This window comes from Poromitra crassiceps (assembly GCF_964638095.1).
Source record: "Poromitra crassiceps genome assembly, chromosome: 4".
NCBI classification, from domain to species: Eukaryota; Metazoa; Chordata; class Actinopteri; order Beryciformes; family Melamphaidae; genus Poromitra; species Poromitra crassiceps.
The window spans coordinates 70,881,178-70,953,266 of NC_139626.1; the positions used below are offsets into that span (position 1 = coordinate 70,881,178).

The following is a 72,089-nucleotide window of genomic DNA, read 5'->3' on the forward strand; positions in this document are numbered from 1 at the left end:
TTTTCAAACTTGTTAATGCGATATCTCAAGAATGCCTTGGCGGAATTTAATCAAATTTGCCTCAAACATCGACTTGGACTCAAGGATGAACTGATTAGATTTTGGTTGTCAAAGGTCAAGGTCACTGTGACCTCTCGAACGCCATTTACAAGCTTCTTAACGTGATATCTCAGGAATGCCTTGACGGAATTTCATCAAATTTGCCTCAAACATCGACTTGGACTCAAGGATGAACTGATTAGATGTTGGTGGTCAAAGGTCAAAGGTCAAGGTCACTGTGACGTCTCGAACACCATTTTCAAGCTTGTTAACGCAATATCTCAGGAATGCCTTGACGGAATTTCATCAAATTTGTCTCAAACATCGACTTGGACTCAAGCATAAGCTGATTAGATTTTGGTGGTCAAAGGTCAAGGTCACTGTGACCTCTCAAACACCATTTTCAAGCTTGTTAACGCGATATCTCAGGAATGCCTTGACGGAATTTAATCAAATTTGTCTCAAACATCGACTTGGACTAAAGGATGAACTGATTACATTTTGGTGGTCAAACTTCAAGGTCACTATCACCTGATTAACGCCATTCCCAAGTTTGTTAATGCAATATCTCAAGAATGGCTTCATAGAATGTCTTCTGATTTGGCTCAAACATCGACTGGGACGCAAGGATGAACTGATTCCATTTTGGTTATCAAAGGTCAAAGGTCAAGGTCACTGTGACCTCTCGAATGCCATTTTCAAGCTTGTTAACGCGATATCTCAGGAATGTCTTGATGGAATTTCTTCGAATTTGCCTCAAACATCCACTTGGACTCAAGGACATTTTGGTGGTCAAAGTTCAAGGTCACTGTGACCTCACACACCCAATTTTCAAGCTATGTAACGCAACATCTCAGGAGCACCTTGACGGAATTTCTCCCAATGCCTCAAATGGCGATTTGGACTGTAGAATGAACTAATGGCGGAGGCATAAGTCTGCGTTGTGGTCGTTCTAGTTTTCTATGCATGACATAGAAAATCAAATAAAACAGCCTCACATCTCTCTCTCTCCCTCTCCCACTCTGTCCTTCAGCGAGGACAGCGAGGAGGAAGCTGCTGACGAGGAAGCTGCTGACGTGACGCTGTGGCTTTTAAGGGGGATGGACATGATCAAGACATGCCCACAATTAGGGCGTTGCGCGGCACTATTCCGGTGCAAAACAGGCGCTAACGCAAAATGACCGCCTTTGCGATAGAACCCATAGCCTGTATCACCTAAAATGATTTAATGTGTGTGCAGCCTGTTTTCAGCAGTTCAGAAAAGCTCTATTCAAACAAATGCATTTAATTGTGCTAAGGAAAGATGCATGGGTCTTCATCATCCTCAAATTGTCCCATATTAGGGGGACACCGTTTGAAGAAGATGAAGATGCATGCTACAAAAATGAAATTTTAAGCCACAAGGTGGTCGAGTCATAGGGCCCTATCGTCACAAAAGTGGTAATTTTGGATTTGCACTTGTTTTGCGCTCGTTTAACGCCACACACAATGCAAATTAGGGGCGTGCACAAGCACATTTGTATTCTCCCTGCCGCGCTATTACCTCTACGCCCATTATAATTATACTGGTAGGGGGTGCTGTAAGCGCCGAAGAAAATTTTACGTTTTTTGGACTTTCATCCATATTTAGAAGAATATTTAATTTTAAATTAATCAATCAATCAATCAAACCTTTATTGGCAGACGCTTGGTCCATAGATGACACATACACAATTACAAAAAGCACATAAGGGCACAATAAAAGAACAAAAGTACATTATAAAAGAGAGTCATACCATAATTTCCACATATGTGACTGGTATCTCACAGTGCTTAGCCCAGGATCAGTGAGCAACTTAATAATAACATTCTGAGACACGTTCAATCTACAGATGAACCTGTACCTCAGATTTCTCAGGAGCGCCTGGAAAGTGGCCACCCCCGCCTTACAGAACAGCTCACTAGCACTGCTCCACCTGGGCTTTTTCAGCAAGATGCGCATGCAATCATTATAGGCAACCTGAAGTTTATGCATGCTTGCCTTCTTAAACTTGCCCACAGGGGGGCAGTATAGATAGGGGTACAGTAAGCCCTAAAGAGTGTGATCTTTACATCATCAGAACAGGAGTGGAATTTCCTGACCAACATGTTAGCCTGAATGTATAACACACGCCGCTGTCTATACATATCATCATCATCACCCATATGGTCAGTAATGAAGTGGCCCAGATATTTGGTTTTGTCACAGACACATAGAGCATGCTCAGACAAAAGAAAGACAGGAAAAGCAAGATCCCGGTCCTCTTTCGTTCTACAGATCATAACAACACTCTTCTTAGCATTGTATTTAACATCAAATTGGACCCCGTAATCAGAACAGATATTCAGCAGATGTTGAAACCCAGCGCTGCTGGGGGAGAAGATCGCCAGGTCATCCGCATACATAAGGTGGTTAATCAAGGCGTTACCGATCATACATCCTGTTCTGCAGTCTCTTAGCTGGACAGAGAGATCATCCATATATAAATTAAAGAGAACAGGGGAGAGTAGCCCCCCCTGCCGTACCCCATTACCAACACAAAAAGGGGTAGAGACACTATTGCCCCATTTTACCAGCATACTCTGGTTGGCATACCAGTATGCCAGTATGCGTATTATGCTGCCAGGCACACCTCTTTGACTTAATTTTAGAAACAGCTTATGATGATTGACTCGATCAAAAGCCTTCGATGCATCTATGAAACCAACTAAAACAGAGAAGTTCTGCCTTTTATAGGCTTCGACAACCCCCTTCAATGCATAGATACACAAATCAGTGCTATGCTTGGCCTTAAAGCCAAATTGATTGTCAGTGCTGGATATAAACAAATTTAAACGATCTAATAACACCATTTCAAATACTTTGGAAATCACACTGGCTAGGGCAATAGGCCTGTAATTATCTAGGCTCTCAACTTTGCCAGTCTTATCCTTGATAACAGGCACCAGAGTGACTGACAACATAGATGGCGGCAGAAAACCATGGGTCATAAAGCCATTGAAACACATGGCAAGAAGAGCTGCAGCCTTGGGGCTAGCTAACTTGAGATGTTCAGCAGAAATATGATCTAATCCACATGCTTTGTTATCGGCTAGCTGTAAGATCGCCTGGTAAACTTCTTTAGCTGTAACAGACACTACATCGTCATTCACAATGGTGCCCACATTATAAGGACTACTTTTAACACAGTTGAAGAGGACAGAGTAATGTTGCCTCCACAGTTCAGCTATATTGGCAGCACCAGAGACTCCCTCTATGGTGCAGGGTAACAATGCCCCGGCCCTGTTCAGAGCCTTAACCTCCTTCCAGAAGCCTGTGACATCGTTACCCAGCAGCTTTTCAGCCATAGAGTCAGCTCTCATGGTCTGCTCATGCTTACCTATATAGCGAACTGCATATACTTATACCTGGCATTGGTGAGCTTTTTAAACTCCAGCTCCTGCCCCTGTCTAGGCCTGCCGGCTAGAACCCAGGACCTGTAAGCCTCCTTGGCTTCTGCATTAAATTAAAATGCAGAATGCAAATTAACATTAGGATTATACTGTTGTGATGTCATTATTCAGTATCTTCTCCTTTTCTCACTCACTTTCATGTAAGCACCTGCTCTCCCTTTAGTAGTTTTACACTACAACAGACAGCAACACAGGCATAAACACTGAACTTTATTATTATTATTATTATGGAAAACCAGATTATGATGAAAATCAAACACTTTTGAAGAGAGAGCGTATGAAATAAGATTAGAGCTGGGAAGCACAAACTGTTTTTTAATGAATCCTGTTGGTGGTATAAACACAAGACAGCCAAATCCAACAATTTCGTAAATCCCATTTCTTGCCACCAGGGGGTGCTGCAGCACCCTCAGCACCCACCTTCCAGCTCCCTTCCCCCACTCTGGGAAAAAGCTCCGAGCAGGTAGAAGGGGGCGCGGCCGCGCAGTGGGTGGGGTGGTATGGATTATGGTGAAAGTTCTGCAGCCCAGGCAGCCAGAAAGCCAGAATTAGAAAAATGATTTCACTATTATTTAAAGACTTAAGACGTTGTTCTGCTTATTTTTTGTCTACTATTGTAAAATAATAGTAGGCCTATTATCATGAAAAAGTATTTGTAAAAAAAAAAAAAAAAAAAAATGTTTACCCTCTCTGGCGCCCCTAACGGCTCAAGCGCCCCTAGCATTTGCCTAGTTCGCCTAATGGACGGCACGCCACTGGCTGCAGCACAGTGGCAAATGAATTGAGAAAACTTGGACATTGTAGCCTACTTGCAATATTCACCTTCATCTATCCCATAACCCGGATGGTCGTTGGGGCACCACAGATGATCTGTCGACAAGCTTTCTCCATCTCTCTCTGTCCTCGGCACCTCTCACTGTTTCACTGAGTTTTAATTGAGTCCACTCTTGGATGTTATCCTCCATCTTTTCTTTTGTCTTCCCCGTTTCCTGCCTCCTTACAGTGCCTTGCAGGATGCTCTTTGATCTGCAATATTATTGGCAATCAAATGTCCCTGTTTCCTCGTTGCAAACACGTTTCTCTCTCTCGTAACGGACAAGCCCGTCTTTTATTGTCACACGAACACCACAATACATGCATGCGGCCACAACACACTCATGCTGATGGTGGCCGGTGAAAAGTGTCCTCTGCATTTAACCCATCCAGGCATGTCCTTTCCTCCAAGGGGCAGGCCAGGAGCAGTGGTCGCTTTCTCGTACAGCGCCCGGGGACCAATTTCGGATGTTGTCGTCACTGGTCGGATGACGATGACGATCTGATCTTCTGCATGTTTTTAGTGGGGGGGTTTTATACGGAGGAACCCCCTGGGGGAGCACGGGGAGAACATGCAAACTCCACACAGAGAAAGGCCCTTACGACGAGATAACCCACCTGGGCAGTGGGCACTGAAGATATGGGGGGGAACACAACCACAGCGCCCACAGTGTCCCAGGCGAGAATCGAACCCAGGACCTTCTAACTGTGAGGCGACAGCGCTACCGACTGCGCCACCGTACCCTATTTTCCAGTCAACAAAAGAACCCGAATTGCATCAAATCACAGATGTTTATTCATCATCACATGATTTAGGTATATGACGTGATGGTGTTTGAGATAGGCCTATCCAAATTACGCATGGGGAGAATTGCATATTGCATGCCTCGCGCAAACTGTATTAGGGACTGCGAGACGGGGATCTTGGTTTGATTGATGTAACGGCCAGGCATTGCCAGGCCACAGCTGTGAATAAGTCTGGTGGTTAAGGCCGCCCAAATCCCATTCGCGCCGTGTGCAGATGACTTGGCATGCCTCCAATTTGCGCCTGCGCCCGGTGTTATGCCATTCCGAGTTACGCACCCCTGCCGAGAATTACATCCCCACCATATTTTGGGGCTGTTTTAACTTAAAAACAGGGAGGTCACGTCTACCCAGATAATTATATCATTTTTAAACAGTTAGATTTCTGTATAAATCATTTCTATATGCTCCGATGAGGTGGGGATGCGTTTGGTGGCGGGGGTACAAAACTTGTCATAACACCTGGAACGCAAATTGGCACTTGGCGAGGCGGACTGCTATCGCCCCTGCCTTAACATTGCATGTCATTAAATTTGTTTGCTTGTGATTTCGTGTGCTCCAGTCAATTCAACTGTTTCCAGTAGCCTATCCTGTCCTCTTCTGAGAGCACCGACCTCCCTTTGTGGATGGGCTGAAGCGCAAAGAGATTCCTTCTACACTATAATACAAAAGCATTTGTTTCGTTAAATATATGTACATACTGCAGCTAAAATATCTTTGAATATGACACAGAATGACAGCAGGGCACCAATCAGCTAAACCAGCCTGTTAGTTTCCACCTAACTGCAATATCCAAAACACCAAACATCCTTTCTGGAAACATTATTTTTGAAAACTTTATTTTCAGTGACACAACATGAAAGCAGATCTGACAATCACAGTTTGTGTCTCCTACTTCTCATGTGCACAAAAAGAAGAAAATCAATCAAATGAATGAACAACATATCCTCCAGTCAACCTGACTGTATATATATATATATATATATATATATATATATATATATATATATATATATATATATACATTATATATATATATATATATATATATATATATATATATATATATATATATATATATATATATATGTATATGTATATGTATATATATATATAAATGAATGAACAACATATCCTCCAGTCAACCTGACTGTATATGAAATCAACTAGGACAGTGATATGGAAGATATGCTAAACAGTGGATGCTGAAATACATTACATTAGATACACTGCAGTTGTGGCCCTATAGGACTTCACACAATATTTACAAAAGTCATATTTAATATAATCTGTGAGCTCGGCCTTTTTCCTCGGTGGACCAGTCAGAGAACGAGAATGTTTTGTAAACCTTTCAAGAGGAAAGATTCATCATTACGCTTACTGTACTTTAATGTTAGGAGGGAAGACAGTGCATTCTGTAGTCAGAACAGCTTTTGTGTTTACATCATCCAAGAGTTAATCTTAGATGTCGGTTATTTAAACAACCAGGCATCAGTTTATTGTGTTAGGAGAATATTATGACAGACCTCTCTGTTTTTCACTGGCCACCATTAGAATAATGGACACCAGCCAGAAGCTGTTCGTCCAACTTTGAAGTTACGTGTGCATGCATGTGCACGCACACACACGCATGCACACAATCGCGTGGGCACACGCACGCACGCACGCAAGTACAGTTTCTCAAACAAAATAACATTTTGAATGCCTTGCCATGGTAGTCTGGGCCCATCGTAACTAACTAACTTCATAGCAGAGCAGAGGCCCATGGATAGATGGCTTCAAAACCAAACTAAAGATTCTTTGAAGCTTCTGTGCTTAAAGCACCCCTCCAGTCAGTTGTTCTTATCTGTACAGTTTAAGGTTTGGTGTTCTACTTCAAAGTTTAACAAGTGCTACAGGTATACAACGTTTCTCAATGTCAAGGATCCTTCCTCCACATGACTTGTCCTTCCTAGTCATGTCCTACCTCTGTAGACAAGAGTCCTTCCTCACATTGGAAGAGCAAACATTTGGAACAGGCTAGCAAGTGTGTGATTGCGTCATGGTCCCAGGTTAACAGGTGCTTTTAATAACATACTGTAATAGCTTTGCAAATTAGCTTGGCTACAAAATGTTGTGATACATGACATAGACGTTTCTTGGTAAATGTTATGTATGTGTATCTGTCCCTATCCAAATAAATGATCAAACTTAAAAAAGAATCCCACGTCAGATTTCTGATTTCACAGAAGTTTCTAGCTTATTAATGAACAATTTCGCATTAAAACGTTTGTTGGCACCGCTGGCACACTACAGGGATAACATATTCACAAATGACAGAAGATAGCTACTTGCATTTAAATGTGTATTGCGCAGCCGGCGATGTGGATTGTCATTTTTAAAAGACCAAGCTGGCAGCAATCATTTCATCCGTGCGCATAGAATTGTGGGTACTTCACGTGCGCTGAGTGCACACATGGGCATCCTCGAAATGTCTCTCTCCTGAGGACCGCAGTCCTTTGTAGGATTCGGACATTGGAACAGTACTTCGACGGGCTCCGATGACGTTGAAATTCAGAGAATGAGGATCATTCCTTGACTTTGAGAAACGGTGATAGTCACATGTCTGATTCTGTGCCAAAGATCTTACATTGATGCAAAGTTTAGATGTGGAGTCGCTCCCTTAGCTCTGGAAACCGGCAGATACACCAACACCCCAGTTGAGAGTCGTTTCTGCACACTGTGCAACAGTGGTTCTATTGAATCTGAAGCCCACGTTCTATTACACTGTGAACTTTACAACGACATTCGCGCTGATCTTTTTATTTTTCTATCAAAACACTATGAGAATTTTAATGACCTTGATGACATAAATAAATTGCGTAAAATTTTAGCTGGTGAACACGGTATAAATGAATGTGCCAAGGCCTGCCACCTCATCCTAAAAAGAAGAGTAGCCTTGAGCACCGCCCAATAAACTGCCCCTTCCTTTTACATAATTGTATTGCCAACTGTATTTTCTGTGTAATAGTACTTGTATGTATGTTTTTATCTTTTATTGTTTTGAATTGTATTGTGTCTCACAACTCCATGTGAGTGGTCCCCAACTTTTTAATGCACTTTTTGCTGTTTTTTTATACCATATTTGTTTGTTGAGGAGTGACACAAAAATAAAGATATATCTATCTATCTATCTATCTATCTATCTTGATGAGAACTGAAGGCTAATGTTCCACATGGCTGTAGCGCTGTTGTAAAAAAAAGCACAAGAGCATCATCTCTTGCCTTCAATACTCTTTAGCTGCGCTACCATCAGCTTAGCTGCAAGCTGCATTATTGCTTACAGTTCAACAACCAGCCAACGGATTTCATAGCTGATAGAGCGCGACTCGAACTGGTTAACAAGCAAAACTTTTGCTCACTCAATGGCGTTTTGAGCCCGGCAAAGTTGTTACTGAAGCAGGCAGTGTGCTTACATAATGTAGCTAACAGCTAGCTAGCTCAGTCAGAATCAAATTGCATGACGTATCAGCATTCCATTGAGTCATACATCATTGCTCCATTTTAACAACCGCTTTTTTTTACTTGAGCACAAACTTATTCTTTTGTCAAAAATATATTTGGCGAACACGACCAGTGTGGCTAATCAACATGGTCAGAATGTGACTCAGAAACGCGAAATATCTTAAAAATAACTAAATACACTGGAGGGGGGCTTTAATTTATTCTTCAAAAACATTTGACTCTGTACAGATTTTCATTTAGCTTTAATTGATGTCACTCTTTGATGTCAAAAGTCCTGTAGGTCTGGAGGGTGTTTTCAGGAGGTGAAAGTCCACAGCTCTAACTGCTTCTTTCTTCACCCATGTTCATGGCCCCTATTATGGTTTTTAGTTCAAAGTCCATGTGCCTAGTAAGTAAAAGGTTTATGGCTATGAATCTTGAATCTTGGTTTATGACCCAGGTTAAAGTCCTGGAGGTGATGAAGTAAGCTTTGGAGGTCACCAGCATTCAGCGGCCAGAGAGATTTAACAGTGAATCTGGACATTTGACATTATCTATCAGAACCTTTAGAAATACACCAACAACGTGTCAGACCCTTTAGAAATCCATCCAAGAACCAATAGAAACCTTCCAGAGTCCACCAGAACATCCAGAAATCCATCAAAACTGCCAGGAATTTCTCAGGAACCAGCAAGAACCTTTAGGAACCTACCAGAGCAGTCCACCAGAACCGTTAGGAACCTGCCAGAGCAGTCTATGAGCACATCTAGAAACCCATTAGAATGGCCAGGAATTTGTCAAACCTTTCAGGAACCTATGGAGCCTTTAGGAGTCTGTCAGAAACTTTAGAAATCCATTGGAATGGCGAGGAACCCATCAGAACTGTCAACAACCCGTCAGAAGCAGTTAGAAACCGTGTTAGAAGCCCTGGATGTGGCAGTAGGCCTCCAGCGAGGAGAAGACGATGTACATGAGCCACAGGCTGAAGAACAGGCCGGTGGTGAGGATCTTGGGTGTCCTGGGCCCGCCGAGTTCCCCGCCGATCTCGGGCCTCCGCCGGTACATGAGCACGCCCACGCACACAAAGGCGAAGAGAGTGAAGAGGGTGACGGAGAAGGCCAGGGTGCCCGGGTCCACACGGAACTCCTTGCCTTGGGTCTTGTGGTAGATTGCGGCGATGGACCAGGCCACGCCGATGCCCAGGAAGACGTTCACGGCGTTGCTTCCTGTCACGTTGCCAATGGAGGCGTCGGCATACTGGTCCTGGATGGCTGACACCTTGCTGGCGAAAGTGTCTGGAGGAGCGAGGAGAGAGAGGGGACAGGCAGCAAGAGAGAGTGAGAGGCGTTTAGCCGATGTTCGTATCCAGAGCCACCTACAGGGAGTGAGCAGACACCATCTTGCTCAAGGACACTTCAAAAAGACAGTTACTAGGATCGAAGCTGTGACCTTTAAAGGTTTGTACAATTCATTCTCACTCTCAACTCGTCAACATATTGACATGTGGTCAGGTCTTTGATCTTTGTGTTAATGACGTGGTCAGGTCTTTGATATTTGCGGTAATGACATGTGGTCAGGTCTTTGGTCTTTAAGTTAATGACATGTGGTCTGGTCTTTGGTCTTTAAGTTAATGACATGTTGTCAGGTCTTTGATATTTGCGTTAATGACAGGTGGTCAGGTCTTTGATATTTGCGTTAATGACATGTGGTCAGGTCTTTGATATTTGCGTTAATGACATGTGGTCAGGTCTTTGATATTTGCGTTAATGACATGTGGTCAGGTCTTTGATATTTGAGTTAATGACATGTGGTCAGGTCTTTGGTCTTTAAGTTAATGACATGTGGTCAGGTCTTTGATCTTTGCGTTAATGACATGTGGTCAAGTCTTTGGTCTTTGCGTTAATGACAGGTGGTCAAGTCTTTGATCTTTGCGTTAATGACATGTGGTCAAGTCTTTGGTCTTTGCCTTAATGACATGTGGTCAAGTCTTTGATCTTTGCGTTAATGACATGTGGTCAGGTCTTTGGTCTTTGCGTTAATGCCATGTGGTCAGGTCTTTGATCTTTGTGTTAATGATGTGGTCAGGTCTTTGATCTTTGTGTTAATGACATGTGGTCAGGTCTTTGATATTTGCGTTAATGACATGTGGTCAAGTCTTTGGTCTTTGCATTAATGACATGTGGTCAAGTCTTTGATCTTTGCGTTAATGACATGTGGTCAGGTCTTTGATCTTTAAGTTAATGACATGTGGTCAGGTCTTTGGTCTTTGCGTTAATGACATGTGGTCAGGTCTTTGGTCTTTAAGTTAATGACATGTGGTCAGGTCTTTGATCTTTGCGTAAATGACAGGTGGTCAGGTCTTTGATCTTTAAGTTAATGACATGTGGTCAGGTCTTTGATCTTTGCGTTAATGATATGTGGTCAGGTCTTTGATCTTTGCGTTAATGACATGATGAAATCAAGACCAAGCTCATAAAAGAAGTAGCTTCCTTAGTTAGTAAGCCATTAACTCATGTCCTTGCTGTCTCTTTAAAAACTGGTGTGGTCCCAAGTGACCTTAAAGTAGCAAAGGTCTTACCACTCTTTAAAGAAGGTGATCCTGATGTCTTTAACAATTATCGTCCTATTTCTGTTCTACCCTGTTTTTCCAAGGTTTTGGAGAAACTGGTTTATGCAAGAGTGTTGAAACACCTCAACGACAATAACATTCTGTACAAACACCAATATGGATTTCGTGAAAACCACTCAACCTATATGGCTCTCTTGCAACTTATTGATAAAATATCTGCAGCCTTGGATAATAACATGTTTGCAATTGGTATTTTTTTGGACTTATCGAAGGCTTTCGATACAGTGGACCATAGTATTCTACTGTCAAAACTCCATCGTTATGGATTTCATGATGTTGTCTTCAAATGGCTTGGTGATTACCTTGAAAACAGGGAGCAATATGTCTGTATTAATGGTCATAATTCCAATAGAACCAAGTTATATTATGGGGTGCCCCAAGGTTCAATCCTTGGGCCTCTCTTATTTCTAATCTTTATAAATGATTTTGCATTAAAGTCCGAATCTGCTTTGTCCATCTTATTTGCAGATGATACCAACATTGCTGTCGCACATTCGGACTTTAATTCCTTGATCAGAGAGGCCAATACAATTTTAACATACACCTCAAGTTGGTTCCAGTTAAACAAGCTTTCCTTGAATGCCAAGAAGTCAAATTTCATAATTTTCAGAAATAAAAACAAAAGTTATTCCAAGCAGAATTCAAAACTTCTCATTAATAATACTGAAATAAAACAGGTGTCTTCTTCAAAATTTCTTGGTGTTTTAGTTGATGAAAATGTATCATGGAAAAACCATATTGATTATGTGTGTAACAAAATTATGAAGTCTTATGGCATTATCAGAAGGATTTCATCACTGGTAAATCGCTCCTGTCTTCTGTCACTATATTATAGTCTGATATATCCTTATTTATCATATTGTAATATTGTTTGGGCCAGTACATATCCTTATTCTCTTCAGAAAATCCTGTTAATTCAAAAGAAATTTCTTAGACTGGCTACGTCATCAAATCGTTTTGAGCCATCGGCCCCTCTGTTCAGGCAACTAAACATATTATCAATCTTCGATATAAACGTATATCAGACTACTGTTTTTATGTACAAATGTATGCACCAAGAATTATTTTTACCTACTGTTTTTTATAATTTCTTTGTACTGAACTCTAATGTCCACTCATATCCAACCAGACAATCACATAACATTCACCTTCCATTTTCCCGCACAAATTTAGGTCAATTTAACATTAGATATAGAGGTCCATCCTTATGGAATTCCACCCCCCCTTCAATCAGAACCTGTCAATCATTGCCTATTCTTAAATCTAGAATGAAAAAAACCCTGTTAAATCAATAACATCTCTTATCTGCATACATGCTTTTATCTCTTCTTCTTTACTTTCTTTTCTTTCTTTTTGTTCGTTAAATTTTAATTTGATTTCATACTTACTGATTTTATTTCTACTTATGTTATACAAGTAGAGGCCTCGTATAGGCCCTTGCGGGTCTCCTGCCTCCACTTTGCACATTTATTGTCGTGTTGATAACTATCAGTATTTTTTGTTTTGTATGTTTGAATATGTGCTAAATAAACAATAAATAAATAAACAATAAAAAATGACAGGTGGTCAGGTCTTTGATCTTTGCGTTAATGATATGTGGTCAGGTCTTTGATCTTTAAGTTAATGACATGTGGCCAGGTCTTTGGTCTTTGCGTTAATGACATGTGGTCAGGTCTTTGGTCTTTAAGTTAATGACATGTGGTCAGGTCTTTGATCTTTGCATAAATGACAGGTGGTCAGGTCTTTGATCTTTGCGTTAATGATATGTGGTCAGGTCTTTGATCTTTGCGTTAATGACAGGTGGTCAGGTCTTTGATCTTTGCGTTAATGATATGTGGTCAGGTCTTTGATCTTTAAGTTAATGACATGTGGTCAGGTCTTTGGTCTTTGCGTTAATGACATGTGGTCAGGTCTTTGGTCTTTAAGTTAATGACATGTGGTCAGGTCTTTGATCTTTGCGTAAATGACAGGTGGTCAGGTCTTTGATCTTTAAGTTAATGACATGTGGTCAGGTCTTTGATCTTTGCGTTAATGATATGTGGTCAGGTCTTTGATCTTTGCGTTAATGACAGGTGGTCAGGTCTTTGATCTTTGCGTTAATGATATGTGGTCAGGTCTTTGATCTTTGCGTTAATGACAGGTGGTCAGGTCTTTGGTCTTTAAGTTAATGACAGGTGGTCAGGTCTTTGATATTTGCGTTAATGATATGTGGTCAGGTCTTTGGTCTTTAAGTTAATGACATGTGGTCATGTCTTTGATCTTTGCGTTAATGATATGTGGTCAGGTCTTTGATCTTTGCGTTAATGACAGGTGGTCAGGTCTTTGGTCTTTGCGTTAATGACAGGTGGTCAGGTCTTTGATCTTTGCGTTAATGACATGTGGTCAGGTCTTTGATCTTTGCGTTAATGATATGTGGTCAGGTCTTTGATCTTTGCGTTAATGACATGTGGTCAGGTCTTTGATCTTTAAGTTAATGACATGTGGTCAGGTCTTTGATCTTTGCGTTAATGATATGTGGTCAGGTCTTTGATCTTTGCGTTAATGACAGGTGGTCAGGTCTTTGATATTTGCGTTAATGATGTGGTCAGGTCTGTGGTCTTTAAGTTAATGACATGTGGTCAGGTCTTTGGTCTTTAAGTTAATGACAGGTGGTCAGGTCTTTGATATTTGCGTTAATGATATGTGGTCAGGTCTTTGGTCTTTAAGTTAATGACATGTGGTCATGTCTTTGATCTTTGCGTTAATGATATGTGGTCAGGTCTTTGATCTTTGCGTTAATGACAGGTGGTCAGGTCTTTGGTCTTTGCGTTAATGACAGGTGGTCAGGTCTTTGATATTTGCGTTAAAACAATGGCCAGTAGGCGTTGTGTCGGGGTGGCAGATGGGCCTATAGGTTTGCCTTTGATGCCGACAACCGGGGTTCAATCCCACGTGTTTTCAAAGGATATCTATCTATATATAAAGTTGAGTATGTGGGCGATGTCTGTTTCAAGTTCTGTGTTCGGCCACAGCTATGCCATTTTATGTGCGATTGGGCTGAAACATTCAGGGTGTGTAAAGGGCACCCGTGCGGGTGACCTGACACACAAGGAGGCATTGTGACAAGACTGATCAGTGATGTCACACACACATAAGGGGGCATTGTGACAAGACTGATCAGTGATATCATAATGGGGCACATACACACAAGGAGGCATTGTGACATCACTGATGCAATAACACACACACACACACACACACACACACACACACACACACACACACACAAACAATTTCTCTAAATTTAACCAAGTTGTTTTATTTGCCTACTTTACCACAATCAAGTAATAACAGGTAATGGGGAAAAAAGACTGCTCCCATTGAGTAATTACAAAAGTCATGTGATCACTTTATAAATGCGTAATGAGTAAAGAGTAATTGATTACATTTTCTTACTTCATAACAACCATTATCTGATACAAGACTAGGGATACAAGGGATCAGCCAAGCAGCATTTTGGTAAACAAACTGCGTTTCCAGTAGAAAACGGCAATGGGACCCTATGGAGCTGCCTTGAATGTCTCACTCTAGATCCCAGCAAACCAAACATGGGACAAAGAGGAGTTATTATGGATCCCACTGGAGTTTTGGGCACGCCCTGCACCGCCTACGCAGCAGTCAAGCGCCAGGATTGGCCAGGAGCGAGCCTTTTGTTCCCTTTTGACAGCTCAAGTCTCCCACACACATACACTCTGCGCCCAGCCGCCCACGCGTAGCAGCAATTGTAGCAATTGTAGTTTTCACCGCTGGTGAAGTTTGTAGTGCTCGTGTCGCATGTGTCGGAGGCTACTGCATTCACGGTTATGGCACAGTCCCTTCAAGCAAGTCAGAAGTGTAGTATAAGAAAAGAAACATTGTGGGCTTTGTGTTTATTAATTAGGCTAGGTGCAATAAGCGTTCAGTGTGTTCCACCGGCGCACAGCGCACAAAGGCGCATACCCAAAACAGGTCGAAATAAAATCTGAAATTAATTCCCACACAAGTAGCATTGTTGTCGGAGAGTATTTAATCTTAAAATCTGCCTTGCGATACCTCGTTATTTGGCGCTATATAAATATAAAATTGATTGATTGTTGATTGAATGATTCACTTTGATGTCTCCGAAATGCATATACATCATGATCATTTAATGACTTACAATGCTTAGAGTAGCCTAATATATTACATGTTCTTTTAAAACATATAGTGCCCTATCTTCCCAAATGCGTTAATTTAGCATTTGCGCTCGTTTAACGCCGTGCACAATGCAAATTGGGGGCGGGCACAAGCGCATGCCTGTTATAATTGTACTGGGCATAGGCGTGCCACATGCCAAAGCAGGCGTTTCAGCGCTAAAATGTGGGGATAGATGGCATTATCCTATCGTCAGCAGCGCTCAATTACTTTGCACTAAAAGCTTTGAGAAGCACCTGCGCCCTAGGTGCTAAAACACTTGCTGCTGTGATCGCACCATAATCTCCGCGCTGCGCAGAAACGTCATTACGCACGGACGTGCCACCCCAGGACATCAAATTATGCTGCTAAAATTGGGTAACCAGCAGATTATTCGCGGAGGCAATCAACTATAATTCACTGAGAAACTTTTATCACATTGCAAGGAGGGGTTATGGTAAATTAATTGTACATTGTAGCCTACTTGCAATAGGCTATTCACCTTCACCTGCTATAACCCGGAGGGTCGTTGGCATCACAGCCGATCTGTCACAAGCTTCGGCACGAGTCGAGTTTTAATTGAGTCCACTGTAAATCATCCAATCTTTTCTTTTGTCTCCGCCGTTTACCCGCTGCAAACACGTTTCTATTGTCCCACCCCAGTCAACAAAATAACCCGAATTGCATCAAAACTCTGATGTTTTTAACAGGTGTATGATATGATGGTGTCGTTATGAGATAGGGATAATATATACAGTCAATAGGCCTACACCTATCCAAATTATGCATGGGGAGAATTACAGCATGCCTCACGCAAACTGTATTACAGGGACTGCGAGACGGGAATCTGATTGATGTAATGCCCAGGCGTTGCCAGGCCACACCTGTGAATAATTCTGGTGGTTAACACCGCCCAAATCCCGTTTGCGCCATCCATAAATGATTTGGCACGCCTCTAATCTGCGCTTGTGCCCGTTGTTGTGATAAATTATGCTCCCTGATTTTGGGGCTGTTTTAACTTAAAAACAGGGAGGTCACGTCTACCCAAACAATTATATAATTTTTAAACAGTAAACTGTTTCTGTATAAATCATTACAATTATGCTCCCATGAGGTGGGGATGCTTTTTTTTGCTGCTGGGCGGGGGTGCAAAACTCGGCATATCACCTGGACAAATGCGCAAGGCGGACTGTTATCTTGCCTGATTTAAGGCACGCAAACAGGTGCACAAGCGTAAATAGGGGATATCACCTGTACAAGATACTGTAGCTATATATTTTAAGAAAGTAAACTGTCAGCATATTTCTAAATATAGGCTTTTTCCAATATTTTCTGCATGTAAAAACACAACAAAAAAAATCACGATTTCCCGTCATTAATTTCCCGGCAAATGGGAAATGGGTTGGATGCCATTTCCCGGGATTAAACCCTACTGCTCACCCTAAAACCAATGATTCAATTTAGTAAAATCTTATCTGGTATAAGAAATATATCGATGAAAATATCATAAACTGAACTATTGGCAATAATTACACTAATTTGTGTGTGTGTGTGTGTGTGTGTGTGTGTGTGTGTTTGCGTATGCATGCATGTGCATGCACGTGCATGTGTGGGTGTGCACGTGCATGTGTGTGTGTGTGTGTGTGTGTATGTGTGTGCATGCGTGCGTGCAGCATGTGTGCGTTAGTGTCAGACCTGGTACAGACGTCCCCAGTGCTACGAACACCACGGCAGTGACGGCGTCCTGGAGGCCAACGGTGCAGCCGAAGTGAGAGGCCAGGTCACCGATGAAGGCAGTGAGCAGGCCGATGATGGAGATGGAGACCACAAAGCACGCCCAGCCGTTCAGGTAATCTGTGGGAGGAACCAAGGCAAACAGAATCTTCCAGAAGATGGTCAGGAAGTGCATGACGTAGTCGAAACAAGAGGGCAGCTTCTCCTCACCACACTCTTCATCACCTGGGGAGCAGAGAAAGGCGAGAGCTGATTTTTATTATTATATATCACTTAGAGGACTTTTACCTGACATTTACATGGACATGTCACTTTAAAGGCTTTTACTTTGCACTTTATAATTTATAATTTGAGATTTTTTTCTGCTTTTTTCTTTCTTCTAACAGTCAGGTTTGTCAGCAAGCTTTGGTTTTTAAGTTTGAGGTGAACCAAAAAAACAATCCAGACCAGGTTCTAGTCTGAACTCTGTGGATGTGTACGTTTTCTTTATTAAAGCGACAGTTCACCCCAAAATCCAAACTAGAACAACCGTACCGCGGATATATGCCTCCGCCAACAAGTGAGTAGTCGACATCCATGTCTGTCCAGACTTCGTCACAGTAACCTTGACCTTTGACCACCAAAATGTAATCAGTTCATCCTTGAGTCCACATGGACGTTTGAGCCAAATATGACGAAATTCAGTCAAGGCGTGCCTGAGATATCACGTTAATGAGCTAGAAAATGGTGTTTGTGAGGTCACAGTGACCTTGATCTTTGACCTTTGACCACCAAAATCCAATCAGTTCATCTTTGAATCCATGTGGAGGTTTGAGCCAAATTTGACAAAATTCCGTCAAGGCGTTCCTGAGATATCGCGTTAACGAACATCAGATGGCCGGCCGCGTGGACAACTCAAAACCATAATGTTTTTTTTTGTTTTTCTGCATAAATAAAGTAACTCAGCATTACTTGGATTAGTAACTGTAATAGTATTACTGTTTTGGAAATTGTAACGCCTTACATTCCTTAGTTACTGAAAAAGTAATCCGATTACAGTACTGCCCATCACTGCGGATGGCCCAAAACTCAACAGCAACGTCTCTTTCCAGAAATAATGACCCGGTTACTCAAAATAATCCACAGACCTTGTTGTGAGCAGTTTCACGTATGAACTATTTTCTTCCGCCCAAACTTGTAACACCCTCTCACCGAAGAAAGAAATGTGTGAACGTTACAGCTAAGCTAAGCTACACATTTCCTCCTGTGCGGTGAGATGATTGGCCGGTGTAGAAAATAGTTCCTCCATGAATTGATTTATTTCTGGAAAGAGACATTGCTGTTGAGTTTTTCAAATGCATTTTTGTCTTAACACGATCACGCCTCAGTAAACAACTCAGCTGTTAAGACACGTCACACACCATCTAGTGACGCCTCTGATGAAGAGGGAAGTGTTACCGTTGAAACATGTCAGGTAGGAATGACAAATCTGTGTCCGATATATAAGAGAAATAGCAACTTCCATCTACGGCTGGCTACTGCGAGACTACTGCTACAGTGACACAGAACAGCTGGTGAGATGGGTACAATTTAGAAGAGAGAAACTGAAACTGCTATCGATCCTATGGGCGCTAGTATCGATCTTCAAAATGAGACATAGTATCGGTAGGATCGATATATTTGGGCGCCATACGCCCACCCTTAATTCAAACCGGCAACCCCGTGGTCAGGCTGTCTTACCAGAGCTGACTGTGATGGCTTCAACAAACTGCTCTCTCCAGCTGTTTGTCCCAATCAGCACAGCCAGGTTGGTCTTCTTAATCAGCTTATCCACTGTGCTCTGCAGGACAGCAGGTCACAAGTCAATCACAATCGCAATGATTAATTAATGAGCACATGACTACGCCGCCCAGAGGGCAACAGTTGGAACAAGTGGTGAGCAGGGTGAGTTATTTTATTTGCTATTTTGATAGTGCGTTTGAGAAAGAGTGATTCAACTGATGGGAGGGGAGTGGGGTGCCAATGATCCTAGATGATTTTTTTTTACTATACCCCGCAGGTTTTTTCTGTGTGTGTGTGTGTGTGTGTGTGTGTGTGTGTGTGTGTGTGTGTGTACTGTATTAATCACACGGTACTCCAACACACTATGACACATAGGGAATGAGGCAACAAAATGTAGCCTATTCTGTGAGCATGAAGTCACACTGAGCGTACGCATTAGACAAACAGAATCCAGATCAAGTCACATTGAGTGTACGCATTAGACAAACAGAATCCAGATGAAGTCACACTGAGTGTACGCATTAGACAAACAGAATACAGAAACCTTTTTTTTTTTAACTCCCCCAAGACCCCCCCACCCCGATTTTTTATCTCATATTTTATCCCCCATTAGTGCTAACTTAATTTATTTATCCTGGTTGCTACTCCACCCTCTGCCGATCTGGGGAGAGCCGAAACTGGCTCCATGCTTCCTCCGAGACATGGGCAGTTAGCCAGCCGCTTCTTTTCACCTGACAGAGGAAGCTTCACCGGTAGGACATAGCACTAGGGATGGGAATTGATAAGATTTTAGCGATTCCGATTCCATTTTCGATTCTGCTTATCGATCCGATTCCTTATCGATTCTCTTATCGATTCTCATTGGGCAAGGAAAAAAAAAAAAAGAGTACAAACGGGTTTATTAACATTAATTTTCTTTTAGATTATTATTATTATAATTATGTATTATTATTCAGCTCTGATATCAGATTGCTCTTTTCAATCCCATACCAAGCAGGGATCAGTGTGTCTGTTAAACTGGCTTTGTTTGGGGGTTTGTATTTTGGGTTGAGCATCTTTGTCATCTCCCTATAGAAAATATATAGTGGGAATGAATGAAACAGAACTAGTGGTTAAAATGACAACATGCAACTTTGGACATTTTACTTTAGCTGGCATGTCAGACAAACTTGGTCACTGCTCGGGGACATTCGTTTACCCTCGCCTCGGTCATTTTACTCTTCCCTGCCTGGGTCTGGGTGAATGGAGGGGCTAGAGCTGCACAAGAAGTACTCGCTGCAGCCTCTGTCAGAGTCTGACCCAAAGCGACTACCAGGCCCTGAACCAGTCTGACTCTGAACGTCATCATCCTCTAAATTAAATGGATGGAAATGGAGTATTGGTGAAATCTGGTTTACACAATAGACAGGGTCTGGAGGAGTTTACTCTCCATATTAACAGATGACGCGCTAACGTTAGCCGCGCTGCTGTTAGCTGTTATTATCGTCACTCCGTAGCACATCAAAAACGTGACATTCCTCCAAAATTATTGCATGCTGTGTGGACAAATGTTTCTGCATATTGCTAGTATTTCCCCCCTTTGACGAAATAGAGGTTTAGCAAGCATTGCAAGTGGCACTGTGGTCATCGTTTTGCTTCTGCCTAGACGCCATGGTGGCTGGAAACAAAACAAGGCTGCGTTGCGTGCGTGTCGCAGCGTGTGACGTCATCGCGCATGGAATCGATAGTGGAATCGTTCAGGACGTTGGCTAACGATTCCAAGGAATCGATCCACTGGGACCCGGTTCTCAACAAGAACCGGTTCTCGATTCCCATCCCTACATAGCACGTGGGAGGTTCACGCTATTCCAACCAGTTCCCCTCCCTCTGAACAGGCGCCTTTAACGACCAGAGGAGGAACCACATTAGCAACCAGGATATTGCATGTTTTTGTCAAATTGTCATGGCAAATTGTTTACAAAAGATGGACAATAAAGATGATTTTCAAAGTACCTTGAGGATTTTTCAAGTTGTGAATTAAGTCAAATTTCTCTCTTGATTACAAAGGTGGAAAATACAACTTTTTTTAATGGGGTGTTTACTGATTAAATGTTTAAGCTCCCCACAAATGCTGATGTTTTTTTAAATATATATAACCAATTGCAAATTATTACAATTACCAAACAGATAAAAAAGTAGATTATTATATTGAAATGTTATTTTAGATTTAGAATGTTAGAATTTTCTATAAAACACAATACATTTTAATGTAATTCCACAACGTTTATTTTTTGGCCCTCGGCCCTCCACCCAGATTGAGTTTTGGCCCTTCATGGGAAAGAATTTGGGCACCCCTGCATTAGACAAACAGAATCCAGATGAAGTCACACCGAGTGTACACATTAGACAACAGAATCCAGGAGGTATTGCTTGATGTCAATCCCAAGGTTTTGATGGAGACGACCATGAAATGAAACTAAGGCACTCCGTCTTCAAGTAAAAATATACATTTAATAAATCGAGCACAAGGCAAATAGACAGACCAACGCGTATCGACCTGCTAGGTCATCATCAGGGTCTGGTCAACACATAATCAGTCTGGAATATATACCAGCTGTTGTGGCACTTCACTTACCACATGAGGCCTTGGGCCCAAAAGATGTTGCCAAAGAGCAAAGCATAGGTTACATACAAACTTATCAAAGGATGTAAACATACAAAAAACAAGTGCAAATATAATAGAAAAAGTTATATTGCCTACTGTAGATACATTCAGTGATTACTGAAAAGGGGAACCACCCCAACGAATCTGTCAAGGTCCAAATCAGACACCAAGGATATCCAACTGATACCATGTCTATAAATTCAATTAGTCTCAAGGAAAATAAAAGTACTGTAACATGAAGAAAGGATTAGGTACATACACAATGAGACTTGCAGTATCCAAAAAGGAAAAAAGAGTTCTAGGCCCAGATAAACAGATTTTAAAATACTAATTATTCTCTAGTCACCTGTGCAGTGCGGAAATATACGTACATACATACGAAATAATTTGGGCAACTCTGATTTAGCAGCCGTGCTGGACTGTTCTGCTGTTGGGATAGGTGCATGTGTGGTTCAGATATTCTGAAGCTACAGTGCAGTATAAATAAGGGTGTACATTGATTTCCCTGCTGTGCTGGTGTTTGGTCATTAAATAAATGGAGAGAGAGAGGGGCGGGAGAAAGAGAGTCCTTTAAACATATATGTTGGTTCAGTCTTTGTTTTTGGATATGTTATTGCCCTTAGGTTTACATGTGCGCGGGTGTGTGTGTATGTGCCCCTTTACATCAGTGCATATGACATCATCAGTGATGTCATAAGATGATTTTGCTCTTATGACATCACTGATTACATCATCAGTCTTATGATGACATCACTAATGATATCATCAGTCACAATGCCTCCTATGACATCATCAGTTGGACAAACATTGAAACAAACAGAGATTGCCCTAAACCTCTTTTATATACAAGTAGATAAATAGATACATCAATCGATCGATAAATAAATAGATAGATAAATCGTAAACCATGGCATCAGTATGACCTGTTTTCTCTGGCCATGGCCTCTCCCTGCACTCTGTACTACTGTTAAGAGCCAGTTAAACCAGTGGTTCTCAACATGGGGGCCAGGGTCCACCTGGGGTCCTTGAGGGGGTTCCAGAGTGTCTCCAGCAAATTGATGTATTGTTAAATGTCAGCATTATTTCATTCGAAGTTAACACAATTAGAAAATGTAGAAGAATGGTATTTCACTGTTATCTCTCTACCTACAATACAGTCATGGAATTCTGTCATATATCAATAAAACATATTCTCAGATTTGGGGTCTGAGAGACAGAATCTCATCAAATTGGGTCTATGGGTTTAATGCATATTATGATATATAAAAGGTTGAGAATCCCTAGAGGTAATAAAATAATGATGTCACTGTAATCAGACCTTAAACTCGTATGACTCCTCGATGACGACCTCCAGTCTGACGTGCTCGCCCAGCATCGGCCTCCCCATCTCCGCTATCCTCCTCTCCTCCTCCTCCTTCTTAGTCAGGACTTCCTCACCCCCCTCCTCTGATGGGGAGGGAGAGAGAGAAGATGTGATGGTTTAGGGTGAATTAGACTTCTGTATAAAAGCTATGCCATAGTATGTCTTTAAGGTACCCCTTGTAACAGTCACAAATATGCCTACTACATTGCTTTTGGAACATTGTTTAGTTGCAGTAACAGATTAAGCCACTGGGTGGCACTTCTTGTTTATATTGTGTTATAGAAACAGGGTGATTTAGTGCCACTCCCAGTTTGTCTCCAGACAAGCAGCTTGTCTCTTCACTGACAACTTGGTACGTGTTCAACTATCAATCTACATGTATGTTGAGAGATGAATCATATAGTGCCGTAGAGACCAGGAATTGTATGTCTTTTTTGTTTTGGTTTGTTTGTTTGTTTTAGTTTTGAGCCTTTATTAGATAGGAGGTGACATGCGGAAAAGGACCACAGGTCGGATTCAAACCGGGGTCGGCCGCGCAAAGGACTGAGCATTTGTGGTACAAGTGCTCTATGTAACAAGTAACTTTAGGTGAATAAAGTGGTGCGTTTGTGTCAAATGAAATCCCAATGCTGACGTCTGAGACTGTCATGCCATGCTGATGCTATATCCAGGAGCAACATAAAGCTATTGTAAGCTAATACACAAGCAAGCTCGTTACACCCTGCAGCCTATGTGCACCTTTCCAAATCACTGTAACTCTGCTGAGGGCAACCAGGCGGCAAGAACTAGGCCATCAATATGATCTGTCTCTCCAGAGATGCTGGCTGGAGATGATGTGTGTGGAGAGTAGTGACACGTGACGACACGTCAGTGCTGAGCAGACCCAGGTTCAACCGAGGGCAGCAGAGGACGAACACAACGTGACTGGAATAATAATGAGATTGAATGAGGACAGGATGGGAGAGAGGAAGCAGAAGAGAGACGAAAGATGGATGGATGGATGCATGTGAGAGTGAGATGATGCACTGCTGGTACATGAACAGCAGGGACAACGAGACGACTTGTCCCTCCACTTTCAGGTGTTACAGTATGGTAACAAAGTGGTAGCGTCTGTTAAGCCAGGTATAGAGCTCAACAGTGACTGCCCACTTTTTCTCAGCGCCTGTTCCATCAGAGAATTCCCCATTAATTTTCTCCATAGACATTTTGAAAAATCCTTAACGAGAACAACGAGTTTTATGCCTGGAACCAAGCTACGAGCCAACCAGCCACCGACTGAATCGTGAGTGACCATAAAACATTTCACTTGGAGCAAAAACACCAAATAAAAATGGGTGATTTTTTTTTTCTATCCCAAAGAAACCCCCAAAGTGAAATGTTTTATGGTCACTCACAATTTAGTAGGTCACTTGGTTCCAGGCTTAAAACTCGTTACAGTATATAAGGATTTTTAAATATCTATGGAGAAAATGAATGAGGAATACTCTTCTGGACCAGAAGATGTCACGTGACTGTTGAGCTCTAGAACAGTCAGGCACGTAGGGTGGTCCTGACTGGTCCTAGGCCCGCCCACTTCTTGCATAGGCCCATCCAATCATGAGACCTAACACAAAATACCATCATGTGAACACTTATGTTTCCTATTTCTCCGGGAGAATTTGAATGGCTGTGCCCATTCAATTGACGCCAGGACGCTCAGGCTTGAGGAGTGCTGACTTTCTGTGTACGCCGGTGAAGATTACAAACTGATCAGTCACTGGTGTGGAAAAACAAAAGGTCTTTTTCTGACTCTATGGGTCTGATGTGATCAAACTGTTGCTTCATCACAAAGAACAGCAGAATCAACAGGAGCCAGGTCACTGAACCTTTTTAGCCACTTGTTGGCGCCACTGAGCTAAAAACAAGCTGCTGCCATTTGGATGTGGAAGTAGCCTACCCTGATGAGAAGAGGAGATGCTTCTCTTACCATATTTTAGTTGTACAGAAATGCTAGGCTATGCTAAGACTGACAGGAAGTTAAACGCTAGGCTATGTTAAGACTGACAGGAAGTTAAACGCTAGGCTAAGCTGAGACTGAAAGGAAGTTAAATGGTAGGCTCGGCTGAGACTGAAAGGAAGTTAAATGGTAGGCTCGGCTGAGACTGAAAGGAAGTTAAATGGTAGGCTAGGCTAGAGATTAAAAGGAAGTTGAGATGGACAAGTTCACAAGCCAAACTTGGATGCCCCCCCACTCCAAAACTCAATCCAGGGCCGCTGGATGAAGATGGATTATAAAGAGGAGATGAGATGAGAAAGGGAAGGGAAGGTTGGATGATGGATGGGTGAATGATGGATGGATGGTGGACGTACCTGTGATGGTGACTACAGAGGCGGGGGCGGGGTGATCACGACCCTGGACCTTCCTGTAGACGTCCATACCTGTGGGAAGCAGTTTGAATGGAAACCGGTTCCACTACTCAGATACAGATGTATTCCTGATGGCCAAAAACAGCATCTCAACCAGCTTCAACCCATGTGAACAGGTGGGCCGAAATCATGGCTTGATCCCCCCCCAACAGCTATGTGCCCACCTGCTCACTTGTAGTAAGTTGCTTTGGATAAGAGCTACATGTCTGAAATGTTAACATGAAGGTGACTATGATGTCATCACAGAACTTGAACAGTCATTCCCAAAAGTTCCAGGATGGCTGGAGTGGTGGCCATTTTGTATTGAACCTTTGTGCCCAAAGTCTTTCCTATAAACTGACTTAAAGCGAGTTGCTGGGGCAGAAGTTTTGCCGCAAGAACCAAACCAGCTTCTCTTCTCTGTCTCCTGGCATGCTGCCATGGATGGCATGGATGAGCTAGACAGAAGTCGGCTACAGTCTGTGCTAACTTAGCCTCATCACTAACATTAGCTTTCAGTTGAGTTTTGACAGTTTGCTAACAGACTCATCTCATCTGCTCAGTTGTTAAGCAGTGAGACAGACCTTGCAGCCTTAATGCCCAGACTCGTCTTTTCACCATAGAAATTAACCCTTAAAATCCCATAAGCAGGATTTTATGCTGTACTGTAAGAGTGGAAGGATCGTTCTATGCAAGTTCTGTGGATCACATCTGTCTGCCACTATTCATAGTATTCCGATGATGTCACAGGCCTTTTTCCTACCAATATGGCGCTACAATACACACAGCTCATTGGCTGTAAGTGTCACATGATTGTAATCACCTGTTAATTGATCACAATCACCTGTTGTTTTCTTACCAAAATGGCCGTGTGGTGATGTAACAGAATACTATCAATACTGTATGAAAACAGACACACTGGAATATGTTTAATTATACTCGTACTGTATCTGTTTTTGACTTGATGGAGGAACACCAGTGTCCGTGTTGGACAGTATTAACTTAGTGTACTCAGAATTTTTTGTTTTAATCAGGCTCTGTGTCTGTAAGCCATTTGCTGGTGAGATAGCAGCAAACTCATTCCTTATAGACGGGTTTCTTGTATACAAACATTAGTGGGTGCACGCACATCACAGGGGTAAAAGCAATTGTAGACTCATGTCTGTCTCGGTCTGTCTGACGTGCTCTCTGCTCGTTTGAGATGAGCAAGTTCTGCGCAGATTCGACCAGCGCCTTGCTTGCCCCGTTGCATGATGGTTAGAAAAGTTGTCTGACTTGCTCCTCCTGCCCGACTGCGTGAGCCACGGGACTCTCGTGAGAGCGAGGCGGGCGCAGATTTGGAGCGAGGCGCCGCAGTTGCTCCCCACCAACTGTGGTGGGGAGAGGATGACTGCGGATGACAGAGGATGACGAGAAACGCATCAAGCTGATCGCCCATTGGTTCAACACAGGTGCATCATAAACCCACAGTGAAGTGTAGAAACTTCAATTTTATATCTATTCCAAGCTGTCACTCTACATTTTACATAAATACCACCTGTAATGCCTACATTAACAATAAAATAAGTAATCTGAAGGGCTGGGTCATTTGAGCAGTGAGTGTGGGTGGCGCTAATGCATGTTTTAATTTGTTTACAAACCACTGTTAAACAAAACTGTAGAAGAAGAAAAGCAGCAGAGTTTGCTGCGGGGGTGTTCGACTTGTTGATGCCTCACCTGACTGCGCTCGGCTGCTCTCGTCTGCTTTCCAGGCGAGGCAGCAGTCAACTCAAACGAGTGTGTGGAGCGTACAGTCTATGGTGTGGAGCGGCTTTCTACCCCGGTGATGCGCGCACATCTATGTGATGACGTTGCACAGAAACCCATCTATAAAGTCTCATCATTTGGTTGAATGTGTTGTGGTGTCAATCATCATGTAAGAATGGATTTCACATTTTGCCAAAAATGGAGCCAAGTTGTAATTGTGTTTAAGTCAAGAAGGCAGGTTAAATAACTAATGAAAAGAGGTTGTGGTCTCTGCAGCTGTGAAGCCCCCCAACCCTGTGGCATCAAACAACCTGGGGGGTAAAGATCACAGAGCACGCTCAGTGAGAGCAGTGAAGGTATCAGCCTCACAGCCTCAGCGGGTAAGGAGGTCAGAGGTCAAGTCGGTCAGTGGAGCCAAGAGCATGCCCCGCGCCCCCCACCCCCACACTCCAAGGTGAGTCACTCGTCCCCAGTGTTTATGCATGCACGCATTCATTTTTCCATTCAACATCCACATCAACTCATCACCACAGCCAAGCCTCTGAAACCAGTCTCTCAATCCAGACGTTCTCTCTTCTACAATCTTCCAATGCTCCATAGACAGTCTGTACGTTTGCCCATTAAAATTTGGCCAGAGACAGACCGGAAGGAAGTTCAACGGTATTCGACCAATCACGACACATGTAAACATAACCGAGGCAGGTGATTAAGGAAATGAGCGGATGTCCCGCCTTGAGCGGACCTCCCGCTTTAAAACGGTACAACCTTCCCCTATGTGAAGTACAGATGTAGTTGCCGGGAGCATTGGCAAATTGTGCGAGACAACACGTCTGTTTTAAAGGAGAATTCTGGGGGTTTTTACACTCCGGACCTTATTTACAGCTTTATTATGATGTTTAAGTCACCCTGAGAACTTCGGTTTGATTAACATCAACAGAAACGATAATCAGCTTGAACTGCGACCTGATATCATGTATATAACGAGGGAAACAGGGCATGTGAAATGCCTGTATTTCTGTACTTATTTTTACAGTGTGTGAACCCTGGAAGTGACCCGGATGTATGTTCTTCTTCTTCTTCTTCTGTTCCACTGTAAAACCAAACAGAAGAAGAAGAAGAAGAGGTAGTACATACATCCGGCTCACTCACTGTAGCTGTATGTAGCTTAGCTTGATATATACACTGATGATATTTATCTGTTTTAGAGAATATAAACGATTCATTTGAATTCATTGGCGGCCCGTATGGAATACCCTCATATATGGATTACATGCAGCAGCCGGGGAATACCTAGGCTATGTGACGGACAGCAAACAGAGCAGGCTGTGCCAGCACTGAGGTACGTCAGATCGTTCTCATCTCGTTCTCTATATAATATAATATAAAAAATGTGACCCGCTGTGTGCCGGAAAATAAGCTAATCAAACCGAAGTTGTCAGGGTTGTGTGACTTAAACATCCTATTTAAAGCTGGAAATAAGGTCTGGGGTGTAAAAAAACAGAATTCTCCTTTAAGAGACTACTCTGAAACGAGACTTCACTCCACCCCACACTCAATAAAAGGCTGGGGGGCTTCCAGGAACCTTGACAAGTTGTTAAGGTTCTTAGAAGAACCCTGATAAACCCCTGGGTTTCAAACTGTTCAGATCTATTGAACTTTGTCCAGTATTTTTGTGGATATCAGTCAGTTAATATCTGTATTATGTCTCAGTTTGGACATAATATTATAAACATGGGCTCTCATTTATCAGGCCAGTGCATAATAACTTTAAAACGATCAACAAACATATAGGCTTACCACTTTACCACCAAAGATTGACATTGTATATTTAATTCTGAGGAGTAGCTGGATTGGGCCGATTTTCGGAAATATCGCAATATTTGGGAAATATCCAAATTTTGAACATTTAATTTCAGAGGCTGCAGCAGGCTCAGTTTTAAAGCCTGAGTGAAGTTTCTGATATCATATGAAACTAGAAGACTTAAGGAATCTATTTCTATTTGATTTCTGTGTGTGTGTGTGTGTGTGTGTGTGTGTGTGTGTGTGTGTGTGTGTGTGTGCGTGTGCGTGTGCGTGTGCGTGTGTGTGTGTGTGTCCAGTTTGAACCAGCTAGTAGACTTATATGGTATTGTCCTTAGCTAAATGTTTGCCTTTCTGCTGCCATTGCATCCATGGTTAAATCAGCAAATTGTATTTTATGGGGGGGGGGGGGGGGGGTATTTGACTTGGTACGTAGTGGTACTTGGACAGAAAAGTTTGGGAACCCCTGCATAGAGAACCAAAGTCACGCCCCTTCCCATTTTCGTGGTGGGATCCCTCACACATCCCAGACGACAGCGCTATTCCAATGTCAGAACGGACCAGCTGCTGGCAGTTGAGGAGAGAGGCCTACCTGCCGTCGCCATGATGGACCGGCTGCTGGCAGTTGAGGAGAGCGGCCTACCTACCGTCGCCAGGCATAAGGTAGATAAGCCATAATTTTTAACTATCAACAGCCTGCCCTCCTTGTAAACTTGTTTTTCTTCATGTAACGGATGTTGGTGCAGTGATAGCTACCCCTAGACCCGAGTTTGTTCAGAATATTGAGACCAATCCGTGACAGCATAATAAAAGAATGTACATGTACAGTAAATCTAAGATTTTGGTACGTAGCTGAAGCAGGAAGTACTGTAGGCGGTGACTTTGGCTCTCTATTGATCACACAAATAGGCTATATATAAATAAGATTGATCATTAAAGCGCTGACAGGGTTCTGTGCAGCCTCGACTTGGAGCCTTGCTGCCGACTAGTGGCGAACGTAACCCAGCGTGTTGGCTGCAGTACACCTCCGAAACACTAGGTGGCTTGTGGTGCACTCATGTCCATTACATACATGTAGGCCCCTATCTTCCCACTGGCCTTAGGCGCTAAACTGGCGTTAAACACAAAAAAACACCCTTTGCGCCTGCCTCGGGAAGATAGCATCATGTTTTTAGGCCCCGAAATGTGCTTTACGCCGAAGAGGCGTGGCGCAGTGCCAGAATAGGCCAGAATGGGCGTTTCGGCCTTAAATACCGGCCTAACGTTATCTTCGCTCCTGGCGTTAATTTAGCGTTTAGCGCTTTTCAAAACCAGGCCTTATTCAGTGCGCCGGGGATATGTGCGTAATTGCGCGCAGCTCTCCTCTGCCATCTCACTCTCTCTCTCTCACTCCCTCTCTCGCGCGTCAGACAGGCACAATTACCGATGAAAAAAAAGTTGTTATACCGTAGTTTTGAGCCCCTGTCATTCAGAGGCTGTTGCATCATCCTACCTGTGCAGTGGGGGAGAAGAAAAGGTAGCGAGAGAAAACGCCCAAACTTTCACCAATCTAATCTCATCATAGGCTATATTTTTCTAGCCGATGCGTTTAGAACATTCTTTTCACTTTGATCTTGCTATAGTGTAGCATATTTACATGCTTGCTGTATTTAAACTGCAGTGAGATTGGTTTGAGAAGCATTATGGAATAATATATATGGAGACAGACGGGGATGAAAGAGGGAGGGGGGAGCTCAGAGTGCTTTGGTCGGGCTTTTTTGACCGGATTGGATCGCTCCGTGGAATGGAACATGAAAGGGACATTGTGATTCTTTACTGCACTTCTCCGATGAGCATGTTGTGAATAATTATATACTTAAAAGGCGTGGTTATAATGCTTAAGGCCAGAGTGTAGTGCCAACATGAAAATAATGACTGCGCCGGTCCACGCCCACTAATATGGGCTGCGCCTGGCGCTAAGCGCTAATTTAAAGCCAGTGGGACAATAGGGCCCGTAATGCCTAATGACGCTATCATGTTGTTTACCAAGAACTTTGCAATCATGTTAGTGGGGGGACATTTTATTGTCCCTCCATTTCAAAACTCATTCTGGTGAGCCTGCAGAAGGCTTTGCAAGATGAGGGACAAGCACTGTTAAATGAGGAAATGACGTTTCCTCATTCCTCACAATAAGTATGTCAGCAGATACGTGCGCAGCCCAAGGCAACGGCCAATCACAGCTCTCGTGCTGGTCACGTCACGTCCGCGTTGACGCCACGGAGTCACATTTTTTAGGAGCTGCAGGCCCCCCCCCGCCGAGCTGATAGGATGGCCAGCTGCGGCGACCAATCGGCGCAGTCGGCGCTGGCGATTTCGCGTAAGCATAAAACCAGTTTTACTCCACATCCTGGGTCTGATGTTTGGTTGTTGTTGGGTTCAGTGGTTTGACTACAGTCCAGGGGTTAGGGCTAGGTTTAGATTAGGGTCAGGATTGTCCAAAAGCTATCCTGTGGCTCTCACCGCATCGGCCAATGACGTTGCAGTTGAATGGAGAAGCCACCAGCTTGCACCAGGGTGCATGTTCCTGAACACGTCTGCAACATGCGTGCGTACTGTACAGCTGTGGTCTTGGCCCTGGGCTCCACTCTGTATGCAGGGGGGATTTTATTTCTTCCTCTTTGATCCCACTCTTCACACAGCTTCCTGTACACTGTTTCATCTGTTTAATGATCAATGTGCTACACATTCCTGATGAAGTTTCCAGACTGATTCAGTGGACATCTCAATTCTTTCACACTGATCATTTAGCAAATTGTTCCTATTCCTTTTGTTTTTGAAGGACTTTGTACCCCCAGTTTTAAAAGGAGCTATATGAATAAATATTGACTTGTGGCTATGTTAGTCTGTTAGAGGTCTGTTCTGTACCATGTGTATATACAGGGTTGGGAAGTAACAGAATACATTATTTAAAATACAAAATATGAGTAACTGTATTCCATTACAGTTTACATAGGTGGCATTATGAAGATAGTTACTTTCTTTAAAAATAGAATACTTGAAAGGAATAATTTTATTTGTTTGTTTTGTTTTGTTTTATTTTATTTAGGGTTAGGGCTCTAAAATTCATATGAAGCACCCAAGCTGTGCCTGCCCCCACTTCCCCCGGCAACCCTGCTGCTATACTCTGGTGGATTAAATTAGTCTGTAAACAGTATCAGTTGCAGGACAAAACATACCACATTTGTGTTTACATACTTGCATACATTATTGGAAGGATATAGAATTATCCAGCTCAGAGCTGCCTTTCTGAGAGATGAGATGTAACCAATTTTAGTGCCTGTAATTCACATGAAATCTCTACAACAATTAATTACATAATCAATTTCCAACATGATTTTTCGCAATCTTGCCTCTTTTCAGATCACTGGCAGGCCGAGATACTAGTATGATGATATTTAAATATGATCTAGGGTAACATTCTCCTCACCTGTGTACAAATCCTTATGTAGGCCTACTACACTTGTATGAGGGGATTTTAACACAAGAAAAAGTACCTTTTGGAAAATTAATGACTGAAATTTGGTGAGGCAGCTGCATCATAACCGTAGGGGGTTTTGACTTGGTCAAGATTGTGACAGATTGGCTCATCTTCATCTGTAGGAAAAAGCCTAATCTGAGAACGAAGATGCTATCACAGAGCTACTGACGTTAAGAGCTACATCAGCTATAGTCACTAGGTGCTAGTGAATATAAAAATCCAAACTCCTAACTGTGAATGTTGGTGAGGAATATTATAGACAAATTAGAGATGGTTTGACTATGTAAAATGTTTAGCCCGGCATTCATTCGGCCTATCCCGGAGGGGGGTCCCCAGCTGGGGTCCATAGTTGGGCCCCTACGGTTCATCTGCCCTCATAAGGTTCCTCCTCAGCCAGTCACTGAGGCAATCCTGGGGATATAATTCTGCAGGTGGAAAGGTTTCCTTGTGTGCACTGGGGGTGGAGGGGGGCTCCGGTGTGTCCCGGCCTGGCCTTCTCTCTCACGCCTTATGTGTGTGGGGGCATGGGCCGGGGTGGGGGGCATCGGTGCTCTCCATCACTGGTCAAGGGATGCCGGTAGGTCAGAATATCTTAGACTAGGCTTAGTAGGCTATCAATTAGATACAGCCTAACTGTAGGCTATAGACCAGAGGTTTCCAAAGTCCGAGACCATGGGCCTTCTCTCAGAAATAGCATGGAAAAAGCTCAATGAAAAAGTTGCCTTCACTCTTATTCAAAATATTAATTCAACTATAACTGAAAGCAAAAATATTTCACTCACTCAAACTGTTTGAGCCCCCCTGGGGGGGGCCACCTCCCACTTTGGAATCCTCTGAACTGGAGTGTTATAGTGTTCAGGCTAAACTCAGACTATAGTAGAGTAGGACAGGGCAGACTAGGCTGTAGATTAGCTAGATTCCTTGTGTGCTAGTTAGTTCAGGTTAATGGTTAGAGAGTAGTCAGATTGTCTGGGCTGCTGCTCATTTGGCCTGGCCGCTTTGCTGCTAGTTCCAGTGTGCCGCTGCAGCGGGATGGCCGGGCGGATTGAGTATTAGCTGGCTGCTGTATATTCTATCTGTTCTGCTCTCCTCTCCCCTCATTTCCCTGCTCCCCCCCACACCTCCTCCCTTTCCCTGCTCTCTCCTCCCCCACATCCCCCCTGCTCCCTCCCCACCTCCTCCCTTCCCTTGCTCTCCCCCCCACACTCTCTGTCCCCCCTACCCCCCCTTTCCCTGCTCTCTCCTCCCCCACACACTCCCCACCTCCTCCCCTTCCCTGCTCTCTCCTCCCCCACATCCCCCTGCTCTCCCCCCCACCTCCTCCCTCTCCCTGCTCTCTCCTCTCCTCTCCCTGCTCCCTCCCCACCTCCTCCCTTTCCGTGCTCTCTCACTTCCCCTGCTCCCTCCCCACCTCCTCCCTTTCCCTGCCCTCTCCTCCCCCACACTCCCTGTTCACCCCCACTTCCTCCCTTTCTCTGCTCTTTCCTCCCCCACATTTCTGTCCCTTTTTCTCCCTCTCTTTCTGTCTCTCTCTATCATATGATTGTTCAGTCATGTTGTTATCATTACTACTGTAATTGTTATTGTTGTGTCAGCTAGATTTAGCTAGACATATTGTCTGTGAAGCCCTCTGAGACATGCTTGTGAATTAGGGCTATACAAATAAACTTGACTTGACTTGACTTTGACGTGAATCCATTGAAAAGGCTGAGCAACGGTGATGTTTATTTTAAACTGCCCATATTGCACTTTTATGGCGGCTATAGCTGCCTGGTGACTGCACTAACAGGTAGTGGTTTTGACTAGTCAAGATTGTGACAGATTGTGACAGGTTCCCGTCTTCCTCTCTCTTAAAAAAACACAGCTTGCTGATGAATATCGAACTTCGAGCTAAATTCACACCTTTTACCACACTGGAGTTCAGGGAAATGAGAAAGATAACAAAGTAGCTTAAAAAAAAAGAACGAAAAAAAGAAACAGCGAGGGGGGCATAAATGTTTATCTGGAATGAAATTATGAAGCCATGGTAGGATGGATGGATAGAGAAGTTAAAGGGAGGTATGGCTGGACTTAGCCTACCTCCCTTTGACTTGCAACTTCACCCTTTGACTTGCAACTACCTATATCATATCTAGCAATACAAATATTCTTAGGTTTGGGTCCAAGTGAGAAAATCTCAGCAAATGGGGGTCCGTGGCAATAATGTGGACTAAATTAGGGGCCCCTTCATATGAAAAACATTGAGAATCTCTGAGAGAGAAATTTAATTCAGAATTGAATAATAAGCTAAATATAGGACATGAAATTCTTCGTTTTATGAGCAGGACATTTATTCGCAAGTGTGAATTTAGCCAGCGAGTAGTGCTGTAAACCTCACTCCCCACGAGACCTAAGAGACACTATAGCAACAGACACTAGCGCCCATGGTTTAGCCCATGCATGGCTGGCCAATTTGGGGCCCACGGGCCAAGTCTGCCCGCCCACCATGGATTTGGAAAAAAAATAAAAAATAAAACGTGGCCGATATGACTGTCTTTCAGAGGCTGTAGAGGGCTCATTTTTAAAGCTATTGTGAGGATACTTATACCATAAATCGATTGGTATCAACCCTGTCAATCTAGCTTGTCGGCTAAATAATGCTCCAAAGTTAGGCTACATTTTGGCGAGGGAAAAATTGGCATGGCCATTTTCAAACGGGTCCCTTCACCTCTCACCTCAATATATGTGAATGACAATGGGTTCTATAGGTAGGGTTAGGGCTACACGCCTTGAGTTGCATGCACTTTCGGTGCTTTCTGTCAGAAAGGTGTCTTTCCCTTTAATTATATTATGCTTTTTTCTTTTTTCTTTTTTTACAATAAACTCAAAATCTAACTAATAAAATTACTGTTAAACAAATAAAAGTAGTGTTTTTTGTTTTTTAAATTTAAATTTTAGATTTAGAATGTAAATTGTCTAAAAAATATAATACATTTTATTGTGATGAAATTTCACCACATAAGGTCAACATTTATTTTTGGCCCACGGCCCTCCATCCAGATAAATGTTTTGCCCTTCATTGGAAAGAATTTATCTTTGCTAGAGCGTCTGCCTGCAATTGCCAGAGGTTCCAAGTTTGATTCCCAGCTGCGTGGGACTACACAACACAACGTAGAGTGAGAACCACTACAAAATTGATGTGACACGGATTGGAGTACGTTTTAGGGGGGTGAGTGTATAACATAGCCAGCAGGTGGCACTGTGCAGTGAGTAAACCTCACTCCCCAAGACCTAAGAGATGGTTGGGGAGTAACGGGATGCATGTATTCAGAATCTCTGGTGGATTCCATTTTTCAGGACAAAACATACATTACATTTGTGTTTACATGCTTGCATAACCTTTCCTCTGAAGACAGTAACAAGGTCATTGCTATAACCAGGTGTTAACTACATTCAGAGTGACCCAGACATAGGTAGACATTACTTAACTTGAATATTCCAGTGGAATATGTTACAAAATACATTTTAGGGCATGTATTCAGTATTCTGTAGTGCAAGGGTTCCCAAACTTTTCATTGCAAGTACCACTACGTACCAAACCAAATTTCCCAGGGACCAATAAAATCAAATTTGCTGATTTAACCATGCAATAGCAGCAGAAAGGCTAAATGACAATATAAGGCTACTAGCTGGTTCACAACGGACATACACGGACACACACACACACACACACACACACACACACACACACACACACACACACACACACACACACACACACACACATACACACACACACACACACACACACACACACACACACACACACACACACACACACACACACACACACACACCTGCCAACATTAGGCTGTGAAAAAAAGGACCCCTTTAAAAAAAAAATCCTCGCCAAAACTTTGGGGTGTTATTTAGCTACCTTCTAAAACTAGCAAGTCATGGTTGGTACAAATTGATTCTTTAGGTCTTCTAGTTTCATATGATACCAGAAACTTCACTCTGGCTTTAAAACGAGCCTGCAGCAGCCTCTGAAAATAAATGTTCAAAATTGTGATATTTCCCAAATATCGCGATATTTCCGAAAATCGGCCAAATATGGCTACTCCTCAGGGTTAATGTGTATTATGTAAAAACTTAGTAAAAAAATAAAATAAAATGCAATTATCTGACGGACCACCAGTCGGAGGTCTGGGGACCACAGTTTGGGAACCAATGCTAGTGGAATAGATTTAAAAATGAAGCCTCCTAACACAACACTGACTATATATAGTAACATAGTAGTAGTATATTAGTATATACTAACATGTAAGAAGTTTCTTCTGGTGTGGTCAGCGTGATAAATGAGAGCCAGAGTGTCATTAGTGCTGCATCGCTGTTATTTTACAGACTTTAATGTCAACCACTTCAAAGCACTCAGTGGGGTCTTACCATAGAGAGGTTGGTCTGTTAAGAAGTAATAAAAAAAATACTTAATCGGAAACCACCAGGAATATGTCGTTGTTGTTGTTTTTTTTTTTATAAAGAAAGCATTATTGCCAATAAAGTTGTTTAGCTTCATACCTGTTTTGATGAATCCACCTAAAATGTTAGAAAATATGAAAAAAATAAATCAGTATTTACCCTTGGTGATTCTTCTGTTTCATAAATATTTATAAGATGATTTGTTTTGTTCTGTTAAATAAATCAAAGTAAAAGTATGTTGTTGGCTCCTCTGGTCCATAAAAGCTGTTATGCTCTCCAGGCTATCTCACATGGTGTAAACTAAACTAATCCAAGCCTTCTGTCTAGAGACAACACCAAACTTGCTGAGTTTCTATCGTGCAGTGGAGAGGACAGAGACTGGAGGGACTGACTGAGTCAGACAGACAGACAGACAGACAGACAGACAGACAGACAGACAGACAGACAGACAGACAGACAGATAGACAGACAGACAGAAGGCAGCTTACCAGCTTCCTGAAGCAACACAGCTATGGGGAGAAAACATGAAAAGGATGAGAAGAACCAGAGAGAAAAACCACAGGACAAGAAGCAAGAGGAGGAAGATGAGCTGAGGAAGAAGCCATGTTGGATAGACAATTTGCATATTTCTAGATAATTGCCACATTTCAAATCACACATACTGTATAATTCCCCCTACATGCCACATTTGAATAAGTATTTAATAACTGTTAATGTTAAGTTTGTATATAAAGATCTGAATACATGATAATGTTTAGTATCTAGTGTTAAATTTGGTTTCTATTCAAAGTTATAATGATTAGTAAAGAGCATTAAAAGTTCCGACAACTTGCTAATGTTAAGTATGTAGTGTTTAGTTTGGTGTAGGCCTACGTTCAAACCAACACTGTGATATGGTCAGGGAGCAGGGAGGTTGGACACAACAGGGATAAACAGTCAGGTGCTATGTTAGCTACAGGCTAAATCAATTATAACTTAACTTAACTTAACTTACAGGCTACTGTATTCAGTCTCTATATCACTTTTGTATTTCTAACATTTCCAGTCCACTCTGCAAGGCCAAACTAACATAGCCTAATGGAAGCCTGGCAATCACTGAGTGGTCAACGGTTACAAAGGACATCACATGCCGCCATGTTGGAACAGACCAACACTTCTTCCTCCCAACTCGTCCCAATACTGACAGGTTTGGTCAGGACCGGCAAAACAGTCCTAACCTCTCCTACCTAGTGTCCTCTAGAGAGAGAGTGGCGTCAATGGAGGACCAAAATGCGAGACTCATTAGCCAATGAACAGCCAGGAATGGGTCACGCGGTACTTTTGAATGCTAAAATAAAGCTGATAATGTACAATTTGATTCAAGGGGGGAAAACAACTTTTCAAGTACAACGCAAACTGTCCATTTTGCTGCAACTCGACAGTGCGGCTTAATCCAGGACCTTACTTCCTGGAACTCTTTAGAGTAAAAAACTGGTCCATTGGAGTGAATGGAGATGTCACAACTCTTCTTACACGGCTCTGCTCCTACCTATACCAAAAGTCACATGTGAAAACCCAAACGGCATTTAAAGAGGATTTGATCATATGACTCTAGTTCATATGCATTTCACCTCAGACAAGACAGGACACTGCTTTCAAGTCTGACATTTATCTAGATTTCCTAGAAAGATGAACAACATTTCAGCTTTTCACAAACTAGGGCGCTGCTTGATGATGTCACTAGGTTGACAGTACAGTACTACAGCAGTGGAGTACTCTCCACTTACTTAAGTGTTCTTACAGTGGAGTACAGTGGAGTACAGGTACTACAGTGTTTGATTCATCAAAACGTTCAAAATCCTTACTACTGTACTGACATTATCTAACAGCGCCCTAGCGAAAAGCTGAAATGTTGTTCATCTTTCTAGCAAATCTATATCCTCCTCTTATCTCCTCTTGAAAGTGTAATCAGTCCTAACAAGTCAAACCCTGCTCTAAGTAGACCTAAGCACCGCCCCCTCCCCCAAAACAGCTCAGAGCGACAGGAGGGTCGACTGATGGCACGGCAAAGGACGAGGCGCGTCACTACCTGATCTGCACAGGGCATGCACGATAGGGTCTGCCATCTTGCACAGCTATGTACGGCGACTTCAATTGGACAAGTGTGTGACGTGTCTGCCAGATTTACAGTACACCATGCAAAGCACGAGCATCAACAGTAATGTTATCAGCTAGTGTTAGCGATCTGTAGCTAACATTAGCAGCTATAGCAAGCTATATAACCTTGTGTTAACTAATGCTTGTTGGTTGTGCATTGTGATGATTTGAATAGTGATTAGTGAGTGACAGTGTTGCCAACTATTTTCCAAGCAAAGTTACTCATTGCTTAGAAAGTCGCTAGATGACATCACATGCTAATTTGCATTTCGATATATATCGGCGTAGCCGTTGTAATCATTGGCTGTATGGTTGTAACTCCATCTGCCCAGGCCAGATTTGGCGTACACCGTTAGAAATGAGAAGCAAACTCTATCCTGCTGCTCTCAGTAGAGGAGAGAAGGGAGAGGAGAGGCTGCACTGAAGCGCTATGTGTTACAGGCAGAGAGAAGGAGAAAGAGAGAAAACCCGGCAGCAGCTGCGCCAATTTATAGGCAAAATCCGCTGGGATTCAACTGGATTCAACACATTAACATTGCTTCCCATGGTCATGAAAAGTCGCCATGTGTCGCTTTTTGAAAATAAAGTCACCAGGGGGCTCTGAAAAGTAGATACATTTGAAATGTAATGGGCTCGCTCTCTCTCCACACACACACACACACACACACACACACACACACACACACACACACACACCTCCGCTTATGGTAGGGTGGGGGGACCTTTGAAACACTTTGAAACATATGAGAAGTATTCTGTGAACTTTACACACATTAGCTAGCTAGCTCCTTATACAGCAAAAACAATCCTTTATATGTTTCAGATAACTCATAAAATGATGTTACCACATGACAGTTTCTTATTGTCAGTTTGAATCAGTCATGGTAGCAAACTAAAATGAATTCCTACCGCTAAGTAGCCTAAACAAACTGGCCAGGGGATGCAAATCCGGTAGTCAAACTCAATGCTAATATGGTTTGTCCAAGTGGCGTAGCCGTACTAGGCTATCCAAGATAGCGGACCCACTCGCGCATGCGCTGTGCAAATCGAACAGTTGTGCAGATCGGGTAGTGATAAGGCGGCCTGGCGACAGCAGAGGCAGGAAGTAAAACAGAAGAAGCCAGAGAGTGCCATGAGGTCACAGAGCTTCATGAGGTCACAGAGCTTCATGAGGTCAGAGAAGCGACAGAGAGGTGAAAGGTCATCAGATAGGCCGAGGCCCCGCCCCCCACACCTGTCCATCTCCTCCTGTTCCAGTAGGGCTCCTGCAGCTGTATGTAGAAGCGGGCCTGCTTATCGTACTCCTCATGGTCAAGTATTCTAACAGCTATGGTCTTCCTGTGGACACAAGACAGAGGACAAACAAAAAACACGGGGGGGGGGGGGGTGTCAGGGGTCAGGGGTCATGCAAGTTCAACCCACACATTCAAGCTGGGACAGACTGACGAACAGAGTCTGACAGGACTCCATCGTCACTGTTGTCATGGTGACGGAGTCTGACAGGACTCCAGCGTCACTGTCGTCGTGATGACGGAGTCAACCTTAGCTCACCCAACCTGCAGGGAGGAGGGCAGCTCTAACTTCTTATACACTTTATCTAATTTTCTTTGTTTTATTTTATTTATCTTATTCCTGTTGCTTTTCATGAGAAAATTATACTTCCTATTGCTTTTCATGAGAAAATTACACTTCCTGTTGCTTTTCATGAGAAAAGGGAGCTGGCAGTTGGGGAAAAACGCTATGCATGAACAGCCCCTTACATAGCTTGTGTGAAGCACTTTGAATTGCCTTTGTGTACGAAATGTGCTTTCTAAATAAACTTGACACTCTGGACTTTCAGACGGAAAAGGTTAGAGAGTATACAGTGTGTGTGTGTGTGTGTGTATGTGTGTGTGTATATATATATATATATATATATATATATATATATATATATATATATATATATATATATATATATATATATATATATATATATATATATGAAAGCAAATGGTCTCTCCGATCAATAATCTTGAATAGAACTGCTGTGCTACAATCTCCTGGGGAGTCTGGCGGTTATGATGCGAGCTGAGTGTGTTTATATAAACAGTAACAATGGAATTTCAAAGATCACTTTTGGCTCTAAGCCAAATTAACATCTGAATATCAAGTGTGGTTGATCCTCTTTACGAGTTCAAGAGCTGAAATGACGGCTGAGGTGTTTCTCCCTGAGGGATTGAGGTGGGTTTTGACGGACAGAGGTCATGAGTGTTAGGGGCAGGGTTAAAAGGGGGCGGGGCCACAGCACGGGGAAGACGGCGCCCCACCTTTCCTCTCACTCATCTCCAGCAACCGTGGCTCGCCCATCTCTAGGAAGAAGTTCTTGTTTTTTTCATATTCTTCGTCATCGATTATATTGATCTGAATAGTTTTGCTGAGACAAAGAGAAACAGAGACAGAGAGAGAGGTTGCAGAGAGAGGAGTGTCGGAGCTGCAGGCGTGATGAAAATACACAAAACAGATCAAATGTCAGACAGAACAAGAGGTGGTAGAGCGAAAACCAACTGCAGACCAGTCAGGAAATGCAGGCCAGTGAGACACTTCACAGGACAACACACTTCACAGGACAACAGACCCTGGGGAAGCAAAATGCACCAAAACCTTCCAATTAATTTAGTAATTTAGGGTCTTATGTGCCTCCTGTAATTGTAAGCATCAAGAAGTTGTAGACATTAGTTTCAACCCAAATGCTAAATATTGCCATTTCCCTGTTTTTACTGTTTGCTGAGGCTGGGGTTGAAGTGGGCGGTACTTAAAGGAACACTCCGCCCATTTTCAACCAGCTTTGTATCATTAGAACATCAGGAGTATATCAGAAAACTGTAAACTGTTTTGAAGTCTGTCATTTAATTTGACAGTTATTGAGTGTTAAAGTGTGGACCAGTGACATCACTGGGCCACACTAACTCAAATTAATAACTCATTAACTCAAATCAACTCTCAATAACTGTCAAACTAGATGACGGTTTTGAAGTCATTCATCTAGTTTGACAGTGATTGAGAGTTGATTTGAGTTAATGAGTTATTAATTTGAGTTAGTGTGGACCAGTGATGTCACTGGTCCACATTTTAACACTCAATAACTGTCAAATTAAATGACAGACTTCAAAACAGTTTACAGTTTTCTGATATACTACTGATGTTCTAATGATACAAAGCTGGTTGAAAATGGGCAGAGTGTTCCTTTAAGGCTCAACCTTATCCCGTCATAAAAAGTAATCAATCTTATAGAAGCTCCCAAGCTGAAATTTAAAGAATGCCACCCCCCTCCCCATAATAATAATTGATTGGATTTATATAGCGCCTTATAGACACTCAAAGCGCTTCACCTATCAGGGGAGGGAGGGGGAGGACTGACAAGCACCCAGCCTGACACAATACTCGCACATGCGCTTTGTCATTCGGCATTTGCCAGCCTAGTGACTGTGATTCACTCTTGAGCTCCAGAAATCCCCCCGGCATTCCAGCGTGACAAAGCCGTTGCCGAGTGCCCACATTCGGGCTGCAGTTGAGGAAGTGACCTCGAGCTCCAGGGAGACACAAATCGTGATTTTTTGGGGGGGGACAGAGCCTTCAGCGTGGCTGCCCCCACCCTCTGGAACGCTCTCCCTGCCGAAATCCGAAATGCCCCGACCCTGAACAGTTTCAAAACACACCTCAAAACACATCTCTTTTCCATGGCCTTTCCACATTAGTTAGTTCAGTTTAGTTCAACCATCCCTGTTGTTTGTTTTGTTTGTTTGTTTGTTTGTTTTTCCTCCCCCTCTCTCCCCTATCCTGTATCCCACTTTTGTGAAGCGACCTTGGGTTTTATGAAAGGCGCTATATAAATTAAAGTTATTATTATTATTATTATTAAATGCGTGTTTCAAAGGTCTGATCGCGGAAAGTTCTTTGTATATACATTAAACACAATATGGTCATGTTTTTGTATCTGTTTGTGAGATATTTTCAATGGTTTTTATGACAGTTATGTGTCTCGGGGAAATCACTGCGCACTGAGTGAGCGCAGCTGCCTAATGGGTTTGGGTGTGCCTTGCAGCTTGCTCGACTCTCATTGGCTATTGGCGAGCAGCAGATGATAGCCTTGGGAGCATAGTTGAATAGCATTAAGAGCATAGATATTGCAGCTCCCGATTTTATATACTTGGCGACATTCAATTCAGTTCAAATTTGACTGGGTGGTTAATAAATTCCCTGTGGTGTGACAAACTCAAAACACATATTTATGTTTAGTTTCCAGGGACTTTAAACTGAACTGCCAGTCGATAGTCTGGACCCACCTGACTGAATGTTCTTTGTGTATCATTGTCTTAAATCCATTCTGATCTAAAGGCTTCTGCTTCAATGCTTGAAATGAGTTTCTTAGACAAATATAAACAGTGAAGTTGATCCGATGTATGAATTTCTTTCCAAAGCCGTTGTCTTTCTATCTACCCCCATCTGATAAGATTTTGTCCCTGGGTCCCCCATCTGATAAGACTTTTGCTTTTCAGTGCTTCATTACAGAAGGTGTATGAAACCCATGACCAAAATAATCATGTCATTGTGTTACTTATGAATGGAATCATAGTGAAAAGGATTCCCTTTTTGCTGAGGACCCCCTGGAACCTCCTCAAGGACCCCTGGGGGTCCCCATACCCCACTTTGAGAGAATCACTGCTTTAACTAATCGAAAATATAAGATAGTTTTGATGTCTTTAGTGTTATTCTAAAATGTGGAAAATAGTAAAAATAGAAAATGCGTGTGCCCAAACTTTTGACTGGTAGTGTTAGCCCGATCACATGACCTGACATTCTGTCTCGCTCTACATAATCAGTCTGGACTTCCAGCCGCTCAAAGTGATTTCAGTGGGCGGGGCTATTTGCCTTGACAGAACGGCGGTGCATACTCTTGTTCTTGTTGATTGTTGTTATTGAGTCTATTTCTACGGCTGTGAATGTTGCCGCTCGTTGCTTCAGGAGATGCCATTACTGTTTTGCCAGCAGTTACATCATCGACTACGACACAGTCCCTGATCGGCCCGGTTCACTAAATCCCTGTGGGCAGCAGGAACTCCAGACTGTTATATAAAGGGAAACAGAATGTGAGGTCACGTGATTAGGATGTTGTTTGGCCATGATAGTGTGAAGTAGCTTCTCTGAAAAAGCCGGTTTACTGCAGCATCATGTTGGGTTTAACAATAACAATGTGAGAGCGGATCAGGAGGTTTCAGGTTAAATTAGCAAAGTGTTTTCACTTCAAATAAGTTCAGTGTGTAGCTCAAAGCTTAGCTAAGTAACTTATTGATTGATTAATGAATAAATAAATTCATTCATTCATTCATTCATAATAATGTAGCATGACACAAGTACTGTTACACTGGTTGATCCTTCAATATTGCCTTGAAGTGACAGAGGCCACAGGCGAAACAGCCCACAGTGGCCACCTGTGTGTGCGTGTGTATGCGTGCGCGCATGCGTGTGTAACCGAAGTGAATCGGCGCAGATTCCTCGTGAGTCCCGAGTGGTAGTGAGTAGGTTGGTTAAACTCACTCCCCCCAGTATGAAGGCACGTTAATCAGCTCTGCCAAGGGAGCTAGCTCTCTTGGTGCAGTGGTTAACGTGTCCGTCCCGGGGTGGATTACGGACTTAACATGGGCTGCAAGTACCACCTACACAACGCCGTTACATGTGCGTGCATGTGTGCGCGGGCGTGTATGTGTGTGTGACTGCCAGTAACAGAACACACAGATCCATGTAGTTGGAAGTTGTTGCGCTATATCATGAACAGGGCAAAGTATATGTTGGGTCAGATTATTTGGAGCTTTTACTTTGAAGAATGTCAATTTACATTTTATTTTACGCAGAGTATTTTATTTTGTAAACGGCTGTTCTAGTCGTGCGTTGGCCAACTTGGTACTTCCTCTTTGTTCCTGGACTTTCCCTGGGAAAGGTACACGCTACTCTGCTCTCTGTATTTTCATTGTTTGTGGTTGTAAATATAATGTTAACTTGGTGAGGAACACTCCTAAAGTCATTGTAAAGTCACTGTATCTACACTGGTATGTTTTAGGTTTGCAATTTTATTTCGTTTCATGCATAAATCTACTAAGTAGAGGAGAAGTGTGTTGAGGCTGTTTTGAGTCACATGGACGCCGTGAATCTCGTCATGTTAGAGCGTCACGTTACTTTCGAGAGAATGGCGCTAGCCACTAGTATGAGACAGATAGTGATTTCACTGTTATGTTACAAAGATGCTGTGAGAGACCATTGTGACCGACTGAGCTTCTGAATGTGCTTTTCTCATTGTCAATACAGGTACTGTATGTGGGTTTATGCAGTTTATTATTTTGATGGAAATTACAGTGTAAGAATTATTTATTTATACAGTTGCACTTTATGTATTTATTTTTATTATTTTATTTTATGTAAATGCTGTTGTCTCTTTGTTCCTGGACTTTCCCTGGGAAAGATGCTGTGAGAGACCATTGTGACTGACTGAGCTTCTGAATGTGCTTTTCTCATTGTCAATACAGAAACATTGCTCAAACAGCTCTGGGGAACTGTCCATTATTTCATTCAAACACAACGCAGAGTCAGACCCATTACACAATATTGCCTTCATGTTTATATATCCACATATTAAAAAAATCCAATATGGTGCATCACCCGCCTGCGCCCCAAACATAATATAAATATAGTCCAAACTCAACTTGAAATACAGCGCAGTCTGATCTGAACTCTGCAGTTTACAGCAGCCTCCGGTTTCTCATGTGCTCTGGGTGGAAACAGTTGCATGGCAGACAAGAGTGTGAACAGCACGATATAAACCAGTGTCAACATGTTGACTCTGTGGCGGGTTGGGGGTTTGGGGGGCCGGCGGTGGACCTCCCCAGGCAGCGGAGGAGGAGCACAGAGGAACGGGCTCCGCTCCATCTGTCTGCTTTATAGGCTGAGCCTGACAGAGAGCAGGGACCCCGCTCACTCACCGCACAAAGGCTTCCCTAATAAGGAGAGCAGAGGACGAACAGCTATCTGCCTGCCTGATGTTTATCAACAACCAGCGGAGGAGGGGGAAGGAGGAGAGGCGAGAGGAGGAGATGAGGAGAAGAGAAGAGAAGAGAAGAGAAGAGAAGAGAAGAGAAGAGAAGAGAGGAGAGGAGAGGAGAGGAGAGGAGAGAGGAGTAAAATGGCGATCTGGTGGAGACAGAACGCACCGCAGCCATGTTGTTAGCATTAGCGCTAACCTCTGCAAACACGCTGTCAAACAGCTCACTAGCTCGTCAACAGCTTCAACCAGCTCTAAAACAATGACTAGACCAGGAGACTAAACACTGAATGGATTATAAGTGTTTTCATTTGTCTCATGTTGTATATACAGTATTGGACTGCACCTGCAATTTTATGATTTTGTCTTTTAGATATCTTTTTTATCTCTGAAAAACGATATGATACGCTGTATACTTAAACTAAAACAAATCCCTTGTATGTAATCTGGCATATCGTGGCAATAAAGTGATTATCATCCTCATTTATTCTCATTCATTCATTTGAAGGTGGAACACGTAGCCTTTATAAAACGGCTCTCTCAAATTGGCTCACAGCTGTGGTATATTTAGCGTATACCACGCTAATATACCACAGTTATGATAAAACGTGAAAATGTTTACTGTCGTCTCCTGCTAGTGATGTCATCGGTATACGACAGCTAGGTAGCCACTAGCTAGCTAATGGCAATAGAGTACCACAGGGATGACGTATTTTTGTAGTCGGAACGCGGAAGTCCCGGACTTCCGGGTTCTTCACTGTTTCTGCCTATGGGATTTTTTAATGGGTTTTTGGCGCGATGCTTCAAATAAGGTCTCTGGGCAACGCAAGCTTATTCAAACGCGAACCTGTGTTCAGCAGGATAATCTTCACAAATGAGGACCACTTTCATGAGTTTTGAAGCATAAATGCGAGCCCTAGAAGTAAAAAGCTCATAAACTAAGCTAAGCTATTTCAGAACTACACACAGTGTCGCATATAGGCTTCCACGTCACGTCACCACAGCCAAATTCAAGAGAGTATGATTTCTGAATAATAGCCATTTCAATTTGAGTTATTTATTCCTTTCATATTGCCATGCTTGGTAACATTTTATAAAAGCAATAGCAATTATATAGGGCCTAATCCCAAACCAGCCCCTATAACCACTCACCCCCGCACGTTCACGTGGAGGGGTCACCATATTATGGGCCATCCCAAACCAATCACTCACCCCCGCACGTTCACGTGGAGGGGTCACCATATTATGGGCCATCCCAAACCAATCAGCAGGAGTGTGAGTGAATTGTTAAACGCTCCGATGCTCGAGTCAGCTAGCAGGAAGTGCAACTCATGCAACAGGAGACTGGAGGAAACAGCAGACAAATGTTTAGTTCTGTCTATTTCTGATCATGCTCACACAGCTTTGTTTTCCCCACAATGGCTCTACAGCCTTAAACTAAATCTCAGCATGTGCTGAAGTTTAAAACTACAAAAGCAGAATACCACTTTCTCCTCAAGGTCGCTTGCCTTGTAGCAAACTGAGAAATGCATTCATGCAAACAGAAATACCGGTAGTCCAGTTTACTTCACATGTCATTCTCATGGGTTTGGATGTTCTGTGTTTACAGTGGCAGTAACCTGTTAACATTGTCTCTCGTAAAATTTCAAATGGCAAAACAGCAGTGCGAGCATGCAGCGCAATCTCACTCCGCGGCGTAAAGTAACACCGCTTTGGATGTTCACGAGCACGGTACCCCTGTGTGCAAATTATGATACGACCACGGGCGCACCGTTATATAAGCACTATATATATATATATAAGCACTGTGCACCTGTTAGGGTGAGCCAAAGGTCAAGTTACGCCTTGGGGGTCACAGGTTAGGTTTACGCATTGGGTAGGGGTCTAGGGTTAGGCACAGAGGGAGGGGGGTTAGGTTTAGGTACTGGTAGGACTTGGTTAGGGTTTGGACAAAGTGCGTGAGCAAGCGGCGACACATGATGCTGTTGGAGTGAAAACGGACTGGAGCACGGCATCTATCGGTTGCCATAGTGATGGTTGCTTTCCAATTAATGCGGTAGAGTGGCGAGGGCATCTCAGGGTTTGTCAGTTTATTCCTCATCTGAGGGCTCCTCCACAGCTGCCAGTGTAAGTTGATTTGCAGTGACAGTGAAGCGGCAGTGGGTCAGGCTGCTTTGAGATTAGGCCTAGATCTCTCAGACAGAGTGAATGTAAGAAAAGAAGCACGTAGAAAGAAATCTGAAGCTATCTTTCATTTGGCCAAAACTCTGAATATGTATTGGAAATGGTCCCTATTTTCTAGAGAATCCAGAGTAACAATATGACTTTCAGTCATACTATGAACCAAACCAGTATTCTATATTTGGAACACATCCATATAAGATGTATCTGGTACCCTAGTGCAGTGTGTGTGTGTGTGTGTGTGTGTGTGTGTGTGTGTGTGTGTGTGTGTGTGTGTGTGTGTGTGTGTATATACATCAATCGATTAAAATATTTAATTGCGATTAATCGCATGATTTTCATAGTTAACTCACGATTAATCGCAAATTAATCGCATTTTTTAATCTGTTCTAAATCTACCTTAAACCGAGGTAGGCTACCTTAAACCTGAGAGCTTTGTGCAAAGATGCACTGTTGTTAAGTTAAGTTAAGTTAAGTTAAGTTATCCTTTATTTATCCTTTATGTATTAATATGGATAGCTATTATCATTAGTAGGCTATGGGTAAGTATTTGGCCATTGGTAATATTGTTATTATTGCTACTAGTTACTGGGAATACACATCTCTCAGGCTGTACTGTGTGAAGTTAATTGGTGCTATCCTCTACATCTCTCCAGCCACAGACAGGAGAAGCTGCGTGCATGCTCTCTCCCCCCTCTCTCTTTCTCTCTCGGTATCTCTCTCTCTCGCGTTCCCGTTCTCCGTCGGTCCCCCTCTCACTGCCTGTCTGTCTGTCTCGCTCGCTTTCTCTGCCTCTCTCTCTCCCTCTCTGTCTCCCCCCCCCCCCCCGTTCTCCGTCTGTCTGTCTCTCACTCTCTCTGCCACGGTGAGACGAGACAGACGGGGAGAGCTGACGTGCTCCCTCTCTCTCTCACCCAAAATGCAGGACATCTTTCTCAATTTGAAGCTGAACTTGCCATTTTATTCCTCCTTTTCTGCTCACGGAGCTTTGTTTCTGCTTGATATCAACGTTAATGCTTCCTGATTTCCAAAACTACGGCGCGGACCAAGGCTCAAACATCACAGAACGTGCATGCGTTAATCGCGCGTTGAAAAAATTAGTGGCGTTAATAGGAACGATAGTTAACGCGCGATTAACGCGTTAACGACAGCCCTAATATATATATATATATATTGTCGCTGTCCGGTGAAAGCCACATAACTAATAACTAATTTTTGGGGATTTTTACTTTTTACTATGATGGAATATATCCATTCTCCTCTATCTACTGGTAGGTTTTGACGTTTAAATGACCAATGAAAACATGTTTTATTGGGTAATCTATTTCACACGTATCACCAATGGATGCTAGAGCTGCCCATCACACTGGATATGTGACAGCAGAACCTCCATGCTCCTCCCCTACCTCATGAGGAATTACCCGGAAATCACCGTGAGGCACCAACAGAACGCCGCTGTGTGTTTTTGGCTTGGTTGTGTTTGTTTCTGGCATCGTCTGATGTAAATAGATCAATACGGTGTTTTCGGGTTGTCCCTGGGCTGCAAACTCATTTAAACTATGCAAATCGGAAGTGGTTTCTGACGAGAATAATGTTTACATTAGTGAGAGGCTGCTCTCATCCCCTCTCTCTGCAGGGTAAGGGTACCCTGAATCCGCTACGTGTGCCGCTACGAGTGGGTCATGTCCCAGCTATTTTAACTATCTATACTAGCTATGTTTTTAAACTTTTCAAAATGATATAGCCATCTAAGTAAATAAAGGCTTTTTTACTTTCTTTTACTACCTTGGACCTTTCTTCTTTTTTAAGAACAAATTCTTATTTACAATGGCGACCTGGCAGAAGGCACAGCCTTTTGAGGGATAGGGGGTAGGGGATAAAATAAATACAAAGTTACTTTGAACAAATTAAAACACAAGTTAAAACACAGTTAAAACATGGCAAGACAGACAGAGCAAACAAAACAAAACAAAACAGTCGGAGCAGACAGGCATGGGAGAAGTACTAGTTCAGGAAGCAGTTGCAGGTGTCAGTGAATATGTCCATGATAGAGTCCTTGAAAGCTGATTTGGAGATGAAATTGTCCAGTTTTAGTGTTTTTTGTAAACCATTCCAGTCTGTGGGCACGGCAGAATGGAATGACGACTGACTGATTACAGAATGAGTTTTGGGGATTTTCAGCAGGATGAGGTTAGCAGAACGGGTGTTGTATGCAGCAGGTGCAATTTGCAACAAACTACACAGGTAGGGGGGGTGACAGACCAAGGAGAGTTTTATAAATTATCATGAACCAGTGTATTTCGTGACGGGTGTGTAGGGATGGCCAGTTTACAGAGTAATATAAAGTGCAGTGGTGAGTTCTGAAAGGGGCATTTGTAGCTAAACGGATGGCAGAGTGATAGATAACATCTAGCTTTTGCAGAGTAGTTTTGCAAGCAGAGCGAAAAATGGTGTCACCATAGTCTAACATGGGAAGAACTGTCATTTTAACCAGGGTGAGTCTAGCAGAGAGAGTGAAAGAGGAGCGCATTCTATAGAGAAAGCCAATTTTTGATTTGACCTTGGCTTGCAACTTGTTAATATGCTGAGAAAATGACAGTGTTGTCCAGCCATATGCCCAGGTATTTATATTCAGAGACCTGCTCTAGGGTCGCTCCATTGAGGCTACTGATCAGAGGAGGTGACATGTGCACAGAGCCCTTTTTACTGAACCACATGACCTTGGTGTTTAACATGAGGCGTAGGGAGGAGAAAACCTGTTGTATGCTGTTGAAACTCGACTGGAGAATTGTGACTACAGCATCTCGGGTAGGGCCAGAGCCGTACAGAATGGTGTCGTCTGCATAAAGGTGAATGAGTGAGTCACCAACAGAGATAGCTAAATCATTTATATAGGCCTACACAGAGAACAAAGTTATAGCACCCAGGCGACAGCATGTGGCATTTTAACATATAGCAGCCAGGCGACAGCCTGTGGCATTTTAACATATAGCAGCCAGGCGACAGCCTGTGGCATGCTAACATATAGCAGCCAGGCAACAGCCTGTGGCATGCTAACATATAGCAGCCAGGCAACAGCCTGTGGCATGCTAACATACAGCAGCCAGGCAACAGCTTGTGGCATGCTAACATATAGCAGCCAGACAACAGCCTGTGCCATGCTAACATATAGCAAGCAGCCAGGCAACAGCCTGTGGCATGCTAACATACAGCAGCCAGGCGACAGCCTGTGGCATGCTAACATACAGCAGCCAGGCGACAGCATGTGGCATGCTAACATACAGCAGCCAGGCGACAGCCTGTGGCATGCTAACATACAGCAGCCAGGCGACAGCCTGTGGCATGCTAACATACAGCAGCCAGGCGACAGCCTGTGGCATGCTAACATATAGCAGCCAGGCGACAGCCTGTGGCATGCTAACATACAGCAGCCAGGCGACAGCCTGTGGCATGCTAACATACAGCAGCCAGGCGACAGCCTGTGGCATGCTAACATACAGCAGCCAGGCGACAGCCTGTGGCATGCTAACATACAGCAGCCAGGCGACAGCCTGTGGCATGCTAACATACAGCAGCCAGGCGACAGCCTGTGGCATGCTAACATACAGCAGCCAGGCAACAGCCTGTGGCATGCTAACATACAGCAGCCAGGCGACAGCCTGTGGCATGCTAACATATAGCAGCCAGGCGACAGCCTGTGGCATGCTAACATACAGCAGCCAGGCGACAGCCTGTGGCATGCTAACATACAGCAGCCAGGCAACAGCCTGTGGCATGCTAACATACAGCAGCCAGGCGACAGCATGTGGCATGCTAACATATAGCAGCCAGGCGACAGCCTGTGGCATGCTAACATACAGCAGCCAGGCAACAGCCTGTGGCATGCTAACATACAGCAGCCAGGCGACAGCATGTGGCATGCTAACATATAGCAGCCAGGCGACAGCATGTGGCGTGCTAACATATAGCAGCCTGGCATGCTAACATATAGCAGCCAGACGACAGCCTGTGGCATGCTAACATATAGCAGCCAGGCAACAGCCTGTGGCATGCTAACATATAGCAGCCAGGCGACAGCCTGTGGCATGCTAACATATAGCAGCCAGACGACAGCCTGTGGCATGCTATCATATAGCAGCCAGACGACAGCCTGTGGCATGCTAACATATAGAAGCCAGACGACAGCTTCGTTATGGTGGCTGGCACTCTGACTATATAAGGCTCTCGTTCTGCTGCTCCTTCCAAAGCCACTGAGCAACATCTAGTACATCACACACTTCAAAGCAGTGTGTGTAAATGTCTCGCCATTAATAAGCTTAAACCAAGAATGAGCTGAGCATGCCACCTTTTCCATTTTAAGATGCTGATGTTTATCCTCTGAGAATAAATGTATTGTCATTACATTCCTGCCACCCAGAGCCATGGAAAAGTCTGCTCCCAGTCGCTATGTGAGGCATGTAAACCCAAAGGTAGCAGTCAAAGGAAAGCAGTAGACGCTGTTAAATAGGGATGGTTCACTTTAATTCACCCAATTCAACATTGAAACTCCAACTCCAACTTGAAATATCCCAAAAGTTATTATTTATTAGTTATTTATAAGAATATAACTTTGTGCTTTTTAAATCCTGTAACCCCTTTCCTGAATTCATTTTACACTGACATTAAGTGTTTGACATTTTGAAGATGAGAATCTAATGTGTGGTCCTTTTAAGAACTTACCAGTAATCTAACTTTGACACAACAGAAGAGTAGCCTAGGCCAGTGGTTTTCAAAACGTTATGCCCAAGGCACACCAAAGGGCAAGCCAAAATCTCAAGGCACATCCATCCAAAATAGTCTGTAAATGCTTTTTATTTACCTAAACGTATGGTACTTGACAAAATAATGAAATAATTTATAAAACTTTGTAAAATTACCCTACATCATTTATTCAATGCAATTAATTGTTTAAGCAAAATATCCGAGCAATTCACATCATGTTATTAAACATGTCAGTTTCTGATCAATTTTTCTCCCTACCTTTACTGTCAACACGTTCTCACTCCGAGCACGTAGCATATTGACGCTTTGTCCCGTCCCTTATGCGCCACTTGTTACTAACATGGTACCCTTGAGCGACCCATGAAACGACTTGGGCTTTCCGACTAAACTCAATGCAAACCCATAGAAGTCATCTTTGACGCTTATGGCAACTGCTCCCCCATCAGCCTAACTGCTCGCCCATTAGTCAACTGCTCGCCCATTAGCGTCTGGGGGGAGGTTAGGTTTAGGCGTGGGGGGTGGGAGAGGTTAGGTTTAGGGTCTGGGGGAGGTTAGGTTTAGGCATGGGGGTGGGAGAGGTTAGGGTTAGGGTTAGGGTCTGGGGGAGGTTAGGTTTAGGCATGGGGGGTGGGAGAGGTTAGGTTTAGGGTTAGGGTCTGGGAGAGGTTAGTTCCTCCAGACCCTAATGGGGGAGCACTTGACTAACGGGGGAGCAGTTAGGCTAATGGGAGAGCAGTTAGGCTAATGGGGGAGCAGTTGCCATAAGCGTCAAAGATTACTTCCATGGGCTTGCATTGAGTTTAGTCGGAAAGCCCAAGTCGTTTCATGTGTCGCTCAAGGGTACCATGTTAGTAACAAGCGACGCACAAGGGACGGGACAAAGCGTCAATATGCTACGCACTCGGAGTGAGAACGGGTTGTTACTGTACATCCACCTGTTAATGCAATTTTTTCTTACGTCATCATCATTCTCTTTCTCAGTTTTCATAAGGGTTTTGGGGGGGGAGGGTCGGTTGCCATGCTCCCATCAGCTAACAGCATCATGCAACGGGAAAACGAAAGTAACAAAAGTGAAAGTAAAATGAGTGCTTTACTTTTCTCTTTTTTCCTTTGAAATAGTTTGACAACGCTGTTAAACTGTTGTGTTGAACTGTTGTGTGCATGTCAACTCCACTCAGGAGTCTGGCTTCAAAAAAGAAAAAAGTGCTGCCTGTAGAGTGCGGGGAAGGGGGGGGGGGGGTTCATAGATTGAATGTGATTTTGTTGTAAGTGTTTTGGACCCTTTTGCACGTAATTTTGAGGTTTAATCGGTTAGACTAGTGACATAATTTTCATTTCCGATGGCACACCTGGACTTCACCTCACGACACACAAATGTCGTGAGGCACACCATTGTGATTAGCATCATAGTGATCATTTGTTGCTGTGTTCAGTTTTGTCTGCCTCGGCAAACAGCCTCACATCAAAACCCTGTCATCTGGTCCACACAAGAGAGGATCGTCCAATCAGATGCACTGTCAATGAAACATCTAGCTCTGTGTGTGTGTGTGTGTGTGTGTGTGTGTGGGTGTGTGTGTGTGTGTGTGTGTGTGTGTGTGTGTTTTTAATATTTCCCCCCCAATTTTTTATCCCCCATTAGTGCTAATTTTAATGTATTTATCCTGGTTGCTGCTCCACCCTCTGTCGATTTGCATGTTTTTGTGAGGGGTTCCTATATGAAGGAAACCCCCAGGAGGCACGGGGAGAAACATGCAAACTCCACACAGAAAGGCCCTTTTGACGACCCCACCCGGGCGGTGGGCACTCAAGGACATGCGGACGGGCACGCACTCCTTCAGCGTTCACAGCGTCCCAGGTGGGAATCGAACCCAGGACCTTCTGGCTGTGAGGCGACAGCTCTAGCACAGCTCTACCACTGAGCCACCATGCCCCCCCATGTTTGTGTGTCCATATGTATAAAAAAGGTCCTGTCTGTATAAAACTCAGAAGAGCCAAGCAGAGCAGTGACAGCTCAGCAGCAACAGTATATGTGATGAGGCAGACAGGCAGAGAGAGAGAGTATAGGTGATGAGGCAAACAGGCAGAGAGAGAGAGAGAGATGGAGAGAAAGAGGGACAGACGGAGAAGTCTAACCTGAGAGAAATGGATTGAAATGTCACAGGGGTGACAGTAACACATTGGGTGAATGTGTCAAATGGCTACAGTAATGAGAGGACATTCAGATGCACATTTGGCTTAATTGTCAATATGAATGTTATTTTCATGAAGGGAACTGAGAAGAGATCATCTGTAGAATACTCCAGTCTGCTGGTTACCTACTCTTAGGCCATGTTCACATGCATTACAGGCAAATCGGATTTGCTGATAAAGTCATTAATCATGATTATCTTGATTGATTTCCCAAATCTGATTTGGGCAAGTGTTCAAGTCGGATCTGTGTGTCCAGACCTATGTGGTTTGGGACAAGTGACACAAATCAGACTTGGAGCATCCAGACTCATAAAACCAATCTGGATAGAATCATTTATAGGTCACTAAAGTTCACACATCCGATTTGGCCTCCTAGTCTGAATATGGCCTTACAGGTCACTGAAAACAGAAAACACATTTTTAAAAAGGTATACTGAAACAGAAAACACATTTGTAAAGGTATACTGAAACAGAAAACACATTTGTAAAGGTATACTGAAACAGAAAACACATTTGTAAAGGTATACTGAAACAGGAAAGGGCTTTAGAAGTGTATCATAATAGCACAACCAAATTATTCATGTGGAAACTGTTGGTATAATTTCCCACTGGGTCCCGCCCCCACACAACACCTCCAGCTGATTCGACCACATGCAGCATCTGTATTCAGTCCAATAACTCAGGTACAGATCAGTGGGCTAGCTCTGGGTTTTACAGATGAAGCTGCGGAAGTGATTCGGAAAGCTGTAGTTCCTCGAATTGCCACTTGAGGCAGGACCCGGAAGTGACGTCATTTCCATTCACCCCCATTTTAAATGCCCCACTTTGTAACAGTGATTAAGCATGTTTACAGAATGGACCGAAACACAGCCTAACATGAACACAAAGAATCAGAATCGGATTAATTTTATTGATCCCCGAGGGGAAACTGAGAAATAGTACTGATTGGCCCATAGGGGGCGCTATAACAAGCCCTCAAATGCTAAGGCCCAGTCAAAGAGATATGAAACTTGGTACAGATATGTATCTGGAGATGATGAACATTTTTGCCTTTGAACTCTGTGCCTTCTTTTCACACTGTGGTAACACGTTCATTAAGACAAGAGACAGATTTTAGATTTTCATTCATATCTGTTGGCATGGTCGAAGAAAGTCTGGATAATAGCGTTCCTAATAATAGTGCGAGCGGTCAGTATAATTAGCACAAAGGGGCGCAGCCGGGCGAGTAGAGTCCCGGTTATTCCGGTATTGAAACGAACTTGCACCCAGAGGTTCGAAAAAAGTATTAATTTTTTAACTGATGGACTCCCATATTGCCTGTTCATTGCTCCTAGCAGCTTCATTTATTTAGTTTCTGTTTTTAAAATGGGAGTTAAAACTGTGTTAGTATACCTTTTAGGTAAGAAGGAAGGTTTTGACTTACAAGATCTCATCGTTCTCAAACTCCAGGATTCCATGTGTGTCCTCGAAGTCCTCTCCGCCTCCTTTGGCCGTGCCTTCCACGGTGTTGTATGGCACCACCACGACCCCGCGAGCTCCAGAGGTCCGGATCACTTTCACCTCCATCACCCCGATGCTCTCGCTCAGAGTCACCACTGGCTCTTCAAACGTAAAGATTCCCGCATGGTCATCGTCAAAGATGGTGACCGTGGCCGTGCATGGCAGCCCGAGGCCTGCGACGGCATCCACGTGGTTCCCATCGCATTGTCGTGAGCCATCGCCCTCAGATATGACCCTCACGTTCCTGAGATGAACCAGGAAATGCTCATCCTCTTCAAAGATGTCGTCATCAATAATGTCGATCCTGATCTCTTTCTCGGTCTCGCCTGGTTTGAACACAACCGTTCCGTCTGTAAACTGGTAGTCTGAGCCAGCGTTTGCGGTGCCGTCTTCTGTCCGGTAATCCACTGAAACGATACTTGTTAAGTCTCCACCGCGGCGCACCACATTCAATGCTACACTGCCGCAGTTCTCCAGACACTGGTAAGTACCGGGATCAAAGAAGATCTTGGAGATGAAGTCATTCTCTGAAACCTCAGAGCAGATATCGTGCTGCACGGCTCTCTTGGCTTGGTCAGCGGCATGCTTCTTTAAGATGTTCCCGGCTCCTGTCATGAGCCTAGTCACCTGACAGCGGTAGAAGGCGCGACTCTTCTGTTGCTGGGTTAAAACTTGGTAATTTGCCATTTCTATCAACTGTTCCATCTCCTTCTCTGGATGTTTTTGCTTCAGTTCCTTCAGAATCCTGGCCATGTCTCTCCTTGCCTCCTCCTCATCCAGCTCCTTCTCATCGAAATCCATCGCTCCAACTATGAACTCCTCTCTGTGGGAGTTCAGCATTTTGCCCTGCATTTCAACATCTACCTTGGAGGGAAGCTGTGGATCTCCCTCAGTCTCAATGATCATCCCTTTGTGCTTGCCTGGTCTGTAGCGTTTGTACATGTACTTGTAGAAAAGAAGTCTCCGGTCAGCGACGTAAGCAAACCCAACACACAGGGGGAAGAAGAACAAGGTGAGAAGGCCCTCCCATATCTCAACAACCCCTGGAGAAATGACGGCTAAGATTAGGTAAAGCCAGATGTATGCAAAGATACTCCAGGCTGCTGTGACAAAGAACACCCTGAGGTGCTTAACCTTCCTGGTCTCTCCTTCGGGGATGACGGACACACAAAGGCCGATGATGACAAACATGTTGAAGGCGGCGCTTCCGACAATGGTGTTTGGGCCCAATTGACCCGCTTGGAACTTGTGACCGCATACCTCTACAACCGATAGGAGGATCTCTGGGGCAGAGGAACCCAGGGCCATCAGGGTCAGGTTGGACACCGTCTCGTTCCAGATGCGTACCGTCGTGGTGATCTTCTCACCGTTTGGCTTCTTGATGGTGATCTGTCTCTCCTGGGAGGTGATGACTTCGATGGAAGCCATGAAGCGGTCAGCGATGATGGAGACGCCCAGGAACATGTAGGCCATTGCCACAAAGTAAATGGTGGCTCTGGCGACCCGGTCGGAGAAGGCGGGGTTCAATGGCTTCCATATTGGCAGGATAACGCCCTCTACGCACTTAATGCTTCCACCACATTTAGTGCTGTTGCTGAGTGTGTTATTGGATCCATGCGTCAGGGTAGAACCTCCGGCCACTGAATATGGGATTTCGGATGAGATGATAGTCAATATGAGTACCAGCTGATAGGTGCAGAACAGTGATGAGGTCACAGCCTGGCCCATGGTGATGATTAAGCTCCTTAACCCTGCAACACATGGAGAGGACTATTTAGTGCATTGGTTTCTAACTGTAGAAATGGGCCTTACTTTTTGCCATCCACTCTGTTTGATATGATGTCTTAATGTTCTGACAGTCCCCCTAGCCACGTTAAAGCCCCCCTCCAGTCAATTCTTCCTACCTGTTTCACTGTTGATGTTGGATGAAAACGCACATGTGGGCTCATGCTGTAACAACGCACATCGCCATTTGTGCCAAAGAGCTTACATAAAGAACCGAAGCCTAATAGTTTGTTCCACTCATGTTCCACTGCAAATTAATGAACGCATGCGAACTGTTGTAAAAGAAGCAGAACAGCTTCTCCTCTTGTCTTCAGTATACACTTTGTCTGTGATAAAACAGAAGTATAGCGGCCATACTGTTTCCGGTCATATCTCAGTGAAAAACATTATTTTACAAGACAAAATCTCGCTTATTGTTAACAAACCGGCCAACAGATATCAAAACTGATGGACTTTATGGAAAGAGCTTGACTCGAACTGGTTAAAAGTTACTATTGCGGCATTTTGAGCCTGGTGAACACTTAGTTAGCAAACATAACGGCTAACAGCTAGCTAAGGGCATTTACTGTAAATATTGTCTATGATGTGTCACTCCTCAGAAATTATGCCTAACATCATCACCCGTTTTTACCAAAAGCTTATTTTTAGGACTTTGAGCCCAAAATAAGGTTATTTGTCAACAAAATACCCTGGTGAACACTGTGGCTAATCAGTAGACCAGAGCAAAACCCAGCAACACATGAAATATCTTAAAAATCACAAAATACACTGGAGGGGGTGTTTAAATACAGCTTTTGTGACTCACTATGCACTATGCTATGACAAATTGTCTCCTCTGGTTTATGTTGCACTTTGAAAACTTGCATATAAAAGTGGTGATTGTCAGAGCTATTTTAAAACAGGCACATATATTGCTAATTAACATTAACATAGCTGCCTTTGGAATTGAGATTTCGTCATTTGAAAGTTAAAGTCCTTTTGTCGATGTGTACGTGTGTAGTCCGCATTTAATCTGAATAGGTTTATATATCAGTGTGCCATCAGCGCACTCCCCAAATTTGAAGTCAATCAGACGGTTGTTGAGCTCTAAAATAAATGTGTTGCCAGTAGGTGGTGCTTTGCCCAATTGCATGGAATTCAGCTCCCTGCACTCCGTTGGGTCCCCCTAAGCGCACTCCCCGAGTTTGAAGTTGATCGGACGAATGGTTGTCAAGATAAACCACTTTTTGTGTTGCCAGTAGGTGGCGCTGTGCCGAATTGCACGAAATTTCCCCAAATTTGAAGTCGATCGGACGAACAGTTGTTGAGATAAACTTTTTTTTTGCCAGTAGGTGGCAGTATGCCGAATTGCACGAAAACAGGTCACTGTACTCCGTCACGTAGTCCTTAGCACACTCCCAAAGTTTGAAGTCGATCCGACCAACGGTTCTCGAGATCCGCGAAGGCCAAGCTAGAGGAGAGGAGGAACACACACACAGACAGACAGACAGACAGACAGACAGACAGACAGACGCACAGACAGACAGACAGACAGACAGACAGACAGACGCACAGACAGACGTACAGACAGACGCACAGACAGATGCGGCCGAAAACATGATCTCCTGGCGAAGATAATAATAATAAACTGCAATCAGATTGGTGCAGGATGCCTTATCGACAATTGCCATTCTGACAAATGGTACCTTAATGTAGACTTATATTGTTTAGACTATACAGTAGCTAATAAGCATGTTCGTGCTAAGGCCTAATCAATCTAATCTAATCTTTAGGCCACTCTTGACTGTGTGCAACATCAATCAATATTATCAAACTAAAAGATTAAAGGAACACTTCGCTATTTTTTTTACCTGATCTCCTATTGGTCCTCACATCAATAAACTCTGTGGGAAGTCCCGAAATTCACGACAAACTACATCCACTCTCTTCGTGGTTTGAGTGGTTGTAGTCTCTACAAGTTGGAAATCCCTGCTGATGATGTCATCAGCAGGGGAATTTTGGGACTTCCCACACCCCTTCTCCGAGACACAGAGCGAGTAGACATACATGGTGCCGTCTCATAGCATGTAGTGCAGACCAATTACATGGACATAAGACTAAAAAATGCAAAGTTGAGTCAGCTGCCTACCTCAGTACTTCACGACCCTGCAACACAGCCTGCTGCCCTACAAGGTGGCTACCTGAGAAACCTACATAGGTATTATATATATATATATATATATATATATATATATATATATATATATATATATATATATGTGTGTGTCTCCCTAAAAAAAACTGTGGTGTGATATACAAAGATATAATTTATATCTTTGTATACCACACCACAGTTTTTTTTAGGGAGACCTATATAGACGCAACTGACAGTATGGGCCGAGTGTTACAGTGACTATACAGACCCAACTGACACTATGGACCGAGTGTTACAGTGACTATACAGACCCAACTGACACTATGGACTAAGTGTTAAAGTGACTATAGAGACCTAACTGACACTATGGACTGAGTGTTACAGTGACTATACAGACCCAACTGGCACTATGGACTGAGTGTTACAGTGACTATACAGTACCAACTGACACTATGGACCGAGTGTTACAGTGACTATACAGTACCAACTGACACTATGGACCGAGTGTTACAGTGACTATACAGACTCAACTGACACTATGGACTGAGTGTAACAGTGACTATACAGACTCAACTGACATATGGACCGAGTGTTACAGTGACTATACAGACCCAACTGACACTATGGACCGAGTGTTACAGTGACTATACAGACCCAACTGACACTATGGACCGAGTGTTACAGTGACTATACAGACCCAACTGACACTATGGACCGAGTGTTACAGTGACTATACAGACTCAACTGACATATGGACCGAGTGTTAAAGTGACTATAGAGACCCAACTGACATATGGACCAAGTGTTACAGTGACTATACAGACCCAACTGACACTATGGACCGAGTGTTACAGTGACTATACAGTACCAACTGACACTATGGACCGAGTGTTACAGTGACTATACAGACCCAACTGACACTATGGACTGAGTGTTACAGTGACTATACAGACCCAACTGACACTATGGACTGAGTGTTACTGTGACTATACAGTACCAACTGCTGATAGCTGCTAATAAAAATTGAAAGTTTGAGACAGAATTGAGAATTAAAGAGATTGAAACATTTGGTCATGAAGGAAAGATGGAGAGAACTGTAGCATATAAATCACTATCCATACAACACTATACTACTACATTATTATACAACAATACCAGATGTCATACAACTATATGTTGTTATTATTATGAGTACTACTTCATTAATTCTATCCATAAATACCATATAATGTATGCCAATGACTCTAAACCGTTTTAACTTCAAGGATGCCTAATTAGTCCACATTACAGCCACAGACCCCCATTTGATGATTTTGTCTATCTGACCCATAATATATTATATATATATATATATATGTATATATATATATATATATATATATATGTATATATATATATATGTATATATATATATATATATATATATATATGTATATATATATATATATATATATATATATATATATATATATATATATAATATCTATTAATATACTATATATCATATTTTTTTGTCAGATATGATTTTGTCCAGCGCTCCATGACTGTCTGTATTGCAGGCAGAGACATAACAGAGATCACAACAGTCGTTCTTTTACATTCTCTAATTGTGTTTATTTTGTGTAAATCAAATAGCCTAATGGTGAAGTTCACCCCGTGTTGAGAACCATTGCTTTATTATACTATTATACTGTCTACTATTATCCTACTATACGCTATGATATATAATATACGCTATACGCTATGATATCCTATTACAGCAGTGGTTCTCAAAAAAAAAAAAAAACTGACAAAAATTTGACCACGGACCCCCATTCCATAAGATTTTTGCTATTAGAGGTTTTATAAAGTGTATATGAAACCCATGACCATCTGTCATTGTGTTACTTATGGATGGGATTATAGTGAAAATAAACTAACCCTAACCCTATAACCCTAAACCTAAGCCCTTTTTGCTGCATGGGACACCCTGGAACCCCTTCAAGGAACCCTGGGGGTCCCCGGACACCACTTTGAGAACCACTCTATTACAGTATATATTCAGTATGATTCCAGACTGGTAAATCAAACTATGTATGTGACTGTCAGTAGCAGAATAAACTTACCGTCAGTCAAACAGAGACTGTAACAGGAAAACCATTGAAGCTCCGACTTCTCAAGACCTTTTCACAAAATCCATTTCCCAAAAACAAAAACAGCAAGTCTAATAGCCCTGTCTGAAAACACACCAGCCCCCCTCGCTCAGCTGCTCCGACTGGGATGCTACAAGCTCTGTTTCTTCATATCTGTCTCTCTCTCTCACACACTCTCTCTCTCACACACACACACACACACACACACACACACACACACCCACACACACACTCTCTCTCTCTCTCTCTCTCTCTCTCTCTGTTTCTCTCCCCTCCCTCTCGCTCTCACAGTAAGCGAACACTATCATGCCACCATCTGAATCAGCTGATGATAAAACACATCTACTGTTTCTGTGCAGTCATGCACTAGGCCAGGGATCTTCAACCTTTTTCAGCTCAAGGACCCCTTGGTTGATAGAGAAACAGAGCAGGGACCCCTATACGGTAAAAAAAAAACAAAAAAAAAAACTTGTGTTGCATTTTAAGCGTGGCCTATAATAACATTTATAATCCAGCGCACACCAGGATATCAGGATTGACACTTATTTAAGAGATTACATTAAAAATAGCAATGTGTTTCGCATATTGCTTCATCAGATTCCCCTTGTAAATCATTTTTGTCAAAATTAGTTTATTATTGCCTGTCAATGCTGGGAGATTACTCAATATTATTATTTCAAAAATCAAAAATAAATGTTAACATTTTTCACAAACTACTGACAACAATTGGCAGACCCCCTGCAGTACCTCTGCGGACCCCCTGGGGCTCCAGACCCCCTAATGAAGACCACTGCACTAGGTCAGTGGTTGTCACCGTGGGGTCCAGGGACCACCAGGGGTCCTTGAAGGAGTGGTAGTTACAGTGGGGGGGGGGGGGGGGGGGCACCATGGTGCGCTGCTGCTGAATACATATCAATAAATGTTACTGCAGACAATCCGATTCAAATCCGCCTCTCCTTTGATACGGAGATTCAAGCACTCCTAAAATGATCAGCTGACTAAGCACGATGGTGGCACTGAGAAGCCATGACTGTATGCTGCTACTGTTGGTCTGTTGGAAGGACAGAGGGCATGTGCTTCAGTTTCCCAAGACGCTTCCAAACAAACTTCAAAGAGGCAAAATAAGCTAAAGATCTGTGTTCTCAGCATAAGAATAATAATAATTGTTATTATAAGAAAGATGTACTTTGATCATTTTTATGAGGCACATTATTTAGAAAGAGCTAAGATTGTGATGGCTGGGAATAGTGCTCCCAGCCATCACAGCGCTCCACAACACCCCTCTGGTACTAACCCGGAAAAAATAATATCACCGGCACAGAATTCGGATAAAAAGAGGCACTTATTAGCAGCATCAAGCTTTCAAACCCCACCGCAGAGAAGCAATGAATCCTTCTGCTTTGGTAGGTGGCTTTGAAATGTTTCTGTGACACTTGTAAATATGTGCATATCTCTGATTTAGACTGCTTGGGAGGTTCAGCAGTGGGGAAGTAAGTCTACCGGCGGGGAGGGTTAGGGTGTGTGATCTGGGGGACTGTGGAGGGGAGATAATGATGTCATATGAAGGGACTGTGGAGGGGAGATGATGATGTCATAAAGGGACTGTGGAGGGGAGATGATGTCATATGAAGGGACTGTGGAGGGGAGATGATGATGTCATATGAAGGGACTGTGGAGGGGAGATGATGTCATATGAAGGGACTGTGGAGGGGAGACGATGACGCCATATACCCAGGAACAGTAACGAAAGGGGCTACAAGTGTTCACAAACTTTTCAGCCCCCGACCCCACAAAATAACGGTGCCAGAGGCTCGCGACCCCCACTATCCCCAGAGATGGTTGAAGCACAAATGTTTGTGCGCACATGAAAATTTCATAAACAAAACAAACAAAACGTATCGATTGTGGTTAAAGTGTGATCTTTTTAATAGTTTTTAAATTGTATTTCACACATTCTCTAGGTCACACATTCTTTAGGCCAATTTCACACATTCTGGAAATCATCTCGCAACCCACCCAGTGGTGTCCCGCAACCCCCCAGGGGGTCCCGACCCCCACTTTGGGAACCACTGCACTACAGCATCACTACATGACACATCACTACATTGCTATGACATCACTACAGCATCACTACATGACACATCACTACATCGCTACATCGCTATAACATCACTATATGACACATCAGCAGGTTGCACAAGCTAACCTGAGTTTTAGATTTTTTTTTTAAGTCATAAAAGTCTTCTTTACATTTGTATTGTTTGCCAACATTAGAGCAACACAAGCTTGTATTTTGAGTTACGGTGGGGTGAGAACAAAAACGAGAACAATGTCCATTTAGAAGTCATACAGACAAAGAATATAAAACTAACAAGATGATTACTCCAAAAGTTACATAGTGTACCTTTAAATCACTTCAACATCAATATATAATGACATCACAACATCATCATCATTAGACTATATCACAGACCTGGCGTTGCATCTGCAGCTGCCGACACGCACTCCTCTCTATAGACCGTTTCGCTGGAATGCTGTTGCTAGGCAACAGTGTGGACTCCTGTTTATTTCCTGTCAGTTATTTTACTAGCAAACACTGCAACAGGAAGTAAGCTGGGGGGGATTTACAATGTTTATGTTGTCATGTTGAAACGGTCTATAAGGAAAAACCTCCTGTCTCCTCCTCCATGCGCTCTCTGCTTGGTGAATGAATAATGTGTTTAAAAATCCTTTGTGGACCATCTCTGGCCCTGTACTCACCTCTGAGCTCCTGGCAGAGCTGCTGGAGAAGACGAGAGTGTGCTGGGGCGGGAGAGCCGCATCCGATAACCGCTCTAAATTTAACAGAAACAGACATTGTTCTAAACATGGCTGCATAGCTGGCTGCGCTGCTTATCGTCCTTCTCCCAGTGGGCCATGGCCATACAAGGCTCTGCGGGACGTCCCGTCAGGCGCCTCCTCGCCTCGCCGACACGTGGCAGATAACGGCGGCGGTGACGGTCGCCCGGTGACGGAACAGAGCTCAGATAAGTGGTCATCACCGCTCTGTCCCAGCCAGATACCATCACCCCCCCCCCCCCCCCCCTGCCCCATGACATCTGCACAACCTTCACAGCTACAGTATGACTTTCCACTCTGCTCAACAGGCCGGACAGAGGTCACATCTGGATACTATGGATGGAGATCCTGAGCAGAGACAAGCAGGGCTTGCTCACCAGCCACTGTGGCTAGTGGTTTTCAAAACTTATTAGCCGCTCAGCATTTTCACTAGCCACATTTTATTGTTTGCAAATTAAGTTTTATTTGGTTAAAGTTGGATTGTGTGTGGGCATAGTGTTTCCCACACATAGGCTTTACTTGGGCTGCTTCATTTGTTCTGTCCTATAAACAATGCTGATAGCTCACTGTACTGCACCCTGCTGACAGCTCACTGTACTGCACCCTGCTGACAGCTCACTGTATTGCACCACATCACATCAGGGATCCATTTTATATCTTCTATCTATTTCACTTTGTTCTTTTCTTCACCTTTATCTTAGTCTGACTGCCTGGAAGCAGGCTGTGGTTCTAAGATCTGCCATTGGTGCCGACCATTTCAGTCGGCAGCCTTTTTGCTCCCTGCGTGGTCCCATATGGTCGCTCTTAACTCATTGGCTGCCAGCCATTTCTGGAAAATGGACGCTCCCAGTGCCAGCCCTTTCAGAGCGTTTTCAGTGATTTCTCAAGACCCACAGAATATTGTGTGATATTACTATGTAAACACCGAACACGCCCAAAAACGATGAGACTCTCTTGTCTCATCAGGAAAAAAAAGTTTATTTGTATCATTTTCCGTTCTTTAGTTATCAGCAGTATTAGATAGGTTGGTTTCACTAGAAACAGATCTTTCAAACTAGAACTGGAGATAATTAGCCTTTTGTGAAATGAAGCATTTCAAGCACATCACTGACTCTGAAGCTAATATTTTCTGATGTAGTGACACAAATATCTGAACAGTAATTTCCTTCAATAAAACAGCAAAAACAAAGGAATTTTGATGGCAGAATAATATTTTTTAGCTGCAACCAGCAGCGCTGGCCCCTGCGTTCGCAGACCCTACACCTTCTTGCTGGTCTTGATTTACTGCTGGTGGGCATCAGGTATTCCAGCTTGTGTTTGCCAATCTGTCCATCGAGCCTGCTGTCTGGGTCGGTGTTGTATGGTGCCCTGCGTGCCCCACCCCCCTCAACTGCAAACTCCTCCTCCGTGGGAGTGTCTCTGGTGGCTCTCTGCTGCACGTTTGCTCTGAACTTTCTGCTGCACATTTCAAAGTGTGCTGCACCCAGCGTCTATTTTCACAGCGCTCCACCGTTTTTGTGCGCCGGCTCCCAGCGCTCCCAGCTGAGAATAATTTAATTTTTCAGAAAGACGCTGGTGTCGGGTGCTCCTTTTCTGGCAACTAATCATATGGAGAAACTATCGCAACAGAGACAGAAAGGCTCAATTGTGGGAGCAGATTGGCTGCTGTTCACAGCTAACGTTACAGCATGCATCGGTTTCCGTTTCCCCACGGCTTCTTCTACTCTTTTTTTCTCATCTTTCTCTAATCCGGAGAGCACTGTCGCCACCTAATGGGTCCGTAAAATAGCTTATACACCTTCAAAATCCCCCATATTTTTACAGGAGATGCATCAGGCTTTGATCCACGTCCCACCGTCAAAAAACGCAAAAGACGTCAATGGCAGCCTATACGTTACTATTTGAATTGACATCTTTAGACGTCAATGGCAGCCAATGAGTTAAATGCCTCCGCCACTGTGAAACAACAATGCTAGCTCATTGCTACATGCTGAAAATGGCAAGTTCTGACGAAGATCTGGATTGTGCAATAAATCAGGCCTGCTTGGTAGTTTCGGTGGATGGTTGTAAAGGTAAACAGAGCCTTCCCCCCCCCCCCCCCCGCTAGTCCAGAGTGCATGTATGACCAGCCAGACTCTCTCAAGGTGCAGGGAGATAGTGTGACAAGCGAGACTACTTTCATCTGCTCTCTCTCTTTCTCTCTCTTTAAATAATGCCTAAAAGGCCTAAATAAATATAGTAGCCTATAATTAAGCAAACCTAAACATCATCGTTTACTTTTGTGGTAATTCAATTTAAGAGACTCAATTTTCCATGCATTTAGTGCAGATGGATAAATCATAACAACAGTGAAAACCCTGGAAACTAATTTAATATATTTGTGCTTTTGTAGTGATATAATGGAGACACGACCATCTATGTGTTTCTATGGTGTTTTCCTGTGAAATGTGCACTGCAGCACGTGCAGACGCTGAAGATGGCACTCCAGATATGTACCAGAAACAATGAAAAATTAGAAGCGGGAGCACATGGTGCGAGGAGGAGAGCACGCTTTTAATAGAAATATAGTCCGACGATGTTATAAAAAGTCAAATGGGAAACATTCCAACACCTTAACGTTAGGCAGGCTATTTTGGGAGAGGATGAGAGAGAGGATAGCCTACTGTATGAGGGAAGGGGAGAGCTGAAGATAAAGAAATTAGTTGCCTTTTTTTAAGGGAGTGAGCTGCACAAACAACATTGCCTCAATGTAAGCAACAAACACGCAAACGAGTCCCTTAATTAATATCCGACACAGCACAGGCAGGGAGAAATCCAGACCATGGACAAACATGCAGACACAGAGATCCGAACTAGTTCAACCTCCGAAAATAGCCTCCCTAACGTTAAAGTGAAAATAGCCTCCCTAACGTTAAAGTGAAAATAGCCTACCTAACGTTAAAAGTGTTGGAATGTTTCCCATTTTAATTTTTATAACATCGTCGGACCATATTTATCCCTTAATTAATATCCAACACAGCACAGGCAGGGGGAAATCCAGACCATGGACAAACATGCAGACACAGAGATCTGAACTAGTTCAAACTCCGAAAATAGCCTCCCTAACGTTAAAGTGAAAATAGCCCCACTAACGTTAAAGTGAAAATAGCCTACCTAACGTTAAAAGTGTTGGAATGTTTCCCATTTTACTTTTTATAACATCGTCGGACCATATTTATCCCTTAATTAATATCCGACACAGCACAGGCAGGGGGAAATCCAGACCATGGACAGACACACGCATCTCGCTCAACAGGCAGGGAATGATTGATGTGGTCCAGGAGGCTAAGGCCCCGTGTGAACGCTTTGGAAATCATGTTGAGAGTGCTTCCATTGTGCACAAAACAGAGCGCACGGAGCATTTTTGTGTGTGTGCTTTGTTTTGTTTTTCCCTGCAGTCGCGTGCAGTACAGCTCAGGACGCAACGATCACACAGACGGTAGGTAGCCAGCTAGTTTCATCTGTTTGATGTAGGTGATTGTTCACACTGTAAACATGAAAGCCAGATTTTTGTCAATTCTGGCAGCAGCAGTGGTTGAAAATCCCCCTGGCAGGAGAAGAGGTAGGAGGAGTGACAATGACGAGCAGCACGCTTTTCCTCCAAATGTTGTCTCAGCTTGAGACGCAAAGAGCACTCTGCTAAAAAACACTAGACGCCAAGAGCGCTTAAACGGCAGGTGCGGTCCTTAAAAGAGGAGCGTGTCCTTACCATAGAGAATGAATTGCAGAAAGGCGCTGGCAGCTCAAATAAGTGCGTTGTGTGTGTGCACGGCCGCTAAAGGTGGATATTTTATGGAAATAGGTGTGGCTTATTGTTATATGCCGAATTGAACAGTCTCTCCTAACGATTCGTAATTTGCCCTTTGTTCTATCAGGCATGTACCGTTGCCGACAATGAAGGCAACATTAAACTGACAGATTTTTGAATGAAGTTTGTGGTAACATGCACTCCATGCAAGTGACAATGCTCCCCGTGCGGCTGGCATTCTTTGTTCAGCTTTGGATGTTAGTAGTAGGCTAGCCTGGGTAAACCCAGCCTCCACGTGACCTGCTCTCAGACCTGCTCTCAGTCACTACAGTCTGGAAGACGAGCCATTCAGATGGATTTCTGCCGTCGGGGAGGGGCGGGTGCACCCCCTCCCCCTGGTTGGTAGCCAACCAGCTTAGCACACAGAGCACATGCGCAGTGCAACAGATGGCATCATCACTCAGCGCCCTTTGTTATTAGCAAAAGAGCTAACTACACATTCAGTACGGCTACTGCTAGCATGCGATGGCTACAACCAATGTGAACGATTTTGCAGGTTTTGCAGAGAGTATTATTTCCTCCAGACCTCGCGTCACGAGCCTGCCACTTGCATCTTCCTATCTTCCACAAAATCGAGGTAATCTTATTTTCTAACGTAATTGCATATATAGCATGACATTAACGCTAGCTACATGTCCATTTGTCATTACAGGAGGAGCATACTCAGAGCATATACTCATCTACCTATAGCGTTATATAACGTTAGATCAACTATCAATCAATGAGGGGGAACAAGGGGGTTAAACTCCTCTGGATATCCACCTCTGCATTTACAGTATTTACCAATCGCACGTAGTGTTGGGTAAGCAAACGTTAACATTATACAGTGATTAACAGTGTCATTCGTTTCTTCAAGGGGTAGTCCAGTACCAGTGATGGGACACACAACAGAGGACCAAATGATTTGTGAAGATCAAAGCTATAATATTTTGTTCTCTTTTGTCAATAAACATTGTCAACAAAGATAGCCTTGTTGTATATTATCATGTATAAAGATTGTTGATGTCGAGTGAACACAAACTACGAACCGAAGATTGGACCAGAGGACATGACGACAGAGAAACTTAACCGACCAGCAGTCTGCTTCAATCAATGAATGCTTTATATTTATTTAAATGAAATATGGTGATATCTGGTGGTCTGAAATTACTCTCTCTAGCTCCTATTGTGTCATATTATTGTAACGTCTGAATCAGTGTTTCATAACTTTATAATAGCCTAACGTTACTGTTTAGCCTGGATGACGTTAGCTAATGCTACCCAGCCTTCCAGTGGCATATGCTGCCTTTAGCTTGTGGTATTATGGTGCAGTAATATTGTATAGCTGGCTAGACAGACGAGTTTATCTGGAATCAGTGTGACAATTGATCCCTGCTGCTAGCTTGTCTGCCTTTCTGTGTCACAGAGTATCTAGCTACAGTATCTTAACAGACTGCATTACATGCTACACCATGCAAATATATTTCGATATAATTCAAACAATTAGCCCACCATACCATGGGACTGTACAGTATTGCTGTGAAAAAGTTACATTTGATTGTGTCAAGTGTTACACGTTATATTTTTAACTGAGCTTTGCGGAATTACCTCAACACAATTGTGTATCAGCTTTAAATGTCCAATATATACAGCATTAAACAAACGACCAGCAGCATTCAAATGTGCAAAAACGTTATGTGAAATGTGGTGATCTCATGTCACATTACATAACGGTATGCCCAAATGGTCTACTGCCCAGAAGCGTCACTTTACATGTTTGGTAGGGAATTATTTTCATTATGTTAAACCAGCATTTATCTTCCATAATGCATTAAATCATAATCACAATGCTATGAAGACATTAGCTGATCACCACAGAGCTTTATCAGATAATTTCGCCGTAAAATGTGTCCAGGTGATCAGCTCTGAAGCCCCAGCTTGTATGGTCTGCCTGTCCGCTTCGATATTGCGTTAGGTGTTATTTTGATCAACAGACCTCATAACGGGGATCTATACTGTTACGTGTGTCTACTAACATCATTAAAAGATCATAAAGGTAACGCTGTTTCTGGTAGTTTACTTTTAATCTATGGCTACGTTGCTAGCTAGCTAGCTAGCCTGCCAGTTGATAAATCAAACCTTTCCCAAATCCAGTCGGGAGAACGGCGAACACATCTTTCCCCCCGAGAAACTCCACTAGTGCATGCTCTTGTTCTGTTTAATTGCAGTGACTGAGTCTATTTCTGCTATAACTGAACTGATAGCTGTTTTCACTTGATTTTCCTCAACGTAGCTCTTTTCCTGCATAGCCATAGCTAGCTCGGGAGCTATGCTCTGGAGAGGCCAAATGCTAATGGCTAGGTAGTGCTGAGCCGCTGCAGCTGTTATACGTCATTGACAAAGACACACTCTCTGATTGGCCGATCACGGCAGGACTGATGTTGGCAGTCACGCCGTCACTCATTGGCTGCGATTCTGCGATGGAATTCGCTTCATGCCAGAAATCGCTCTAAATGGCTCGTCTTCCAGACGGTAGTGACTGAGAGCAGGTCTGAGAGCAGGTCACGTGGAGGCTGGGTTTACCCAGGCTAGTAGTAGCCTATAGGCTCAGACGCACGCACATGATCTACAAATCAATCAATATCAAGTATAGGGAGACGCAGTCCACGCAGCACGTACAGTATGTCATGTAAAGT

General features: G+C 43.3%; 1 protein-coding gene across 4 annotated transcripts; it reads right to left on the bottom strand.

Annotated features, from left to right (window-relative positions):
* Nucleotides 1–9,528: 9,528 nt before the first annotated feature.
* slc8a1a (solute carrier family 8 member 1a) lies at nt 9,529–58,406 on the bottom strand (the record flags this gene model as incomplete). 4 transcript variants are annotated; one of them, XM_083635180.1, is made up of 9 exons in its annotated part: nt 9,529–9,905; nt 17,126–17,389; nt 18,884–18,983; nt 22,888–23,015; nt 25,282–25,350; nt 36,938–36,955; nt 37,327–37,347; nt 41,284–41,390; nt 56,602–58,337. In XM_083635180.1, 9 exons carry the CDS (start codon nt 58,149–58,151, stop codon nt 9,529–9,531), a joined length of 2,634 nt encoding a protein of 877 aa, XP_083491306.1. The 4 variants fall into 4 exon arrangements, with proteins under 4 accessions (XP_083491306.1, XP_083491305.1, XP_083491307.1 ...); XM_083635179.1 differs by lacking the exons at nt 36,938–36,955; nt 37,327–37,347 and having other exon boundaries at nt 41,260–41,390; nt 56,602–58,406; XM_083635181.1 differs by lacking the exons at nt 36,938–36,955; nt 37,327–37,347; nt 41,284–41,390 and adding an exon at nt 40,207–40,312 and having other exon boundaries at nt 25,282–25,366; nt 56,602–58,286.
* Nucleotides 58,407–72,089: the final 13,683 nt, after the last annotated feature.